We start from the raw sequence: 72,089 nt of genomic DNA, 5'->3' as shown, positions 1-72,089 counted from the left end.
AACACTAACTCCATGATGCTATGCATCCCTAGGATTATTGGATCTTCAAACTTTTGATTGTATCATATACAAATCTTCTTTCATGAAATATTTCAATAAAGTGTTTTGAAGTCCATCTACCAAATCTTATAAGGTAGTAATCACTAAAATATCTTTAATAGATCTTTGCAACATGACTAAAGTAAAGGTTTCATCGTAGTCATAGTCATACTATGAATTTGTTGAGTCCTTTAACAAGTCTTTGCTTTAGTTAGAAAACATTTTTCTTTCTTGTCTGTTTTGCTTATAATGGGTCTCACCCAATTAGGCAAATTATTCAAGTGTCATATACTTGCTTACAGACTTAGAATCTATTTCAGATTTCCTGGTTTTTAAACCACTTGGAGTTACAACTTGTCAAATCAGCTTTGTTACTTGCACAATCATCATGTTCCAAAATTAATATTTTAGAAATCTTAATCAATATGAAATCATATTTCTTTGAATAAGTTTTACATATGCTAGTCATTGTTGTGGGTTTGATGCAACAGTTGAAACTCATACAACAACTTTGTTTAGTTTTCAATGAGAAACGACAATAGAGGATGTGCACTTTGAATGTACTACCTTCGACACATGGTTATTATTCCCATTACACTTAATGAGACCATGCGTTGTCATTTGTAACATGAGGTGAATCATGCTCATATTGTTGCTTTGATTCGATTACTTCTCAAATTTCTTCAAGATTTTCGAAATCACTTTTCTTGAACTATTTCAAGGCTCTCGAACTTTTCGAGATTCTTATACTCCCACTTGCCTTTTTGAGGAGGCACTTTTAGCATAGGGTGAACCAACCATGGTTTGAACCATGTTTGTTTGTTGCTTTTCTCGAACTCTTTCGAGATTTATACTACTCCCACTTGACCTTTTGGAACAATTTCCATAAGGGCACCTACTTGAGAAACAAACATTTTGTGCTAAGTATGATTTGTGTAGTAGTACCCCGTGCTTTGTATAGGAATTGATCGTGCATTAAACGATTTAATACAACTTTTATTCCTTGATTTGTAGAAAGACTTTATAAGAACTCTTCTTATCCATATCACATATGAAACCATTGCTACAATTTGATTTGACCTATGTTTCTTTGTTTAGTTTTGTAGCTTATCTTAAAAGTATATCCCTTGAACAATGGTTGGAAGATAGGTAATTTTCATCCATTATCAAAATATATCTCATATAGATTGATAGCTCCCTTCATAAACACTTCACAAGGTTTTCTTTCGAAGTTTGTCGTGAAACGATTTCACAACTCTTGGATGTTCATCAAGGTCTTGGCTTAAATTCTCATTATTACGATCATATCGCAATACTTTGAATGTGTTGCCAAGTATATTTCTTGACTTATATTTTCACAATTACAATCATATTGTAATGTAATAATTATCTTGTCAAGTTGATACTGAACTTCATACTGAAGATTTTGAATTTTTTAAAATTTTCCCCTCTTATGCTTCAACTAAGCACATGTGATCATATCACAAATGGAGTTTTATTGTGCGTCTCTAGTCTTTGAACCTTTGGTTTTCTTACATCAATATGTATTCGACCTTGAGTTCACATCATCATTTCTCTAAATGGTGATTTTGTCAAAATTTCAAATTAGAATGATAATTACATATATCAATGGATTCATAATCTAATGATATTGAAAGTCCATCCCTTTGGATCTTTCGCATGCAATGTTCATTTTCGCTAGGTGAAAAAAGTGCTTTGGCAGCGGTTCAAACCCGGTCTAAGGCACCGGTTTGAACCGCTGCCTATGTGGGGGGTGCCAAATACCCCCCTTTTAGCACCGGTTCAAAACCGGTGCCATATATCCAATTAGGCACCGGTTAACCGGTGCCAAAAATGAACCAAAATTTTTATTTCATTGGTTTTGGCACCGGTTAACCGGTGCCAAAACTGCCCAAAATTATTATTTTTTTATTTTTATTTTTTTTTGTTTTGTTTTGTTTTTGTTCTTGTTCTTTGTTCACTTGAAAATTGGCAGAAAACTAATACAACACCAATTATAACATTAATTTATAATCAGTAATAACACACCAAATATAATTGAAATTCATAATCACCAAAATGTTACATAATACATTAATACATAATATAATTGAAATTTATAATCAGTAGTTTTACACTTGCCCAAAAAAAAAAAAAAAACAAATGGCAGAAGCAAAGTATAACATTAATTCATATTCGACGAACGAGCTCAGTAGCTGAATTGCAGAAGCAAAGTATCGGCCACCAATTTTCGACGAAGATAACTCACGAACTGAAAATTGAAAAAAAAAACAAAAACGATTATATTCAGATAATTATACCCAGAAAACACAAAATTATAAAAAATAAAATTGAAAAAAAATACAAAATCCCCGAAAAAAAAAACAACCCAGAAACTCAAAATAAAAAAAAAAATACACATACATGTAATTAAAAAAAATACCCAAAAAACACATGCATGTAATTAAAATTGATTAATCAACCCAAAATTAAACCCAGAAAAACGAGAAAAAATCGAATTAAAATACAAAACCCATTAAATTCGGATAATTATACCCACAAAAATCGAATTAAAATCCAAAAATTGATTAAATAAACCCAGAAAAATCGATTAAAATCCAAAACGATTACTTAAACCCTAAATTCAATCCAACATAATCGATTAAAATCGAATTAAACTTATAAATTAAACCATAACCTTGTATAAATTATACCAAAAAAAAACACATGCATGTAATTAAAAAAAACCCAAAAAAAACACATGCATGTAATTAAAATTGATTAATCAACCCAAAATTAAACCCAGAAAAAACGAGAATAAATCGAATTAAAATACAAAACCCATTAAATTTGGATAATTATACCCACAAAAATCGAATTAAAATCCAAATATCGATTAAATAAACCCAGAAAAATTGATTAAAATCCAAAATTGATTACTTTAAACCCTAAATTAAATCCAACAAAATCGATTAAAATCAAATTAAATCCTAACCTCGTATAAATTATAACCAGAAATTGTTGTTGATGTTGATGTCGGTGGGATTTGCGGCGGCCGTCAAACTTTGTGGTGGTGATGATGTGGTGGCGGCGACTTTGCGGTGTTGTTGTTGTTGTTGTTGTTGTTGCGGTGGTGTTGTTGTTGTTGTTGCGGAGATGCTCGAAGAGAAAGAGAAAGAGAAGAGATTGGGAATGAAGGAGATCTAGAGGAGAGAGAAGGGAGAGCAGAGGAGAAAGAAGAGGCGGAGTGAGAGGAGAGAGAAGAGGCAGAGTGATTTAGGGTTATAAGTAATGGCCGGTTTTTTTTTTTAAATAATTAAAGGCCCGATTCACAAAGGCACCGGTTCAAACCGGGGGCCTTTATGATTTTGGCACCGGTTTGAAGTGAACCGGTGCCTTTTACTCTAGTTCAGCTTCCCACCAATTTTGTAGGCCATTTTTGGCACTGGTTTGGACTGAACCGGTGCCAATTAGGGGGTGCCTTTTTGATATTTTCTACTAGTGTTTTGTTCGAATTATTTGACATTTTAGAGACAATTCATTTACAGAAATGGTTCAATTATTTCTATCATATAGAACTTTGAACCTATTTAGCAACTTAAAACACATTATGACTCAATGAAGCATAGAATAACATTTATTCCACGTTTTTGAATCTTCGTTGCTTAGTCAGTACTAACATTGAATGGTGTTTTGATGATGGCAAGAATGAATAACATTTATTTAATTCTAGCCAATAACAAGGTAAGGCGAAATATAGGTTCTACTTGTAAAGTTGCAACTTTTGCTTCCAGACTCGTAAATTCTACTTGTGAAGTAGCAACATTTGCTTCTAAACTTGTTGATTTATTTCTCCTTTAGCCATACTTCTTCATTTAGTTCAACCTCATTCTCAATGAGAGAGAACTAAACAAGACATCATATGTCCAAGAAGTATCAATGTGCTAAATCAATTTCTATAATATACTTTTTGAATTGGAACATTTCCATTCTTTTACCTTCCAACTATATGAGGTAGTTTCTAATCAATTGGAATTGGTCCATTTAATTTGAAACATTTGTTGTTCATAACAACTTTTAGCATGTAAGCGGTTCTAGGTTTGAGAAGTAGCAACTTGTTTGCATTTCTTGGCCTATAACTTCTTAATGCAATCCTCATATATTCCTAAACCTTTCCCATTTGAGCCACTTAGAACACTTCTCTCAGGTTCAAAATGATACTTTGCTTAACTACTTTAAGCACTTTTCATGATTTTGCTAAGTCTATTCAATCATCATTCATATTAGAGTTTAATAAACTATTTAACTCTTACATAAAATGGATGAAGAATAGCGTCATTTGATCAACTTTTGATCATAGAGATTTCCAATCACTTTCTTATATTCAATCATATTGAAGATAAGAGATTTTATTGGACTTTTATACTTGTCTTTTAGAGGGTTTGTACCTCCCATCTCATTATATCTCTTGAAACACTTTTCAAAATGAAGATGTGTTGGCATTTTACTCAAACATTTTGAATAAAACCAACTCAGACATGTGACATGGATTTCTGAAACTTGCCTTTTAGAACCATTTTAGCAAAATTGGAATATAGGTTTATGGATTATCTTTTAAACTTTTGAGAACGTTTCTCAACTTTGTTTTCAATTGAGGAGATTATATATAATAATAAAATTAGAACGACATGTTACTTGTAAGTAAACGCAAAATTCAATTATGTTTAATAAAAATTTAAAGTGCCATAAGCGAATTAAATTGGCAACTTTAAAGCATTTATTCAATTTTAATTGATCCCTATTGAATAAAATGATTCCAAGATCCTTTATTTGTGCAATAATTGACCGGACTGAGGCCCTACCATCAAGTATTGCATTTTCAAGGTGAGTAAACTCTTTACTGATTACAACTCTTTGTAACTCTTGGTTGAATAATTAACCATCACATGTTTAATTATTACCCTTAGCTTCAAGGTTCTAAACTCTTTAGGTAACCTTGTTGAGTATAACCAATCAAAAGTGTAAAACGTGATTTACCCCCACTCCCCTAAGATATAGTATGACACCCAGCTGAGGCATGACCTATCATAAATATCGAAGGTTTCATCGGATTTTTAATTGGAAAAGCAACCTCAATATTACTGGGACCTAGATTTATTATGTTGTGATTAAATAGTGAACTCTAGCGCATCATCACAAAACATCAATAAAATCTAACATGCATAATAAACTGAATGCATAAACAAGACATAGCATGGCCCCTAATCCTAAGAAACTAATAAAGCAAAAAACTCCCACTTAAACCTTCATGGATCTCATCCACCTTGCTCCTTTGGGCCTTCACTTCATGGGCTTCTTGGATTAACTGCAACTTGTAATTTTACTCTATTCTATCTACTACTTAAATAAAATGAAATAAAATTACAAAAATACTTTATCGGTACGTAGACCGTACTAAGATTACAAAAATACATCACAATGCGCAGATCGTATTTAGTAATCTACTGGGCCATACTAGTCATTATATAGCAATAAATAACATCATATATTATAAAATTGCCACATAATAAATCACTCATCATGCTTTCCTAATCTACAACATCGAATGTTCACAATTAAGGAAACATGGCACCAAAATATCTCATATTTTAATTAATGTAATTAGATAATATCATATATTATTCATGACCATTATCCATAAAATATCATATATTTTAAATTAGTCATGAGATAGAATCAAATATTATTTTAATCTTAAAAGATAAATCATATTTATCCTCAAAGATTATCCTAACAAAGTTAGGAAATTCTATCCTAATTACTAGCCAATCACAAAATTTTAAATCAATTATATCCAAAATTAATCATGGGATAATCACATTATTTAAATCAATTATTATCCTTTTGGAATATGCTCATAATATCCTAACAAATCTTATCCAAAATTAACCACTTTAATTATGGATAATTACCAATTTAACAACTTTCAATATGGATAATATCAAATATAACAACTTTTGAATATTTGATTTTATCCTAAAATAAAAGATTTTATCCAAATAAAACCAATTTTATCTTTTAAAAATAAAAGATCATATTTTCAAAATATTTTATCTCATCTAAAATAAAACTGATTTTATCCCAAAATAATTCATAATTATCTTGAAATAATTTTTCAAAACAGTTTTTTTTTTTTTTTTTTTTTTTTGAAAAAACCGCAAGCCACCACCGCCGGCCACCGTGGTTGGCTAGCCGAAGCTAGCCACGGTGGCTGGTTGCCATAACAGCAGCCACTGCCGCAAGGCAGCAGCGGGCAGCTGCTCTGGCAGCCGTGGCAGTAGTCGTGCAACACTTGCACGCTGCTGCCCACAGCCACCCCGACCTCCGCCCTCCTCTTCCCTCCCTCTTGGACCACCACCTGGTCGGCAGCCGCCGTGGCTGCGCCACCCAGCCGCGGTTGCCGACCAAAATAATATTTTTTTTTTGTTTTTAATTTAATTAAAATAACATTTATTAATATTAAATTAAATCAGTCCATAAGATTAAAATTAAATCACATTCAACTTTAAAATTAGGGTTCATCATAAAATTAATCCCAATTTAATTCTAACTTTTAAAATTAAATTGATCATCATACATAAAAGACTTTTATGCATAAATCAATCCGATTAAAATTATGAAGCATAAAATAAATTGAATTAAATAAAATCAAGCACAAAAATCATATTTTAGGGCTAGGAATTTCGAAAAATTCGAAAAATAGGGTTAGGGGGTTCGAAATTTTCGAACATATTAGGGCTAAAATTCGGTATCTTCATGGCTATTTTGAGCATAATTAAATCACATTTAATCGATTCCAAAAGTTTAATCACATTAAATATAATAATTGAACCATAATTAAATTAATCTCCCTCTTAATTGAATTAAAATTGTGGACTATCAAAGAATTATAGTCAATATGCGTAAATGCAATAGGCTCTAATACCACTGTAGGGAATTATAGGTACTACGCAGCGGAAAAACATGAATCATATTCATACAGTACCTAATCCCAAGATCTAATGCATAACACATAAAGAACATATAATCGTACCTTTGAAGCGTGATTCCACGTGCGATCGAGCAAGAACAATGGGAGATAAAGAACCCCAAGCGTGATTCCTCTACTTAGTCCACGAGCATGGATTAAACCTCCACTAATGCTAGTTAGTTGTGACTGAACACTTCAATTAACCTTCAACGGAGATTTGAGCCACGAGCACACCACAACACCACCCACGCGCCACCCGGGGAGGAGGGTCGTACGGATCTGGAGGAGAGAGAGAGGGCCGAGTAGAGAGAGAGAGAGTTAGGGTTTTTGGGAAACCTGGTTGCTTATGTGACAATTCACTGTATGTCAATTGTTGTGTCATACAACCCTAGGCATAGTTTATATTTATAGATCATATCTAGAAATAAAACCATGTCAAGTCCAAAACCCATTAGACTCTTCTAACTATCCAAGCCCAATTATCAATATTGTATGTCATGAACTCATGAGGCCCAATAATGAGCCTCTAACTTATTTAACCCAACACTCTTATGTGTGACCTTGTAGGATCCATTCTATAAGGCTTTGGGCTATTAAGCTGGCCCAAAGATCAATTGTCATATCTAGCACCAAACATTGACGACCCTATAAAATGAACTTATTATCTCCATAATAGTGATCCTTGATATATCTAGTAATTGCACTTATCGAAGACATAACTCCTTCACCCTCATCGGTAACACTGTGATACATGGGTAGTAGCAAGTTGGAACTAGGCTTACACCAAGACAAATCACCGTTGCGTTGAACCAAGTAGCAATAGGAAATAAATCTTGAATTGTTACCATCCAATGCCGCTCCCAAACAGCCCCACCATCCCATCGAATACGCTCCATGTTCATCCATAGTCGTCCAAGCCTATAAATCCGTTTGTACAACTCAGGATGACCGCCAATCTGATTCGCTATTGTTTCCCGAGCGTCAAACCATTGCGCTTGATCACCAAAGAAGAAATCTGCCACACAATGAAAGCCACATTTCTCATCACCAATGACATCCTTCCAAGACGTGATGTACGACAACATAAGGCCTGGAAGATGATGCAAATACATGCACTGACTAATGTCACACGGATCTACTGCACATAATTACAAGTCAATTATTAATAATGTAGTGATGAAATACATTTAATTTTAAAAAACAATAGTTATATAATATTACCTATATCTTGGTCACCACCACCACGTTGATTGAATTGGCGGTTCACAAGCTCGAAATAACTTCGATCACGCCTGGTGTCATTGTTCCTCCGTCAGCCATGAACATTGAGATTCACACGTGGTTTTTCAAGGTGTGTATGATTCGGATGCAGCTCCTCTTCAATGATGCAAGATACATTTCGACGAACAGCAGGATCACTTTCCATGACTTCATCAACCAGCGAACGAAAATGTGCAGCCTCCTCGGTCGAATCGTCCTTTTAACACCATCACCAATAACCAATGTATTCCAGAAAGAATGAATTTGGCTGATATACAAGCCTGTCTGTGCAACTAGCGAATCATGTATCTGGCATGCACACGGTACACCATGGGGCACACACATAGCACATCCACAACGTTCATAAACCTGACAACTCAAATCCCGCATCCTTTTGGTATACTCATGAAGTACTTTCAAGCAATGTTGAGACACTTTGCCATTTATACGTGACAGTGGCAATTGTTTGTACGTCTGACCAATTTAAGACCTTGATGCCTTCAAAGTATTACGAATTTCAATAATTCGATTACTATAGACACCCAAATATGTCTTCCCAAAACCAAGCCCAGTGATGAATACCTTTCATGTCATTGATTATCGAACAAAGCAAAAGCGTGAAAAGTCTAGTGATGAGGATGTTTTGATTAAAATATCTCTTCTTTCTGCTTTTGAAAATATTTCTTTTCTTACCCTTTTTATGAAAAACATGCATTCTAGTTTAGTTTGGTCTATGATATGGGTCCAATAATAGTTTACTTGGATGGGGATTGAAAAGAGCTTTCTAACGATACATTATAAGACCAATTCCAATGAATAATCAGGGAGTTATGGTCAAAATACTAAACTTGGTCCGGTTTGGTTCTTACATACGGCCCAATGATCTAGAGGAGGGCCTATTATTAATTATCATTCCTAAAGCTATTAGGATTTATTATAGTCTTCTAGAATACTCTAGAAGGTTCTCTTAAATCCTAATGGAGTTAGGATTGATAATTATGTTTCAAAGAGTTTGAAATTGAATAAAACTTTCCTTTTTTTTTAAATCCTAATTCTATTCGAATTTAAAGATGTTCAAAGACAGTCAGATATTATTTTTGTGCCTCATGATCTTTATCCAAATTTAATATGGTTGGATAGATCATGAAATTATCTTTCCAATGATATATTATAATAATAAATCTGAGATATAACGAAAAAGATATGAATAGAATATGAAACTCTATTCAAAACTGAGACCCTTCCACTATTTCGGCCATAAATTTTTATATACAAATTATTTTAATTTGATTCTAATTTTTTTGGAAAGTAGACTTCAAGAGCTTTCTAACGAAATATTATATGACTTATTTTGACTTCTGGATCAAAAGATATGATAAAAACAAAATCCGCAAAAAACTGTCCTACACCGCCAAACGACAGGTTTGTCGCCTGGTGACAGAGGTGTGTTTTATTCCTTTTTGAACTCTGATTCATTTTTATTGATTCCGGACTATTTTCTTATAAATAGGGTCCATGGACCTCCGTTTTTCAATAACTAGAATTCTCTAATTCTATTCTTTCTCTCTCTAAGCTAAAGCTTATTTTCTCTCTCTCTCTCTCTTTCTAGCCTAGCCTTTTACAAACACAATTCGTCATAAATTAGCACTAGACACACCTAGCCAAGTTCGAAGTTGCCTTCGCCCTAGATGTGAAAGGTTTGATATTTCTAAGGGTTTGGTCCCAAATCTCTATTTCAATTATTTAATTTTATTCTTTGATTTTATATTTTCCTTGAAGTTACTAACGTGTGTATTTTGTTATAAGAAATAGATGTGAAACATCCAAGTAAGTACTTTAATTTTTTTATTGATATTTTGATATAGAATCATGTTTAGGTTGATTCCTAGTATCATATTAGGATGTTTTACCTAGTATCATGTTAGGATGCTTTTTCTAGTATCATATTTAGGGTAATAATTAAGTTTCTAATAATTAAGTTTCTAATATCAATTATGATTTCTATGATGCTTCCTATTTTCTTTCCTAATAGCATGTTAGTATCATGTTAGGGCTAAAGCTTTGATATTTGATGTTTAGTGACATGCTAGGGTTTGTTATTAATCTTGTTAGTATCATGCCTAGGATCTTGCTATTAATTTTATGTTTGAACATGATTATTTTAAATATTATGATTGTTGTTATTATTATTATTATTATTATTATTATTATTATTATTATTATTATTATTATTATTATTATTATTATTATTATTATTATTATTATTATTATTATTATTATTATTATTATTATTATGTTGCTTGATTATATTATTGTCATTGCTTGATCACACCTTTTATGCATGTTTAAAGGGAATTGGTACTTGTAATCACGCTTAATAAAATAATTAATAATCCTGTTTAGGATTAATATGATTATAATTCAAGTGATCTCCAATAATATATTTATTTGTGCATTAATAGTCAACCAACATAGATTAAACAGGTTTAGGGTTAACTTAATGATTGCATGTTAGTCAGAAAGCGCACATGAATACGAGTAGAATAAAGTAGAGGCCTATTATTAGGGCAGGTTCTTTCTCTTTTAGATTGGATTTGTACCTTCATTCCCAAACTTCCAGTCTTGGTTCCAGACCTATTGGAGTTAACTATCACTATGATCGTTAAGGGGTGTAACCTTCACCCTATGAACGGTTTACAAGTTCCTAAAACTTGTTGGAGACTCTTTTGCTTTAGCTTCCTTACCTTTGGACGCCACTATGCTTAATTGTATGATCACAATGGGGTTCAAGTTTGGGGTAATGCTTGAAATATTCCCTACAGTTACCGATATGACAATGGACTCATGACCATATGGTATCCAAAGAACCTGCCATTGATTCAAATTAAATTAGTAATAACATTTTGCTATTATTTATTATAATTACAATTACGAAATAAAGACAACAACTAATATAGTAAAACAACTAACCTGTAGATGATTCAAACCACGTCTTCACTGCTGAATGTTGGCTCTCAACTCTACAGTTGGTGGTGTTACCAAAGTGTAGAATTTAGTTCGTCCAATATGTCACAAATTTGGTTTTATGACAAAGCCATGTTCCCACAACGTACTCAATCACTACCGGAAAACTTGCCCACCTTGCTTTCATGGTAGCCAGAGCATGAACATACTCCGCCTCAGTTGTTGCATCCATAATACGTTTCCATTTGCCATTTTTAAAACTGCTACCAATCTTATTATTTTTTAACATTTTCGACACCCTAGCCTCCACATCTTTGTTAATGTTTCATCGACACAGTAAATGCTACGTCCTTGGAAACACTTCTCTCAAAGTCGCACATAGTCCAAGTTCACGGTCAAACAAAAATACCAATGGCTCTTTATCAAACCCAATCAATTCCCTTAATATCTGCAACGCCCACCAATAGCTAGCCGTGCACTCGTTACGCATGAAAACATAACCAACTAGAAAATTCTGGTTAGTCGGTGTCACACCTACTATCTCAAATAATTGCATGCCATATCAATTGGTCTTATAAGTAGAACCCATCCCTCGGCTTAGTAAAATGTTGACCGTGATCGGGTGCACCATAAATGTATGTTGCAGGATGTCGAGCTCATCGTCTATGACCTAGTAAATGTACTTACTCTCTTTCGCCAAATAAAGCAATTGCTGAACAACTCCTCTTCCTTCATATATCTTCATCCTGAAATCATTCCGGTAGTTGTAAATGTGCCAGATGTTTGGATGATCATCAGAAAAATGTTCTGCAATAGTTGCCATGATGTTACGGGGCACAACCTTGGACTTTGTCATGTCACGCACAACCTGTTTTGCACTCGGGCTCAATCCGCTAACTTAACAATGACCCTCTTGATACACAATCATTGGGTGGTTATATGTCCCGGTGTGATTATTTTTCGCACGGATCTTCCAACTATCATTGGTGAATTCATAATGCATCTTGATGTAAAAAGGACAATCATTAGCTTTGGTTTTTGTGTCCTTCCGTGTTGCGTTCTCCAAATCCCTGAGCTTGCTCCTCCTTGCCCGATCACATTTCAAATATCGGTACGGCCGACCATCTTTGGTTTTGTTATATGACGATTTCACCAAAATAAATCCGAGATTTATAGAAACAACATCCGCCCATTTAACTGCATCTTGAAATGTTGGAAATAACGTGTCCGTGACAAAATTTCCACTATAATTTACACCATCACCGCCGTTTTCTGATTTCAAATCCTATACAAATTAAACAAAACAATGGTCTAAGATAATTTGTTCTTTTTAATAATATTAATAACAATATTTATAAAACAATTTTACAACTACTAATATTATTAACATTAATAAATAATACTAATACTAATAACAACAATAATAATAACTAGCTACAACAACAATAATCATAAACACCACCAACAACAATAACAATAATAAAAACACAATTACAAAACAATAATACCCAAACATAATTACTAATTAATATAATAAATAATAGTAATAATAATAACAACAACAACAACAACAACAACAACAACAACAACAACAACAATAATAATAATAATAATAGTAATAATAATAATAATAATAATAATAATAATAATAATAATAATAATAATAATAATAATAATAATAATAATAATAATAATAATAATAATAATAATAATAATAATTACAACAGGGGGATCACTCTTCGGCCTGGTTGCGACGGTCCCGATATCGGGTTCGGGTCAGACTATGAATGGTAAGACTTACCATAGTGTTCTATTCTACAGGTTGGGTGTTCCTTTGTTCTCCATTTCAACACCGTGTTCTACTTGCTCAAGGATTTTTGATGGGGATCATGTAGTGTCTTGTGCTGGGACGTGGGTATTAAACATCGGCACAACGTTGTTCGTGACACCCTTGTGGATATTTGTTTTCAATCTGGGATTTCTTCTCGAAAGAGGGTTAACGTTGGGTTGACTGGAGGGAACGACGGGGCTCTTCGTCAAGTAGATGTGTTTCTTTATTCCTGGGATAGAGGCCTTGATGTATGTGTTGACTTGACGAGGTCTTCACCTTTGACACAATCGGGGTTGTTTGACTTCGTTCCTAGTCGTGTTGTGTCTGCGGCGGCTCAGAGGAATCGGGGACAAGTATGGGGCGCGTTGCATGGCTATTGCCTATGGTTTTCTTCCTTTATCCTTTTCTTCGTTGGGAGAATTAGAGAAGGATAATGTTGCGTTGCTGAAGCGGGTTCAGGTGTTCGCTAAGACTCAGGATATTGGTGCTCGTGCAGCTGCTCACATCTTCAGCAGGATCGGGTTCGCTATAGCTAGAGGGGTGAGGGCCCAGATTGTATCTCGACTCCCCACCAATTTCTTGTAAATTGATTGACTTTGTAGGTTTTTTTTATATAATAATAATAATAATAATAATAATAATAATAATAATAATAATAATAATAATAATAATAATAATAATAATAATAATAATAATAATAATAATAATAATAATAATAATAATAATAATAATAATAATAATAATAATAATGAGTCTGACATTTTAGGTAATCCTTGTGAGGTCGTTGCCCCTAAACTCATGAAGAAATTGGCAGATATATATTTCACAAAGGTTACCGCTTCTGCATAATCCACCTTTTCTTTGTCTCCTCGGCAATTGACATTCTGGAAGTTGCAGCAGGGTGATCACACCTCTGCTTGGCCTTGGGTAGTCCCTATTTCTAGATTGGGTCAGATGATGAACGATTAGACATACCGATGTGTGCTGTGTTATCGGATGGGTGTTTCATTGTTCTCTGTCTCGACACCGTGCTCTGCTTGCTCTCGGGTTTTTACTGAGGATGTATTTGGCGACCATGCGGTGTCGTGTGCTGGTATTGTAGGTATTAAACATAGGCACAATGGTTTTCGGGACACATTCTTTGATATTTGCTACAGATCTGGGATTTCAGCAAGAAAGGAGGCTGACATAAGATTGTCTGGAGGAAATGACGGGGCACTCAGATTTGTTGATGTGTTACTTTATTCATGGGATCGTGGTCGTGATGTATGTGTCAACTTCACAGGGTCTTCTCCTTTGACACAAACAGGGCTATCTGACTTTGTTCCGGGACGGGTTGTGGCTAATGCAGCTCATCAAAAGCGGGTTAAGAATGAAGCTCGTTGTCTGGCGATTGGATATAGTTTAATTCCCTTCTCCTTTCCTTCGCTTGGGGAATTAAAGAAGGAGGTTGTTGCGTTGCTAAAGCGGATTCAGAGGTTCTCGACGACGCAAGATATTGGGGCTCGTGTTGGAGCTCATACATTCACTAGAGTAGGCTTTGCTATAGCTCGAGGAGTGGGGGCCTAGATTGTATCTCGGCTTCCTACTAATTTATCTTAGGTTGTATGACTTTTGTTTTTGAGATATAATAATAATAATAACAACAACAACAACAATAACCATAATAACAATAATAATATCAACACTAATATCAACAATAATAATAATGCTAATCATAATAAAAATAAAAATAATAATAGTAATACTAATAACAATAACCTAATAACAACAACAATAACAAAATCCCAAAAAAATAAAATAAACAACAATCATCAAAATAACAATAATAATAACACTAATATCAACTAATAATAACAATAATAAAAACAAAAATAATACTAAACATAAATTTTTCATCAAATCATAACTTCAAATAATATTATTCACGAAAAAAAAATATCGAAAATCCAGGCTTCCGCCCAGAAATTCCGGAAGGACCTGGGAGGATCCGCCTGAAATTTTCGGATTCTCCTAGGTTTCTCCGGAAATTTTAGGCTAAAGTGGGGATCCTCCTAGGTTTGAACCGGTGGCTTTTCATGAAATTATTGGCACCCCCCAAATACTCACTGGTTCAAAACCGGTGGCATTGAGGGGTTTTGAACCGGTGCCAATTTTGTTTTTTCACCTAGTGATGGCTTCTACCTTGCCTATTTTCTATGTTTTTAATCAAATGAACTCATTCTTTCTTCTAACATGAAAATATCAAATACTTTAAGGTGTCTATGGCTAGAAATTAGGATAAATGAGCACATAACTCACTTTACGACCCATATTCATCCATATTCAATCCATTTTGGCCTATATGGCTTCTACCTTGCCTATTTTCTATTTTTTTTAATCAAATGAACTAATTTTTTCTTCTAACATGCCAATATCAAATACGTCCAACTAGGTTCTCTTCGTTTCATGATTACAAGTTCTACACAACTCACGCATATGCCATTAATCACATTAGTCACAAAGCACAATATATATTCATTATCGATCAAAGTGTTATAGAAATGAAAATGAGATTTTGAATGATTTCCAAGGGTCCTTATCACTCCAACCTAACCCATCCTTGGACGTTTAATCTCACTAGTGAATGTACGCCAGGATTTCAATTCTACGGAAAATCCGGCAGCATTTCCCTACAGTTCTCCAAGTACACGATGTAGGCGATTAGAAACACCTATATATGTACCTAGAGAACATTGGAGAGAAATGACAAGCAAGGATATTCCTTAGAATTAAAAAAAAGGAATACATTCCCCACCTAAGTGAGAATAAACGTACAAGGACAGTCCCAACCGGGGACTATTCAAGTCATACTCCTAATGTGTATGCCTTAAACGGGTGTCTAGGCATATGATTATGCAAATGATTTATTTAAAAATATTTAAACTAACCTAACATACGAAATATTAAACAAATATACCATAATTAAACTTAACACAAAACTTACATATCATAAAACCATAACATTAATGTAAACAAATCAAACCAAATGAAACCAAACTAAACTAACATATCATAATATTAAATCAAAGTAACATACATTATATAAAATTAAACTAAAGTAAGAAACATTATATTAAACTAAACAAAACTAAACAAGATTATACTAAACTAAAGTTATCTAACATACATGATATTAAACAAAACGAACCAAACCAAACTAAAGTTTCATAATATTAACTAATCTAACATACTTTTGTAAAACTAAACTAAATTAAACCACATGATATTAAATAAACTAAACTAAACTACATTATATTAAACTAAACAAAACTAAACTACATATATTAAATATAGTTATCTAACATACATCTCATTATACTAAACTAAAACAAACCAAACTAACATTTCATTATATTAAACTAAACTAACATACTTAAAAAAACTAAACTAAATTAAAGTACATTATATTGAAATAAATTAAACTAAACCACATTATATTATAATAAACTAAACTACACTACACTATGTTAAACAAAACCAAACCAAAGTAACATTCATACATTATATTAAGGTTAGAAATGTGACTAACCTTAAGACTTGCACTTGTTTTTGACAATTAATCCACTAAATTGAACAAAATCTACCATCAATTTTAAAAAAATAAAATAAAAAATGGTTTATTTTTAAACAAATTAAATTGAAAAAATAAAAAAATAAAATAAAAAATAGGGGGAAGTAGGAGGACTTACTGGAATTTTCAGCCGGCTACAATGGAGGTGCTTCAGTCACGGCGAGGGAAGGGAGGAGGCTGGAAGCTGCTTGTGGTGGTTAGGGTTACCCGGTCAGATTTCAATTTTTTTTTAAAAAAAAAATTTAAACCAATTAACACTGACCTAGTTGCGGCAGAGGCATCACCGGCAACTACCACCGCCGACAGGGAAGGTTGGCCGGTGGCAGCCTTAACCTCTTTCTCCTTCTCCTTCTATCTCTTACTTTCACCCTTCTTTCTCTCTTTCGTCGGCGGCGTGGAGGCTGGACGGCAGCGTGGAGGCTTGACGGGGGATGTCTCCTTTCTCTTTCTGTTTCACTCTCTCCCTTTATGTCGCCCTTCTCTCTCTCGACGACATTACCGGCACCGTTGGGGAACCACGGCGCCGATGGCTCTCTTTATTTCTCTCTCTTCTTCTGTCTCTCTCTCTATCCTTCTCTTTCTCTCTCCAGACTCCAGTCGTGCTTTCCCCCTTTTTTTTAGGTCAAACCGTTTCAAGTGGATGGAAAGTCCTTATGTTTTCAAAACCTTATATTTTCCGATGGAAAATTAATCCATCGGAATTAATATCTTCCGACGGAATTTTTCGAGGGAAAATTTTGTCGGAAGATATTATTTCCGACGGAATAATTTCCCGTCGTAAACATTCCAACAAAAAAGTCATCGGAATACATTAATTCTGACAAAATATTGCAACGAAACTAAATCCGTCGGAAATTGTAAATTAGCGACGGAATTAGTAAGTCTGTTGCAAGATATCCGTCGCTATTTTGCCTATTTCTAGTAGTGAGGGTATTCAGTGTTTTTGAAGGGGGTTTAGTGGTTTTTGAAGGGGGTTAAGAGGTTTCTGAATGCTTTTCACTTGTTTCCTAAGACTTTTAAGTGTTTTTTGGTGGCTTATCTGTGTTTTCTGGTGGTTTTTCAATGGTTTGTGGGTGTAGTTCAAATGTTTGTAGGGGCTGATCAGTGTTTTGTGGAGGTTAGTCGAATAGTGTATTGTAGGGGTAGTTCAGATATCTGGGGGGCTATTCAATATTTTTTGGGGGTTGATTAGTGTTTTTTAGGGCCTGATCAGTGTTTTATGGGGGTATATCAGATGTTTTTGGGGCTGATTAGTGGTGGCAAATCAACGGTTTGTGGTGGCAATTCAATGCTTTGTGGGGGTTGTTCGGTGGTTTTTGAGTGTTGTTCAGAAGTTTTTGGTGGATGTTCAGCACTTGGTCGATTTGATAATTAAAAATTAAACAAAATGAGCAAATAAACAACATCTAAACAAACTATTACATAAAAAAATGTACTTAATCAAATATCTTAACAAATTATTACTTCATAAAGCTAATAATATATGGAAATAAAGCACAACATATATTTGCGTCAAACGGAAAATATATGAATATAAATATACCTCTCAATTGGACTTTTTGACATTTCTTTGTCTAATTTTCCAATATTTTTTGAATCAGTAATTGGACTTCCTTTAGTTATATCATCTAACTTCTTTTTATTGGTAATCTGATGTGGAACATTTGACTAATTAGACTGCTAAAAAATTTTAGAGTTTAATTTAATATTCAACTCCAAAAATCAGCAATTTAAAATTAAATTCGGATTTTGAACAATAAATTACTTACACTTCTTTATCTTTATTATTAGGAGAACATAGTTTCAATTTTCTACAAAAATTAAATTGAATGAAAAAATTTAAACACCAATTATGTTCATAATTTTGTTGAATTTTACACAATTAGCAAATTTTACATAATAGTAGCAGATTCAAAGAAGTTTAAGTAATGTTCACCTTTTTGAAGGAGTATTCTTCTGTTCCTCGTCTTTATCCATGGCGGTAGAGCAATTTTTTAGAGAGAGAAAAAATGGAGAGATGAGAGAAAAAAATAAAATGAGTAAATGAGGAAAGATTTTGAATTTATGAGATGAAATAGAATTTTTTAAATAAATTTAAAAAAAATTGATATGGTGGTTGAGAGAGGAAGAGGAAACAATTTTTTTGGGCTCGTATGAATAGCTATTGGGCTCGTATGTGTTGGGCATGTTTTTTGGGCGGATATAGCTAGGGGGCTGTTATTTGGGCCTGATGCAATAGGTGCACCATGGTGCATGTAATAACAATTGACCAAAATACTAAATCGAGCCCAAACCGAGCCTAGGTTCACATCAGATCAGCTACGACCCAATGATTATGTGGAGTCCAAATATCTTATTTAAACCCTGTATGATCATACTCCCAATCTTAAATTAGTTAGGATCTTCTAGAATTCTCTAGACGGTTCTAATCTATTCTTTCTAAAAGATAAAGATAAAAGAAGTTTGGTATTGAATAAAACTTCTCAAAAGATAGTCATTGTTTCATCCAAATTCAAAGACGTTCGGATATCTTCTGTAAATACAATTGCAATAGAAATCAAACTCCATACAGCTTTCCTATCTTTTGGAACCAACGCAAAACATCAGGTTCATCGCACACCAATAGTTTTTACAAGGCGCGTCAATACCCAACGTGGTGGGACAATCTTATCACGTTGCGAGCGTCAAAACCAGTTCTATTTTATTTAGAACTTTTGGTCTTTCTCTGATCATCAGACTATCTTTTTTCCTTATATATAGAGGTCATTTTCCTCATTTTCAAATAAGCTAGAACCATCAATCTTAAGCCACAATTAGCTAAAACAACCTAGCTCCAATCATTATCAACAACCTTAATAAAAAATCATCAAGAATTAGCCATAATTAGCCTAAAAAAAACCCTCATCCTAAGAATTCAAAAGAGTTCGTAAACCAATGATTTTACCTTAAACATCTGATATGTGTATTTTATATGCTATTTTACACCCCGTCCCATGGTCATTTTTATGTGCATTTGAGCTCTTCGGGACTATTTTTAGTATTAATGTGTGGTTGTGAGTATTTCGTAGAGTTGGCATTTATTTTGTCGGAATTTCCCGATTTTTAGTGATTTCTATGGTTTTCCGGCCACCACGAGATATTAAAGCTTATGATCACATCACATTCATGACCGTCTTTAATAGCCCAAGACAAAGGATATTGGTGACTAAGAGCTTGGTTCATGAAATTGGTTCAAGTAATGGACCAAGGAAGAAGAAGAATTTGGGCTAAGAGTATTTTGAGCCCAAAAGAAAGAGTAGAAGAAGTTTAGCCTAGAAAAAGACTGGGCTGGATCGGGCAGCTTATGGCCCAATTGGGCGGGTTTTTTTCCTAGGGGTTTTAGGATTTGTCTTCTTGGTTATTGATATGTCTATTTTATATAGTATTTTACCCTCGTCCCTTGGTCATAATTGGTAGTGTTTTTGGCTCTTTAGAGCCACTTTTATTTCTAATTAGTGTTTTCTAGTGTTTTCGTAGTTTTGGTTGAGTTTTGCAGGGAATTGCACATTTGGAGCATTTTCCCGGGATTTTATGAAGACACTCGATCCCGCGCCCGACCGGGCGAGAGAGAAGATCTGATGGAGAAAAGGCGCGCCCGATCGGGCGGTGAGGCGTCGGGCGCGTGTCTTTGGAAGATAATTAAGCTCGATTTTAGTTCGTTTAAGTTTATGATTTTCGACTTTAATATAAATATGTTTTTGTTAAGTAATTTTAGTACCTTTTTCTATTAGCTTTCTCTCTCTACTTGTTTTCAGATTAGTTTTCTCCCATTATTTCTCTCTCTACAACTCTACAACCTTGTTCTTAATACAATTCATTATTTCCGTTAATTTTGGTAACGATTTCTTCTCTATTATTTTCAGTAACTTAATTTCTTTATTTCATCATGTCTTGTTTAATTGCTTTGCTTAGTTTAGATTTAATTATGCGTGAGTAGTTTTTTTTCTAGGGTTTATGGGGATCCATAAATAATAAGAAGGGGTAATTTATTGTTGCTGATTGTCTATGCTTGATAAATTTCCTATTGATTGATTTAATGCTATGCAATTAGATTAGGTCTGGTTTAATTGTATAAGTTATGCAATTTTGATTCGAGATTCAAGAGATGAGAATTGATGTTTAGGCTTAGTTTCAATAGGCAGCCTAATTTATAAATGGTAAAGTCGAGATTCGAGAGATGAGATTTAATACCGGTAAATTAACTCCGTGATTGTAATATGTAGCGAAAGCCCTTTATGATCTAATGAATTGATGCATTGATGATTGGTTATTATGTTTTACCCTAGAATATTATTTATTGGTGAACCTATGCCCTAGGCTTTTATTAATTGATTTCTCCCTATTTTTATCTTCCTTAGTTTAATTCCTTATATCTATAATTTAATTACTTTATAATTTAGATTTTTTTAATTAATTAGGAATAATAGGAGGACTTGTTTCCCTGTGGATCGACCCTTTCTTCCCTATCTGCATAGTTAGAGGAACTTAGGAATTATTTTTAATTAGGTGATACGACTTTATCCTGTCAAAATTTGGCGTCGTTGCCGGGGATACGGTTTTATTTTTATTCCTGATTATTTTTGTAGTCTAAATTATTTTCTCATGTCTCATAGAACGCAAGTTCTTTGAGACAACTTTCGCATATTTGTTTGTTTAGTTCTGTTTATGCCCAAAATAATCAATTTAATTTTTTTTCCTCTTGTGCGTGAGTTTGAGAGATGACAGGAGGAGATGGAGGAAAATCGTAGGCCACGGGGGGCAGTGTAGCTATGGAAGACCTCCAGTAGCCTGTGCCACACTCGCAAGCTGTAGAGCGAGGTGCGCACATTGAAGATTGCAGCAACAGTGCCTTGGGTAAAGGCATGAGAACGAAATTTCCTAATGTAAAATTTCGTGACTTTGTGACACATACTATCCAAAATAAAAGTCTATCTACATTAACTCAAAGTTCACTCGTGACATCACCTTCCTCAGGTATTGTTTACCCTATAACACATTTTGTTGATTCTCATCGGTTTTCTGTGAAATATAGAACATATATTGCTGCTATTACAGGAGGAAATGAACCCAAAAGTTTCAGGGAGGCCATGAAACACGAGGGTTGGAGAAAGGCTATGCAAAATGAGATACAGGCACTAGAAGAACAGGGCACTTGGGTGTTAGAGAAACTACCTCCCGAAAAAAGGCACTTGGAAGCAAGTGGGTGTACAAAGAGAAATATGATGAGCACGAAAACTTGCTGAGATTGAAAGTGAGATTAGTCATCTTTGGCCATCATCAGGTTGAAGGTTTAGACTACAATGAGACTTTTGCTCCGGTTGCAAAAATGGTGACGGTTCATACTTTTCTTGTAGTAGCGGCGGTGAAAAATTAGGAAGTCCATCAAATGGACGTTCATAATGCGTTTCTTCATGGTGATTCGGAAGAAGAGGTATATATGAAAATTCCCCCTGGTTTTGAGAAAAATAATTCTGACAAAGTTTGCATGATGAATAAGTCATTGTACGGGCTTAAGCAAGCTCCGAGATGCTGGTTTGCAAAGCTAGCTACAACTTTGAAACACTATGGCTTTAAACAGTCATATTATGACTTTTTCTTATTTACTCTGATAAAGGGTATAATGCAACTCAATGTGTTAGCATATGTTGATGATTTAATTGTAGCAGGCAATGATAAAAATGCTATGCTCAATTTTAAATCATATCTGGGAAAGTGTTTCAAGATGAAGGATCTTGGTGTATTGAAATATTTTTTGGGGCTAGAGGTAGCTCGGAATAAACAGGGAATTTTTATTTGCTAGAGGAAGTATGCATTGGATATTATAACCGAGGTTGGTTTACTTGATGCTAAACCTGCAGAGTTCCCTATGGAACAAAATCACAAGTTAGCCTTGGCTCAAGGAGAGTATTTTCATGACATAGAGAAATATCGTCAATTCATAGGTCGACTGATTTACTTGTCTGTCACGAGACCCGATTTGGCATACTCTGTACACATTTTATCACAGTTTATGCAAAATCCCAAGATTAATCATTGGGAAGCAGCTCTGCGAGTTGTTAGATATTTGAAGAAGAGCCCAAGACAGGGTATCTTATTGAGATCAGACAGTGCTTTACAGTTGGAAGGCTGGTGTGATTCATATTGGGAAGGTTGTCCTCTCTCCAGACGACCCTTGAGTGGTTGGTTTGTGCTTCTTGGTTTGTCCTGGGTGTCATGGAAAACCAAGAAGCAACCTACTGTTGCTCTTTCTTCATTGGAAGCAAAATATCGTTGTATGAATACAACGACTTGTGAATTGAAGTGGTTGAAACAACTTCTTGGTGACTTAGGTGTTAAATATGAAAATGAGATGCACCTTTATTGTGATAGTCAGTGCGCGTTATACATTGCGCAGAATCCAATGTTTCATGAACGAACAAAACATATTGAGTCGGATTGTCATTTTGTTAGAGATGCAATTACAGATGGAACGATTATACCTTATTATGTTCCTACGACGGTTCTGTTGGCTGATATTTTTACAAAGGCTTTGGGAAAAGCTAAATTTGAGTTTCTTCTTCGCAAGTTGGGTGACCGAGATCCGTACTCTCCAAATTGAGAGGGGGGGTATTAGGAAAGATAAATATTGTGAAATATTGTGAATATTATCTTGTGATTATCTTTAGGTTATTTGGCCTTGCCCTCCAAGTATCCTACTCTATATATATCATATAACTAATATATAAAGCTAAATTTTTAGCTAGGTCACGAGGCAGTGACACTTGGCGTTCTAACTTTTCGCCAAGTGTCGAGCCACATTGGATAGATTTAAATAGATTTCATAACATAAAAAAAAAAAGTTAGTTTAGAATTACATTTGGATAGAATTTTAGGATAAAATTGGTAGTTTAGAGTTTCATTATTGATAAAATACCAATATTTCAGATGTACAAATTAAATTTTAATTTTATTAGAAAAATGAGATTATGATTCTAAAAAATTATCATATGAATTTATCTTTTATATATATCATAATATTTTTTAGAGCGAAGGAATTAATTCAAAGTGTAAAACATGCATTTATAATATACTACCTCAGGTTAAATTTAGTTGCAATAAAGTACAAATTTTCGGAAACCAAGGCAAAAGATTGAAAATTTGATTATGGAAAATAAGGGTATTTGCTTAACTATTAATCCAACCTTAAAAAAAAAAAAAAAAAATCAACTTTAATTAAATTAAATAACCCACCACCACCAACACTACCAACCATCACCCAAACCACACACCACCACCCAGTACCAAACCCAGCAAACTGCCGACGCACCACCACCACTTCACGCACCTTCAGCAACCCGCCAACTGATGTGTCTATTTTATATAGTATTTTACCCATGTCCCTTGGTCATAATTAGTAGTGTTTTTGGCTCTTTAGAGCCACTTTTATTACTAATTAGTGTTTTCGTAGATTTGGTTGAATTTTGCAGGGATTTGCACTTTTGGAGCATTTTCCCGAGATATTATGGAGCAATCACGAGCACTGGAGAAACACGACCAGATTTTATAGCCCAGGGCCGGTTAGAGCCATCGAACCAGTGATTAAGGGCTCGGTATAGGTGATACCGGGGCATTTGGACCGAGTATTCAAGACCCGAAGAGGAAACCCAGATTGGCCCGAAAAATTGGAGCCCAATCGTAGTCCAGATAGTGGCCCAAGAGAGCCGCCCGGCTAAAGAGGCTGGCGCCCAGAGGCGAGCCTGGCCGGGCGAGGGAAGCAAAGGTCGGCACCCGGTGACGCTCCCGGCCGGGCGCGAGAAGCATACTAAAGAGAAAAAAGGCGCGCCCGATCGGGCGCGTGTTATTGTTAGGAGCTAATTATTCGACGTTTAAGTTTGTTTTAGTTTAGGATTCGTACGGAGTATAAATACTCCTCCGTAAAACGATTTTAGTATCTTCTTACTCTTCTTTTACCTTCTTTTACTCTCTCTTAATTATTTTCTTAGATTATCTCTCTCTACTTAGCTTTAGATTAATTCTTTCTCTTATACTTTTGTTCTCAACTTTATTCTTAATTCCAGATTTATTTGGTAACGATTTCTTTTCTCTTAATCTTAGTTGTTTATTTTATTCCTTTGATCATGTCTTGTTTTATTGCTTTGATTAGTTTAGTTTTTATTATGTGTGAGTAGTTTTCTTTCTAGGGTTTATGGGGATCCATAAATAATATGAAGGGGTAATTTATTGTTGTTAATTGTCAATGCTAGATTAATTTCCTATTGATTGATTTAATGCTCTGTGACTAGATTAGGCCTGATGTTTTATGCATGAGTTTGACAATATTGATTCGAGATTCGACATATGAGAATTGATGTTTAGGTCTAGTTTCAATAGGCAGGTTAATTTATAAATGGTTAAGTCGAGATTCGAAAGATGGGACTTAATACCGGTAAATTAATTGTGTGATTATAATACGTAGCGAAATCCCATTATGTTTCACCCTGGAATATTATTTATTGGTGAACATATGCCCTAGATCCTTTTATTCATTGTTTTCTCCCTATTCTTAACCTTCGTAGTTTAGTTTCATATTCAAACTTATATATTGGTTACTTCATAATCTAGATTATATTAGTTAATTAGGAATAGAAAGACTCGTTTCTCTGTGGATTCGACCCTACTTCCCTATATACATTAGTTAGAGGATTTAGGAATTACTTTTGATTTGGGGATACGACTTTACCCTGTCACCAACCCACCACCAGCAACCCAAGAACCCAGCCACCACACGAACCCAGCCACCCCACGAACCTAGGAAACCGTCGACCCACCACCACCCCCACGCACCCAGCAACCCACGAACCCAAAACCGTCGATCTGCAACCATGAACCCAGCACCGTCGATCTGCAACCACGAACCCAGCAACATCAATCCACCAACTCACGAAACCAACGATACCTACCCACGAAACCAAAACCCAGGAAACCCGACCACCAGCAACCCGACCCACGAATCAAACCACGAAACCCGACCCATGAATCAAACCCACGTCGTCGCCGATCTGCAACCCCCGCCGCTCTTAACATCACAAAGCCGCCATGAAAATGGGGTTGGAGGAGGAGAGAGAAAATTAAAGGGGATGAGGGTTTAATTAATTAAGCTTGGGGTTTGATTAATTAAGGTTGGGTATTAATATAATAAAATCAGATTTGTAATTTAATATGGTTATTTAAAAAAAATAGTAAGGGTATATTGGTCAATTACCACCCAAAAAATACTAAAAAAGGAAAGAAACAAGTTTGTTGCAAGTAAATTGAACCACCCAAAAAAGGAAATTGTTGCGAGTAAATTGAATCGGAGGTAGCATATTAATCGGTTAAAATAATATACCTCACAATCTAATAGAACTTTATTACTATGTAGATCTGTCAATTAGGGTCGGATAATGAGTCATCTCGGATTGTGTCATTTCAGATTACGAGTCAAGAAATGTTCAACCCTAGCCAAAAGTTTAGGGTTCGGGTCAACCCAACAGGTTTTGAACATTTATTTGATTTAATTTTTTTTTTTACTATTTTTTTAATTTTTTTTAATGTATTAATTCGAACATTTCCACCAACATTATTGTTAGTTATTACATGTCTACTACTCTACTAGATAGCAAATTGTCACAAAAGAATGAGAATTTACACAGAGAATTATTCAATCATATTTAACACATTTTAAAACGAAAAGAATACTATATTATTCAAAGAATTTACTTTATGTTTTCAACAATTAATTTTTTTTTATTTTTTTTATAGGAATTTTAACAATTAATTTAGGACAAAACGAGTACAATATGAGAAAAGGATATGCACATAAGTAACTCCGAAGATTTAAAATAAAAAATAAATAAAAATAAAAATAAAAAAATAAAAAAATAAAAAAGAAAAGAAAAGAAGGGCCGCCTTTAGATTTAATAACGGTGTGACTTTGGTGTTGGATACATCATAATCAGAGTTCAGGCATCAAGAGCTGCAGTTTGCAGTATGTTTTTGGCTTTTTAGGTTAGAGACAAATTTACAAACTTCGGGAGAATTGAGAAAACCCCCACCTCAGATCAACATCACTATTACTCGTACTAATTATTATAATCACCTTTTTTTTTTTTTTAAAATTATATTCAGTCAAGATTCTTCCTCATATTACCCAGAAACCTCTGAAAACATTCACGTACAATCTAGACTTTTTTTTCAAGCATCGCACATTATTCACACTAATGGGTCATGTAATAATGTGTTTTGGCCTCGTGTAAAGATTTAATGTTCCAGATTTATCTTTATCAAGCCAATTAGTAGATGCTGTTAGACCGGTTTTATATAGTTTTACACTTTTACATACAATAGAGTAAAACAAAAATAATACTAGGCTGCTACGTTAATGTGTGTGTTTTTTTTTTTTTTTTTTTTTTTTTTTTTTAACAATAATAAATATTCAAGTAAATTTTTTCGATTGTTTCTTGTTGATGTTCATCTGGTTCATTTTATTATTATTATTGTACTTTGTAATAATATTTGTACTTTTATTATTTCCGAATTCCACTCTTACAATATCTAGGGTGGCTAATACGAACCTATTAATGAGGGTAACTATTCAAATGTACATTTTGAATGACATAATTGGCAACACATTATTTATAAGAGTAATCTGGTACTACATCGCATATTAATGTGTTTTTTTAAAAGAAAAAACATTTAAAATAATAATTATTCTTGTAAATTTTTAAATGTTAGAAATAGACATTTAATAAATGCTCGAAATACACATTTAATAAATTAAAGGGAGTACTTTTTATAAGGTAGAGATGTATGTGCCATAACTGAAATAAGTATTTATATATCTATCTATACCAAAGTGGTTTTTTTTTTTGGAGAAATTTTTACTCAAAAATTCTACTCTATTTTTTTTAAAAAAATGTTGACTAATTATTACACTTATTTGCACACGCGTATTTATGCATTTTTAAAGGAATACCAAATAAGGATAGATAATTAATGTTTATTTGTAGTCATAAGGATTTCATAACATGACATTAGCATTTAATTTTTTGCTAAATTATTAACTGCTTAAAGACTTAATTAATTATTTTTTATTATAATTACACACACAGGCCAATTGACCATATTGGTATAAAAGTTAACACCCTTATGACAGATTGATATAAAAGTTATTGCCGACGACATATTGGTATAAAAATTAACATGTGGCGACATATTGGTATATAAGTCAACAAATTGCGACATTTACCCCTATTTTTTCGTCGGAGGATATGCGTATGATACACGCGCTTAATTTTAGTGCTAATAACTTTTATTTGACATTTTTTTTTATACTTTTCTCTACTTTTTATATTAATTTAAAACAATTATGAAGTAAAAATCCAAAAAAAAAAAAAAAGTTGAAAGCCCAGAAGTGATGAGAAAGAAGCTAGGGGAAAACGAATAGGAATGCTTGAGCAAAGGGATATAAGCTTGAATGTATTGAGGGCATGGGTCATTGAAGCATCACAAGGGTAGATTCTTCTTTTATTAAAAAAAAAACACTCATATATATATTTTTTTTTCTTATTATATTGTTGATTTACAAAGTTGTGGGTATAATACAAATGAAGTAATAATGAAAGTTAGCGTCTACTAGTAATTGGTTTTGAAATTAAATAACTAATATTGAGATTTTGTTTATTGTTTATTAGTTCTTTGGGGTTTTATCGTTTGATTGATTTATCAAAGTTATTGTATTGGAAGGGAAGAGGGAAAAATTATTATTTGGTGCTGAATAAGTATTTTATGATAATAAATAAGATTGCAAAAGTAATTAAAACAAAATTTTGAAGTATACAACACGCTCTTTCATCCGAAGAAAAAATAGGGGTAAATGTCACAATTTGTTAATTTATATACCAATATGTCGCCACATGTTAATTTTTATACCAATATGTCGCCGACAATAATTTATATACCAATATGTCATAAGGGTGTTAACTTATATACCAATATGGTCAATCACTACAACAATTCACCACTTGTGCCACGAATTATGCCACGGGAATTCTAAATTCGTGGCATAATTTGATCTTGCCACGGGAAAAATTAAATTCAATAATAAACTTGATATGACAACAAATATTATGCCATGGGAAAAATGATGTTCGTGGCTAACTGAAACTAGTGCCACGACTATATGTTTTTCCCGTGGCAAATAAACACTTATGCCACACGTATTTATATTCTTGTGGCAAATAGACAGTGATGCCACGACAATATTATTCTCGTGGAAAACAAACACTTGTGTCACGGGTATTTTATTCAATGTGACAATCATTATAACACTTGTGCCACATCAAAATTTATTTATGTGGCAAACATATGTTAATATAAACCGACCATATTTCTTTTAAAGAAAATAAACTTAGTGTAATGATAGGAATCTTACGACAAAATTTCTTTTATTATGGTTAAATTTACAATTAGTTTCAAACATGAAATACAAATTAATATGTAAAACAAAAAAATTACAAATTCTTTCAAATAAAATTGTTGGTTATGCACTATTATAAATTTTTAACCATATGACATTTACCCAAATAATATTCAAATAAATTTGTTTAAAAAATGTTGTATCTTATAATTATTGATTATTTTAAAAAAAAAATAATAATAATAAAATAAAATAAACAATGTAGTGTAAAATTGCCAAAAAAATATTTTGTTTTGCATTTTATTATTATTAATTTTTGTTTTTTTTTTTAATTTGCATTTTTTAGAAGATTAGCTTAGTCTTGTCAAATTGATGAATATATTTGATATTAAAAGTCATATGTTACAATAATTCTGAACAAGTAGAGCAGTACCAATGCAAAATACACTAGTACACTTGCTACGGTTTTATTCAAGCCTTTTGCTCTGGTTTTGAACCGCAAAACTAGGAGTAACACATAGGAACATGTATTTGCTACAATTCAAAATCATAGCATTTTTTACCTAATTGCTACGGTTTTATAAAAAAAACATAGCCTTTTCTTATTATATGATGCGATTTTAATGTGCAAATAGTAAACCAAAAGAATTATTTTTTTTTTGTTAGCATTTTTAAAGCTTAATTAATGTTGAGATTATTATATCTTCCTTGAGTCCTATTTTCTTCAATGTATTCTCAATCCAGAACCTCTTACATGTACATGAAGAAATAAAGTAATGAGAATCCAAGTCAGATTTATATCAAATCAATAAAACATGGTCCATTCTTTTTTCTTTTTTCTTTTTCTTTTTTTCCTTTTTTTTATAAAACCCATAAAGGGGAGCTAATTAGATATGTCAAGAAGAGCTACATCAAGAATACGAGAGGGAATTACATCAAACCAAATTCATTGACCCACTTCCCTATGATGAAACCGGGTCAATTCATGAGCAACCCTATTCCCACCTCGTTTCACAAAAGACCAATAAACAATAACAAAGTTAGTGCAAAATAACAAAACATCCTCTAAAATTAAAGAAAATTCACTATAGCCAATCTCTTCGCTCTTCAAAGCTTGGAAGACCTGCAAACAATCACCCTCAACTAAATTTTGGGCACCCATATTCGCAGCCAGCTGCAGCCCCCATCACACGGCTTTTGCTTCAGCCACCTTCACGTCCCACTTCTCACTGCCCTGCTAGACCCCTGTAGCCATAACTTCACCAAAACCATCCCTGATCACTACCCCAAACCACACCCAAAGTCACCTACAAAGGCAACATCAACATTAACCTTTAAGAGTCCAGCATATGTTGTCCAATCGACACACAACATCAGCCTTCCCTGAACTAACATCAGTAGCACAGCAAAAACCAGGCTTGGAATTTCCAGTCTTTATAGCATAGCTCAGCACTTCCCCATAGTCCCTACACTCCCCCTCCATGATCTAAGAGTTCCTAGCACCATAAATAGCCCAGCAAATGGCTATAAAGTTTGCTACATCACACTCATCCATATTCAAAAAACAGGATTCCTTAATCCGTCTTCCCTTCTCACCTAATACAATAAATCAAAATAACAAAATCAGAAACAAAGAATTGAAAAAATCGAATCCAAAACACAAAAGGGGTAAATTACGAAGAAGATTCTGGATACAAGTAGCCCTAATTCAACACAATTTCCAATTACCACATCGTGGTTCAATCAATGTATAGGTCTCTTATATGATAAGCTGCTGCACAACTCTCACTAGAACTTTTATTGATGGTTAAAATGTTGATTTGAAACCCATTGAATTCGAGTTACATTATGAAATCAGCTAATTGACGGATGATGATAGATTGAAAACAAATTTCACAACCCATTGAAACCCGAAATGATATTTGATATCACACATATATGTATATTAAAATTTTTTTTTTTAAGAAAAAAAAAACCCCAATAAATAACGTTAATTAATTTACATAAACATAATTTCAGAGAGAAATTAAATTTCAGATATAGGAGAGAAGGAACTTACCTGAGAATTTGAGATTTCCCACTTGAGTCTAGAAGAGAGTAGTTGGGTTAAAAGCTTGAAATTGGTAGAGAATAGAGGATGGAGTAAAGAACTGGCTTTCCCAAAAAAAAAAAATTTAAAAAAAAATGGAGTGAAGGATGAAGAACGCAGGTTGAGGAATTGAAGCTGTTAGTGTTTAAGTGTTTTACACCCTTTTTCTTAATGTTTTTTGTTTTTAATTTTGTTTTTGATTTTTTTAAATTTTTTTATTATAGATTAGATATATTGAGTATTGATTTGGAGGGAGTTTTACCACCTAATGTTGATGAGTTTTACTTTAGGGGTAGAATTCCACACAAAATTTTCAACCTCTTTACTGATTATGGAGGTAAATTTCCCTCCTACATTTTACTTGTAGCTTTGTAAAATTAATTTTATTTTTTATATTTTATTTTTTGATTTTTTATTGATTAGAACTTTATTTAAAAAATTATAATTTTATATTTGAATTGCTCACTGAATAGATATAAGATAGTATGATATGAGACAACGATCATAACATGGAGAATTTGCTTACGAATGATTCGATTTGATTCAATTATTACGTATTTAGTAGATCTAAATCTTTTTTTAGATGTCGTATAACTTTTATTTATGAATGATTTTATATACTCCCTCCGTGTTTTTTTAAGTGACTCACTTTCCTTAAACAATTGTTTTTTTTTAAAGTGACACACTTCCTCTTTTAGAAATTCCTTACATTTTAATAATATATTTTCACCCCACTATCTCTTACTTTATCATTTCTCATTCCTTTCATGGTCCGCATTTCCTCTCACATTCTTTTACTTTATCATTTTTCACTCCTCCAACCTACCCCACTAACATCTTATTTTATTAAAGTCAATAAAATCTCCTAAAACTACGTGTCGGTCAAACTGTGTCACTTAAAAAAAACACGAAGGGAGTATATAAAAAAAAAAAAAAGAAGATAGTGTACAACAAACATAGCATTCGATACACATGAATATATATAAATGTTTTATTTTATAAATATAAGTATAATCTGAAATAATTTAGTGCTCCGTAATAGATATGAGCATAGTTTCAAAATTACATTACAATGATTATACAAGTACCTATATATATAAATTAAGCTAGATAGGAGACTATACTATTATATGAAATAATTAGAATGAGGTTGTTAAAACATGGATTAACAATAACCTAATATTACTCTAACAATATTGTTAATCAATTTTATAGGATTATTAAAATAGTATTGGATGGAGGAACTCTATTAGTAGTAAAGTTAAATTACTCTTTAACTCTTTCTCAGACTAAGGGCTTGTTCACATTTACTGAACTAAAGTGAGCTTAACTTAACTGAACTAAACTGAACTGATTGGAGTTGAATTGAACTGATTGGAGCTGAACTTAACTAAACTAAACTAAGCTGAAATGAATATTTTTTTAAGAATGAAGGAAATTTGAAGCTGAACTGAACTAAATTGATTAGAGCTGAACTGAATTGAACTAAACTGATTGGAGCTGAAATGAATTGAATTAAAATTAAGCTGAAATGATATTCACACAATATATTTTTTTTTTTTGTAACTAGATTATTAAATGTAAGAAAACATAATTAATTGTGTACTTATTAGATTATTAAATGTAAGAAAACATAATTAATTGTGTACTTATTGTCGGAAGTTAACACAATTAATATTTTATCAATAATTCAATTTCAGTTATTACTTTTATATTTCGAGGACACTTATTATGGGGTTATTTATTCAAGGGTTATCAGTTAGGGGTTAGTTATTCATGAGTTACTCGGTTGGTTATAAGTTACTTAATAGTAGTAACCCTTAACCGACCAAGTAACCCCTTAAATAAGTAACTCTTGAATAAGTAATATCGTTTTTTTATTATTATTATTATTAATAAGCACCTTTATAATATATGCAGTTTTTACTTTTTTCTAGAGGAACAATATATACTACATTCTATAATATATATACACCACCTTTGATTTTTAATTAGTTGTAACTTTGAGGCATTATTAGTGAGATATAAATTATTCCGAAGTTGCAACTAATAAAAATCGAAGGTAGTATAATTAATGTAATAACAAGTTATTACATTATGAATAATCATACATGTGTAATAAAAAAAATAGAATTAACCACTTCAAATTAAATAAAAAAAAAACTAAGACAAATCAACAAAACACAAAAAAGATTAAAAAAGGATATAAGGTCATTATGTTATATTGATACTTATATAAAGTACCACTTAATCTTAATTAACAAATAATGTTAGTTCACCCTATTCAAAAACAAAAAACAAAAAAAAAAAAAAAAAAAAAAAAAAAAAAAAAAAAAGAAAGAAGTTAGTTCACCGATTAGGTAGCTAATTACCCCAAACAAAAAAATCTCACAAACACTAATCCCCTCACAAATCCCAAATTTTTTTTTTTGATTTTATTTTTCGATATTTGCTTCAATTTGGCGAGGCTCAAGATTTTTGCTCTTTAATTTTCATAATTTCTGATTTTTGTTCTCGAATTTTGATTTTATTTTTCGATTTTTGCTTCAATTTGGTGTGACTCAATCCTCCGATATACTTCAGACTTACAGTCTATAACTGAGTTGTAGTGGTATCAATCTCTCAATGTAAAGCATATAAATAAATATATGATGTGATTCATGCATGCAAATTATTTAGAAGACTATTACTCTGTACTTCTTAGATGAAGTAGCTTTTAATTAATAAGCTAATAGGGTTGTTGAAGACTTTGATTAATGATTTCCCATAATTAATAATTATATACATGATGGTGGTTAAGATCTAAAAATGAGATTTAGTCCTGGTGGTTCTTCGACTGCCACACAAAAACAAGTTTATCATAATAATTTATTAAATTATTATCATATGCATTTTGATTTGAATTTTAGCACAAAAAAAAATGAACTTTGAATCTTACAAAACTAATCATACATATTTGATGATTGTTAAAAATCTTCTGCCACCATTGCAATTTCACTGAAAATGTCCATAAAGTTCAATGGTTAAATGCTGAGTTTGTGCAAGTAGTATAAAAAAATAAATATTCTTAATAACTAACAAGTTTGAAGTTTATAATACTTCGGCCCTATTTTTTTGAGTTTCTGGGTAGAGTAGAATAGAGCAAAACAACTCAAAAGAACGGAACCAAAGGAGATAGAGAGAATTTATTAAGAATAAGGCATATTTCCTCCTTTTTTTGTTAATAAACTCAATCCTCCGATATATTGATGTATACAGAAACCTGACAAATTCTGTTGGAAATGTGCCATTCTAGTCATTGTGAATTGTGAATTATGTATGACTATTGATAATTATTAGTGATATGACTCAGAGGGAGTCATCCCACATTACAGAACCCCCAAATGATGGAGCGGTGTAGAGTTGCTCCCTTGCATCTAGCCCCCTAAGTCTTAGAGGTGCTACAGCGGTTCTAAGACTTAAAGGAGACTGATGATTCACGAATGAAAAATCTGCTGAGATTTTGATTTTTCTACTGAAAAATATGAACTGCTTTGATAATAATCTTACTTTCTTGCTACAGCATTGGAATATTCCGCTCGCTGAAAAAATTCTGACTTTTGCTGAAAATTTCGATTTCCCTGCTGAAGTTTTTAATTTTTCTACTGAAAAAATCTGGTTGACTTGCTGAAAAATCAGATTCTTCTTGCTGAGGAACTTTATTTCCTTGCAAAAATTTCATTTCTTCTTCTGAGAAGCCTACAACCTCGCTGAAATTCTCATTTTTCTGCTGGAAATGCTGACTCCTGCTGAAATTTTGCAAGGATATAGCTTTTTCTTCTTGAAAATCTTGTTGTTTTTTGAAACATTTGATTATCCTGCTTGCTAAAAAGTTCTGATTTTCGCTGGAAACTTCGATTTTCTTGCTTAAACTCTGACTGACTTGGTGAAAAATCTGGTTTCTCTTGCTGAGAAATATTACTGCTTTGCCAAAATCTTGAATTATCTTCTGAGAAGCTTTCTTCCTTGCTGAAATTCATATTTTCCATCGAAAAAACTGAAACTACTGCTTAGATTTTGTGAGAATATCGATTTTTCTTCTGAAAAATCTTACTGTCTTGCTGAAAATTCTGATTTCTTTTGCTGACAAACCTTGCTAATTTGCAAGAGTCATCAATGTTATAATAACCTGAGCTAGCTGCTGCAGTTCTTAGCTGATCTGAAATCTTATCAAACTGAAGAATTTGACTTTGAATTTATTGTCCTTTACCCACTTATTGAATTGTGGGAGTTCTTCTACTCTTACATCCTCTACACAAGCTATAAAATTTTGCATCAAACTCGGCGGCAGCTTACTGCTGCGAAGCTAGACTTTGTGCTCCGCAATATTATGCTGACGGGTAGGAAAACGCTTTGATCAGACTAATTTTGTCGATCAGAGTACAGTAAGAGCCTTTACTTCCTTTGTACGTATGATCATGACATCCTAGAGGGGTCAGGTATCACTTTGACTTTATACCTAAACAATCATACTTTTTCTTCAATAGTAAAATCAAGGAGCAGTAGCTTGTAGGCTTCAGGGTCTGTAGGCCTTATTATCCAACAAAACTTGTACACCAGCTGAATTTTTTTTTTTTTTATTTTTTTTATTAGCTGAATTCTTGACACATGGAAATTTAAATTTTGTTGGACATAACTAAATGTCATTAGCTTCTAAACCACTAAAAAATTTACGAAGTAATTCTCGTACTTATTCAAAATATGCAAACGTACAATAATTGAGAGTGTAATTTGATTCTAAAAACTCTGTAATGTTTGTAGAAGAAGAAGAATGGCGGGAAGTGTTCTCGAGTTGATGTATTGGTTGCAACTCGTACAAGAAAATCTGAGAAGGTTGTGAATGCAATCAATTTGGCAAATAACACTTATGCAGTAGTAAGTTTATAAGTTTTATGTTTGTTATTTTCTATTTAACATTTACCATCTTATCTTCTAACTTAATATTGTTTATTGATAGGATGAGATAAACAAATTAAAGGAACAAAGAGAGCAAGGTCTTAATGAGAAAACAGATGAGCAAATTATTCAGGATGTGCTTGGCAAAGATACACATGGGTATTTGAAAGCTCATGGACCTGGTAGAAGTATAACGCAACATTTTAAAGTAAAGCCCTCTCGAATTGATCTTACTCAAGAGGTGAATGAAGTTATAAAGAAAGCAGATCAAGCAATTGAAGATGCAAGAAAAGAAGCTGAAACTGCTAGAACAGAAGCAGAACAGGCTAAAATAGAAGCTGAACAAGCCAAAAAAGAGGCGGAAGCTGTTAAGAATGACGTGGACAGAAAAATTGCTGATAATAATGCAGTTTAGGAGAAGAAGTTTAGTCAACTTCTGGATTTTCTTGGAGCAGGAAGTTCATCAGATTCTGATGATTTAGGAAGTCAAGGTTCAAAGGAATGAAGTAAGTAATGCTATCTTCACCTGTTATACATTATTCATTGGTGCATGATTCATCTTAGATATAAGTTTATGAGCTTAAAGTAGTTATACATTATTCACCTGTTATAGCAGCAGTAGTTAGACATTAAAGAATTTTGCCATGTGCCAGTTGTTATAATTTATGAGCTTAAAGTTAATTGTTCTATATTTTGTGTCAATTTGACTTTTTCATTTTGAAAACATATCCTTTTTTTGGTGCTCTTTTTGAAAAAATATTAACTTGATCATTTATCTATTTATTTATTGTAGGTAACAAGGAGCGGAGCACAGACATATTGTCACATTGTACATATATATAGAGTATATATTGTTCTTCAGCAAAACGATTTGAGTGTTTTATTTTTTATTTATTTTAGTAAGAGTGAGCTAGTGATGAGACAATGAGACAATTGATTTCTAGTATGTTTGTATGTATGGATATCGAATTCAAGTATGTTTGAATGAATGGGATTCCAAGACATAATATCACCTTTTTAATGTTATATATCGATTTCAAGAATGACAAATATGACTTATTTGAGAAAAACTCCATCTTTAATATTCAGTTATGCGTATACCATAAATGCTGCAACAAATTAAAGCTTATGCCCATTGAAATTATTAGCCACGATAGTCATTAGTGTAAAATGATATTATTTGTCACGAAAGTAATGTGGCAATGGATTTATTTGCCACGGTATTATTTGTGGCAAATAAATAATTAGCTACAGTATATTGCGGCGACAAAGTTTATTAGCCACGGTAATATTTGTGGCAAAGAAGATTACTGGTCACGGTAATGTTTGTGGCAACTAAGTTTATTAGCCACGGTAGAATTTGTGGCAAAGAACTTGTTAGCCACATTAATATTCGTGGCAAGTGAATTTGTTTGCCACGTTACATACCCGTGGCATAAAATTCGAAATTTGCCACGACATCCATTTTCCCGTGGCAAATTTCCTAGCCACGGCCTCTTGTGTCACAGGAGTAAATTTAAAAATTCCCGTGGCTACACTACATTGCCACGAGAATTTTAAACTTGTGCCACGATTTTACTCGTGGCACAAAGGTGAATTTGTTGTAGTGAATTGACCTACACACATATATATATTTCGCAAACCTGGATATGGATTGAAAATTATCTAGTGTGTTTTTATTGCAAGAATATACTCTTATTTAAATGGGAAGTACAAGTATGTGTCATGGCCTCATGGGAAAGCTAATAATAGTATATTGAAATGGTAAATTGCATGGATTTTGCAAAAAAATAGACAAATAAAGTAATAAAATACATGAAAAAAGCACGGAAATCTAATTTTACACATATATTATTGTAGAAGGTTTTTAATGTAAATGGGATGAACATGTTAGGATTAGAAATTGGTCGTTTTTTGTTAGGGCCAGTTCTCTTCAAGTTAATTTCAGTTCACTTTAGCTCCAATTAATTCAGTTCAGTTCAGTTCTTGATTTCCTTCACTTATAAACAATTCAATTCAGCTCACTTCAATTCAGTTCAGTTCAGCTCCAATTAGTTCAATTCATTTCAGTAAATCATAACAAGCCCGTAAGGAAGGAGGAAGTATAAAACTACATATAAGTATATAACCATGTACATGTTCTAATTTGCACCATTAAGCAAACTTCAATACTATAAAATTCCTTACCTTTCTCACTAGTAGAAAAATACAAATAGGCAACCCCCAATTGGCACCGGTTCAGACCAAACCGGTGCCAAAAACCGGCCTAAAATTGGGCGGGGATTTAGACCAAGAACAATGGCACCGGTTCAGATCAAACCGGTGCCAAAAATAACAAGGCCACCGGTTTGAACCGGTGCCACTGAACCGGTGCTACAAAAAAAAAAACCGGGATTGTTCATTTATAAACCCTAACATCCTTATCTCTCCTCTCTTTCTCCTCCAAGGCTCCAACTGAGCGCCTCTCCTCCTTCTCCTCCAACTGAGCGCCTCTCCTCCTCTCTCCTCTCTTTCTCCTCTCAGCTTTCCGACCTCTGTTCTCTGTCTCTCTCCCCTTTCTGTCCTCTTCTTCTGACCTGAAAACTACATCTAAGCCCGGCTTCGCCCCTCTCGAAGTAGGTGCTTCTTGCTCGCCTCGCTCTTGTGACATGCATGCTATGTTTCCCGGTTAACCGCCTCGCCTCGCCTCGCCTCAGATCTCTTTCTAGAACCACCTCCTTAGAGTGAGTTATAGGCGACGAACTCAATGTTTCTGGGTTTAATAATTCGGGGTAAGGGTTTCTGGGTTTAATTATTTATGCTATGTGCCTTAATTTTTTTGGGTTTGATTGTTGTAATATTGTTCGAAATTGATTGATGTAATTGATCTTGGAATTATTTGGGTTAATTGATTTTGTCATTTTTTTGCACTTAATTGATTTTTCGAAATTTCAGGGTTTAATTGATTTTCGAAAGTTTTGGGGTTAATTGATTTTCTGGGTTTGCTGGGTTTAATCGATTGCTGGGTTTGCTTCTGGGTTTAATTGATTTTCTGGGTTTAATCGATTTTCTGAATTCTGGGGTTAATTGATTTTCTAGGGTTAATCGATTTTCTGAATTCTGGGATTAATCGATTAATTTAGAAAACCCAGCAAAATTCCGGGGTCAACTAATTTTGTTGGGTTTAATCGATTGCTGGGTTTGATTTTGGGTTAATTGATTTTCTCGTTCATGCATTAGTTTTCTGGGTTTGCTTCTCGTTTTTTTTTTTTTTTTTTTTTTTAGTTTTAATAATTTCTGGGTTTTAATTTATGCAGGTGTTAATTCATGCAACAAGGATTCAAGATTTCGATTTTGGAATATTATTTTGATGTTGTAAATTTTTTATTTTTATTTTTATTGTTTTACAATTTCAATTTTTGAGTTAAATTTCATTATAATTCATTGTAATTTTTTTTTTTTTTTTGTATGGTACAATAACAATTTACTTGTTGAATATAATGTGATTTACCATTGTTTTGATGTTGAATATAACAATTTCAAGAATCCTTATTTCACCATTTATTTTTGTTTGGTTCGTATTTCATGTTTGTTTGTATATTATTTTTATTATTATTGCAAGAAAAAAGTAAAAAAAAAAAAAAAAAAAAAAAAAACAAACAAAAAAATACCAAAAAAGCACCGGTTAACCGGTGCCTAAAACAACTACCACTAACAAAAATATTCCGCGAAATTATTTAAGGCACCGGTTTTGAACTGGTGCCAAAAAGGGGTGTAATTGGCACCCCCCACATAGGCAGCGGTTCAAACCGGTGCCTTAAGCCGGGTTTGAACCGCTGTTAAATCCCTTTTTTCACTTAGTGTCTCCCAATCTCAAACGGCTTAACTCACCAATGGTCTGTTCTATTTAGCTTAATTTTAGTTCAATTCAATTCAGCTCCAATCAAGTTAGTTCAGTTCAGTTCAGCTCCAATCAATTTAGTTTAGCTCAGCTCCAATCAGTTCAGTTTAGCTCATTTCATTTAATTTCAATTAAGTTCAAATGTTCCTAACACGATATAAATTAATAAGACATCTTAAAAATGGGACCCTTGTAATACCGACTTCACTATACCCCACCTTAACCCCCATTTCCCTCTTCTATTCTCTCACTCAATCTCCCTCATTTAATTCCTCCACTCTAAATTCTTATCACTACCAACACATCAACTATCAATCAAACCTCCTCTCCGTACTACTCAACACTTGTTAAACAAACACCCGAAAAAGAAAAAAAAAATGACGCCGAAATTTAGAAAATTACTCCCAATAGAAGAAGACCATAACCCTTCTGTTTTATCATTCTCACACTATTCTCCGACGCATTCGCCGTCGAAAAATTACCAAAGAGAAGATAATCCCACTACTACGAGTAATTATTACAACAATCTTAAGCTCAATCCTCCCTTTGATTCTGCAATGGCGTTAACTGTTTTAGTCCTTTTAACAGCTTTGTTTTTTATGGGGTTTTTTTCGATTTACATTCGTCGTTTTAGTGACGAATCCTCGGTCGACCCGACCCGACGACGTCGGAGCTCCGGTACTTCTCAGGGTGATAATAGTCTTCCTACGACGACGTCGTATTTGTCGAGGTCGAGGGATTCGACGAGAGGTGTGGATGCGAAGGTGGTGAAATCATTGCCGGTGCACGCTTATTTTCCTGGGGAGGCGAAGCAAGGGATGATTGATGACGTGGAATGTGCAATTTGTTTGAGTGAGTTTGAGGAGAAGGAATTAATGAAGGAGATACCTTATTGTGGTCACGTGTTTCATGTTGAATGTATTGACACGTGGCTTGAGAGTCACGTGACGTGTCCGCTTTGTCGGACGGCGAAGCTGTTGGTGGAGGCAGAGGAGGAAAAAATAAAAATTGGAGTGGTGTCGGCGGCTGTGGCGGTGGCGGTAGAGGTGGTGGAGAGTGGAGAAGGTGGTGGGGAGAGTGGTAGTAGTAGTGGTGAGAGTGAAGTGAGATTGGTGGTGGAAGGTGGTGACACGTGGAACGGGGAGAGGAGGGAAGTGGGGTCTACAACAGGTGATGAGAGGAGAAGTACTAGTTGTGTGTGGTTTGGTGAGAGAGTTAGATTGCATCGGTCATTGAGTTTTTGATGGCTATCAAAAATAGAGAATGATGAGAGTGTTTTTTTTTTTTTTTTTTTTTTTTTTTTTTTTTTTTTTTTTTTTTTTTGACAAAAGATGATGAGAGTGTGTTGATTGCATTAAAATTATTTGTCTTTTTCTTTTTTATTGAAAGACATGTGAATTTGTACATAGGTAGTGCCGTAGTGGTAATGAACTTAATGAATGTTGTGCACTTTTGTCAAAGACGGTTTTGATATATTTAGACGTAGTTTGGTTTAAAAAAATGCTTGTATAAATGAGCTTAATTAGTTCTTTGTATTTCATTTATGCTTTATTATTAGTTCTATCTCAATTTTTTTTTATTAGTACTTGAGAAGAGAAAAAGTTAAAATGTGACTCATTCTAAAAATGGTCCATCTAAAATGTTTATAAGTTAATTGTAATATTATTAATTGTCTACCTCAAGTTCGATGTCAAAAGGATATGCATGTATCAATGTATGGTTTATTGGTATATGAATAAATGCAAATGGTTCTCTTTTACCAAAACTAAAGTTGAATACATATATGAAAATGAAAGTCTTTATATTTCAATGATGGTGGTGTGTTTGTATAATTCGTAACATATGTGACCAATAACTAATGCTCAGCCAGAATTAATAAGGTGTCTCATATAAGCAATGTAAGGATATATATTTTCCTTCCGATCTTACAACTACAAACCCAACTACTAGAAAGTGTAAAAGTACAAAACAATTAAACTATTCATTGCTCGACAATAAATTGAGATTTGATGCTGTTAAGATTGTGATAGTGGAGATACGAAGTAGGGATTGAGAAGAATAAATAGGGAAGACTAAAGCAAGACATGAAGACATGAAATAAAGAGTAACACACTTTAATAAGAGAAACATTCTCATATATGTACAACCATGATCCATGAACAACAAGCACTTGAAATTCTATTTATAAAAAGAAGAGTACAATGACATGAATTTTTAGGGGTGAATTGTACGAGTACATTACAAGAAGGAATCAACTCGAAAAGGATTAATATCCTCAAATATAAGAATAAATAAAACCCCAAACAACAAGTGCTAGAAAATCCATTATATAAAATAAATCACGAATTACTTGGACTAAATTATATTATCTTCGTTTTTTTTAGTCGACACGTTTTAACTTTAGCACTATTTATACATCTTCTTTTGACCCTACTTTGTAATTTATATGTAAAGAGAAATATAGTCAACTGAAATCCGGTTAGATTCATCACAATGTATATATTCAAAATATCAATTTTTTTAATAATTTTTGTTTATTGGCAATTAAAAATATTAATGATTGAATTTGTGTATTGACAAACGTGACTAAAGAAATGTGTCAATTAAAAAGAAACGGAGGAAGTAAATTAAAAGGAAAAAAACAAGAGAAGTATGTAGTACAAAAAGAAATATTTGATATAAAACATTAAATTATGTATGTGTACGTATAAGAGGATTTTCGTTCAATTCTTGTTTTCGTAGAAATTGTAAACTTTATAATGGAGATGAATTAAATAAGAGTTTATTATAAGTAATCTTTATAAGCCAAAATATATTGTATATATATAAGAGAAAAGCTTGAGGATCGTAGCTTTGGAGGATTTATATATTATGTAGGTGGATTGCTCCAAAATATTACCCAATACCAATATACACTATGGTAGATAGTGAGATCATGAGCATATATGCACATGCTAGTAAATTGTAAAAACTTCCTCATAAAAGTGCTCCAAATTTAACACAAGATGCACTAAATTTGATTTCTCTAGAAGTCATTACCATTATACGGAGTATTATACAAGATAATACTACGAAATTCTAGAAATGTTAAGCGCCATAAAATGAAGTACTAGAATTATGAGCTGATTAAATTATGAAATTAAATTATTTTTTTATTATATAAATAGAATCCCACTAGCATGTGTGGTCGTGTGGATGAGTATAGACGTATAGCAGCGCTTAATTAAGCCCTTTAAACAATTCGATTAAAGCTTAACTTTTATTCGATACTACTAGATAGTATAGGAAGCAAAAATAAGATAAGAAACTTCTAGGAGCATCTAAAATAATGCAACACTGGCATATGAACAAATTCATTTAATCTAAGTTGAACTCGAAAGTGACCCAATCATTTTTGTCGAATTTATGGACCGCTATTCATTAATGTGGATTTTGTTGAATATTGTTAGTGTAGCCTGTGTAGGGTCCCAATTTCCAATTTCATTACTCCGTATTAGTTATCTAACTTTATACAATTTTGTGATGTATGTGAGCCATATATTTGTAGCAGCCATAGTATACTAAGTTGCTGAGAACGGAGTACAAGCTAACGAGGGAAATAGTAAGATTAAATTTGTGTATGTCGTTAAATCCCCGAATTTGGGGTTACTACTTACTAGTGTACTACCCTTGTCTATGTGTACTACCCTTGTCTATGTGACTCTTATGTTCCGTGCATATCTAGTCACTCAACTATGGCCTTGTTTGGTTGACATGGGAATTAAATTCCCATAGGAAATTGTATTTTATGGGAAGTTATTTCTCTCATGAAATTCCTAGGAATTTCCTAAATTTGTTTGGTTGGCAATGTGGGAATTTAGAAATCCCATGAATTTTGATTGACCTAAGGGGGACTAGGTAATTTACTTCCCTTGTTTTGTAGGAAGTTGAAATTCCCATGAATTTTCACTTCCCTCATTTTTGCTTTTTAGTGTCAACCAAACAACTCCTCAATTTCTCAAATCCCATGAATTTTCACTTCCCCCATTTTACATTGTCAACCAAACAACCCCTTATAGTGGCACCATCTACAATTATATCCTGTAGTTATTGAGTGTGGTCGCGTGGTTAGTACATTGTGTGGCTCACCGCATTGATCTTAATAATCTAAATCTCTAATTCTATTTGGTTGTACCTATATAGTGGCTCATTGTACATTGGTCGTAATACTCCAATCCTATTTGGTTGTACCTATATAGTGGTTCATTGTAAATTGGTCTTAATACTCCAATCCATATCCTATTTGGTTGTACCTGTATAGTGGCTCATTTTACATTGATCTTAATACTCCAATTCTATTTTGTTGTACCTACATATAACTACTTCATAGAATAGAGATGGCAAATTAGATATGAACAAAGTAGAATATTATTAGTATCATGGCAAATTGTTCCTGCTGAATTCTGCTTCCGTCAATGTCCGAGGGCTGGTAATGGTTTACCGTCCAATTGCACACCTACACAGCCAATACAGATTAGCTAGCCCGGGGTTTATCTAGGAATAACCACTCCAATGCTAAAGTCAGTACCTTTGTGAGAAGAAAGTGAAATAAGAGAGAGAAAGTGTTTTAGAGAGAGAGAGAGATTCTACCTTTGAAATGGGGATTTGCTTGGGTATTTATAGAAACACAACCAAGCAGGTGCCACCTATACAGATAGGTGGCACGCTAACCTTATAGGCAGCAGGTGCCTACGCGGCCCCAAGCAACTCTTCACGTGCTAGAGGGACATGCTACGTGACGAGAAGCAACTCTCCACGTGGCATAGAGTGATGCCGGTAATAAGGACATGGTTTATTTACCGATTAACAAGGGCTTAAACTGCACAACACTCTTTTACCGGCTTATCAAGGATGCTACCGATATATCCCGTACAACTAGCCCCCCAAGTGAGGACGTTAGTAAAACTAACTTGCTCACTTGTGATGGGACATGGTGCTGCTTTGCGTAATATACTAAGGAAGAATAATGAGAAAGTGAAAAAATCTACGATTTGCCCCCCAAGTGAGCTAATTGCCGATAGGCTTTGCTCAATTGAAATTGAAAAAATCTACGATTTGCCCCCCAAGTGAGCTAATTGCCGATAGGCTTTGCTCAATTGAAATTGAAAAAATCTACGATTTGTCCCCCAAGTGAGCTAATTGCCGATAGGCTTTGCTCAATTGAAAACGAAAAAAATCTACGATTTGTCCCCCAAGTGAGCTAATTACCGATAGGCTTTGCTCAATTGAAAACGAAAAAATCTACGATTTGTCCCCCAAGTGAACTAATTACCGATAGGCTTTGCTCAATTGAAAACGAAAACCGGAAATATGAGTTAATACATTTTCACCCTCGTTTGAAATATTTCCCTAAGATTTGGCGGGAAAATGTAATAAATTAATGGGGCACGTGTCAGTCATCGAAGTAGGGTGTTTTGAAAAGGCGTTTTATTACAGCCGTTAGATTGCATGCAATAAATGTCACATCAACTGCTTCATTTGGACAATATAAATAGCAAATTTCGTACTTTTAACCCCTTCATCTTTCTTTGCGAAAAAATTTCAAAAAATTTCCACTTCATTTCGCTTGTAGTTCGCACATATTTCTGCGATTCAGGAGTCGATTTGTCGAAGGTTTGTCCAGTTGTTTTTAAACCGGTGTTTGTAAACGGAGGACATTTAATTCCGGAGTTACGCTTTCAAGAGTTGAGTTCAAAAGAGGTAACAAACCCTAACTTTCTTTTCGATTTCTCACTGGTTTGTGGTTAAGTAGATTTTGCGTTTATTTCATTATTTGTAAATGTCTGGTTCTGGAATGCATGCGAATACGGGTAAAGCCAATGAGGCTGAACTCTGTACACCCTTATCTTCTATAGAAGAAAGAGAAGCTTATTACCGTCATAAGTTTCTGGCTGACGCCGAGAAGGCTTTGCGTCCTACCAACCCCGATATCCCAGAGGACACAGAGATTGCCGACGTTGAGCCTATTAGCGTTCGTTATCATTTGAGATCAAACTTGGATTTGTTTAATCAATACGGCACTAATATTGACAGGATGCCGAGAACGAAACACACCAGTTACCAACGTGAGGTTGGTGAGAGCAGTAGACGCTCTGTTGAGGAAGAAGATGTTGATCCTGGGCATGAAGCTTTGGATATCAGAGAAGAAGATATCCTGTCAGTTGAGGATAGCCTGGAACGGCAAGAAAGTAGGGGTGAAAGCATCGGAAATGAAGACGATGCAGAGGAATCGGAAATGCTTAGGGAAGGGGAAGATGATGAGGAAGAAGATGACGAGACCGACGAGGAAATTCGGGCCGACTTCAATCTTGCTGCTCAGATCGCAGAAGAAGGGCGTCTCGACGAGGAATACAATTCAGATCAGGATGATCCGAAATACCTAGAACCCCAAGAAATCCCTAGTAGTTATGAGATAACTAAGTCTGTTGTGGATCCGGTATGGTTGCAGACAGTCACCGAGAAAGACTATTGCCAACATGGTAAACGCTTCTACCGTCTACCTAACGGCTATGAACTCAGATTACCAAGTGAAGGTCAAACGGCTTGGACTTCCCTACCGGCCACATTTTTGTCTACGCCAAACATTTCGAGTTTGGTTTACGGTTTCCACTCCATCACTATATTGAAAAAATATTCAGGGCTTGGAATGTATCAATTGCACAGTTAACGCCTCCAACCATCCGAAATATAGTCTCTCTTGTCTGGGTTATGATATTTATGGACTTTCCCCGTACCTTGAACTTATTTCGGAGGTTGCACTGGATAAAGAGAGATATCCAGTCACCCGGATGGTGGTCTCTTTTTACTGCTCCCGGGAAATGCACCGTGTGGCCAAAATTGACCAGTTGCAAGAATTGGAAGAAATAATTTTATTTTATGAGTGTTCCCGATGATTTTACCGTCCGTAGGACATTTTACCACCCTCACAGTATGTTCGAGACCATACGGTCGAGAGCGTTAGGAAAGTTGGAGAAAAAAGCTTTTAGGTGGTTTAACTGTACATATGTTAGTGCTGGTAAGAAGAATAAAGCTGTTCCGGGGGTGTGGTTGCCCCATTGTAATTATATACTGGGCAACGCCCCTCTATCTCATGTCGGTCTCTGCCATACCGATGCATTCGGTATGGAAATATATATAAATTATATATATTTACTTATATTTATCTTTACTGTACTTATGCTTTGCATTTGAAATTAATTTTGATAAGTGTTTTGCCTGCTTATTCTCTTACCTGGCTGCGTATATTTTACTTATGCCTGTTCTCTCTTTTTTTTTTTTAAAAAAATGTCTATGTTTACCTTTATAATGTCGGTGTATTGATGTTTATTATCGGGTGATTTTACCACCAGGTATTGACAAACTCGACTACAGCCGACTAGGGTTGTATCCTGACGGGAGAGTGAAGCAACAATGCCCAGATCGGCCAAAAAAGTCATACGACACCCTTCCCGTTTTTGCCACCAGAGCCTCAAAAAGAAAAAGAACGAGACAGCAAGACATGGCTCCTACCGAACGTGTTGTCAAACCCCGTACCCGAGCAGTGAAAAGGGGTGGCGGCAACACGTCAAAGAGGACGTCTGAGTCCTCCGACCGAGAGCAACAGAAGAAAAAAAAAAAACGAGATAGCGATTCGACACCTCTCCATCAGGAGGCACAAGAGACATGGCCGGAAGGGGTCGTTAATCTGTAGGACGAGACCGATCCCCATCCTCCGAAAAAGCTAACAGTCACCTTAAGGGATCCAACTGGTCCTGGGGTCGGCAGCGAGGCCAGAACCGACCAGGTGGCCAAGATCAACAAGCCTCCGAGCAAGGAGAGTCAAACGGTCATCTCGACACGCTCTGGCGGCCCCAGCAAAAATGCTTCCGTCCCGGATCTTATCGGTGGGCAGGACGTTGTGTACTTTGTAAGCTAAGATTTCGTCATACCATTTTGGACCCTCGCTTGTACAATGTACATCCTTAGGAGACTGTTCATCAATACTCTTTTCTTTCAAAATTTCTACCATCACCGTTCTCTCTAAATCGTTAAAGCTTGAACTTGCAAGTTTAGCCAACGCGTCTGCCTGCGTGTTCATTGCTCGAGGAACCAATTTTATTTCGAAATACTCCAGATTAGATGTAACATTCTTGAGTTTTGCCAAATATGCCGTCATGCTCGGCTCTCGAGTTTTGTAAGTGCCATTGAACTGATTTGCCACCAGTTGCGAGTCAGTGGTCGTCTCAATACGCTTTGCTTCCGCAGATATGCATAGCTGTATTCCTGCCAAGGCTGCTTCATACTCTGCCTCATTATTCGAGGCTTTGAATTTGAACTTGACAACATACTCGAACACATTTCCCTGGGGAGAGATCATAATTACTCCAGCCCCTGAGCCGGTTGAAGCAGATGAGCCGTCAACTGATACCTTCCATGTGCTGGTACCCTCCTCTTCTTCATAATAAGATGTTTCTACAATGAAGTCAGACAAGGCTTGGGCTTTGATTGATACCCTTGGTTTATACGTAATAACGTATTCAGACAATTCAATCGCCCATTTAATCAGGCGGCCATATGTTTCCATCTTCTGCAAAGACTTCTCTAACGGCTGATTTGTCAGAATATCAATTGCATGTGAATCAAAGTAAGGCCGTAACTTTCGCGCAGCCACAACTACTGCGTATGCGATTTTCTCCACTAACGGATACCGTCTCTTGGCAGCATTTAAGACGTGGCTCACAAAGTAAATTGGCAGTTGGGTTTTTTGTCGTTCTACTAGGAGCACCGCTGCTACCGTCTTTGCTGACGCGGAGATATACAATTGTAATATTTCTCCCTGTTTCGGTCTTGCGATAGTGGGTAGGGACCTCAAGTGATTTTTCACAGCCTGTAACGCCTTGGATTGCTCCTTCCCCCATACAAACAGTTTGTTCTGGCGCAAGATCACGAAGAACGGTAAGGCTTTGTCAGCTGACTTGCTGATAAATCTCGTCGATGCAGCCATTCGACCAGTGAGCTTTTGTACATCTTTTATACACTTTGGTTCTGGTAAACTAAGAATTGCCTCGATCTTATCGGGGTTAGCGTCTATCCCCCTTTCGCTTACCATGAATCCGAGAAACTTTCCTGACCGAACACCGAACACACACTTCTCCGGATTTAACTTCATCTGGTAGCGCCGAAGAGTTTCAAAAGTTTCTCTCAAATCGGCGACGTGATCTGTAACCAAACGACTTTTCACAATTGAATCATCCACATATACTTCTACATTCCTTCCTTTCTGGTTCGCGAATACCTTGTCGACCAGCTTCTGATACGTGGCCCCTGCATTTCTTAACCCAAACGGCATAGCCCTGTAACAGAAAACCCCGACATCGGTAATGAATGCCGCCTTGGTTCGATCTGGCTCATTGTAACACCCCAATAATTCTCTCTTTAAACCTGTGAGGACCCTGAACAATATTCAAGAGAATTACTGGCGTGCTACCGCCACGTGTTCAAACGTTAAGGCTTTATCAGAAAATAGCAGCGGAAAAACTAAATCAGTTATAAATAAGTTCCAAAACCAACGAATGAAACCAAATTAAGTCATACAACTTGGAACCATTAAGGCCCTTATTCAAAACCCAATAAAAGTAGTAAGTGATTAAATTCAGTGTTCAAATAAATTCAAACCCAAAAGAAATAGTGTCGAATAAAATCGAATTAAAATAAATTCAAACTTGCAAAAGAAATAAAATGCAAACAACCAACTCTCTACTCAAGATCCCACAACCCTGATGAATGCTGCATGTGTAAGAACCTGTGGTAATTCTGCTCCCCAATATTACAAGTGTAAAAATTGGATCGTCACAGGGTCATTGAAAGGTGAAGGCCATGACCAAAGAAAGACACACAAAACACGCAATCAGCAAAGCTGAGTACATACAAGCTGCAAAATAAATTAAGAAATCCATAACATGCTACTAATAATCAATCATCATGCATCATTAAATTATAGACTCAACACACGACTCAACTATTTATATTACTAAGACTCCATTAATTAATAATAGGTAAATCATTATTTTTATTCATTGGATTACGCAATAGACAAGGTTGTTCAACCCATGCTCCATTTGGAACATCAATAAAAGAAAACCCCATGCCTCCTTTCGGAAACATCAATAAACATCCAACGACCACGGGCGCGACTCCGTGACCGTAGTTAGTATGAGATCTCACCTAACTCCTAGTTTTGAAAAATATTTGAAATAAGAGACTCGTAGATCAGACGGCCTCGAGAAAAGTACATGGTTAATACCCCATGTACCCCAACCCCTGATTGTCATTACTCCAGAAGTGCACCAATCCAGAGTTTTATTGCTCATCCATCTTGCACTTTACGTGATTTACAGGTTTAGACTTGGTGACGACTCATATGCATAACAATACAATCAATCCAATATCAATTCAATCAAGTAAAACAACTTTTCAATTTCAGTTCTTGATTTATTAGTGGCAAGCAACATTTATTATTTATTCCTTTACTACCTCGGTGTATAAACACCTTGAGTGCATAAGGCACCCCAAAACCTTAACCTCGTCTTAGAAGACTTAAATTCTTCCTTTACTCATCCTGCTTGCATAATCATGAATGAGTAATAAATTAATCATTACACCAATCATATACCTTTGCCTCTAAGCGCACCTTGCATAATTAGAGCACAAATAATACTTGCAATATAAAATAGTGCACGTCATACGAAATTCACAATGTATAACCAAACAATTTAACTCAGACATCCCTATACATGATACTAAGTTCTCGATCCGTCGTCCTTAAACATGCACCTAAAAGAAAGGTTTCGTAACTTGTACGTACCTTGAGCAAACGAATTGGTATGCCACTTTACTAACTAGAAATCACCTTCAATAAACTCCTCTCCTAAGCCAAATAATAACATCTCAATCAATACCCAATCAATCAAATTTACAGCAATACTAACTTACTTTAAAACCTTCAAAATCCAAATCAAACAACACTTTAAAACATTCCCTTTAGTTAAAATTAAAGGCTTATATATAGTTCTTTAAATTTTTCTTCATAAAAACCTTAAAATACACTCTTATACATGAAATTACAGCAAGTTCAAAGTCTAATAAAAATCTGAAAATTATATAAAAACCCCTAAAAATCTCCATTTTTAATGGGTGATTAAACCCTCTTTATAAAACATCAAAAGTAGTACTTAGAAACTATTTCCAACACTTAAAACTTCAATAAAAACATATATTTATGCTTATAACTTTAAACATAATTAATTTTATTAATCAAACTCAAGGATAATATTTTAAGTATAAAAAAAACTTTGTTAAAATAAAAAACTGCCCGAAAATCATATTTAGAGGCTGAATTTGACCAAGAGAGGGTAGTCCTCATTACCAAAGGTAGTGAGTCTTTCTTAAAACGTTGTTTTCACATGGAAAACACTACTTTGGGGTAGTCCTCATTACCAAACGTAGTTCAGAATCTGATCGGGATTAAAACGGGATTAATATTAACGAACGAAAATCTAAAAATTAAAACACGAATCTATGTGTTCAAAATAATCTGGAATTAAGTTAAACTAATCAGTAGTTATAATAAAAAAAATTTCAATACATCATTACTATAAAAGCCCTAAATCAATTGTTCATAAAAACCCTAAAATCATGATTTTCAATAAATTGAAACACTAGGTTTATATTTTATAAAATATGAAATTTATAACATAAATATAATCTGAAATTTATAATCTTTATACCATTAAAATATAATTTGATACTAAAAATATAATCTTTATACTAAAATCAAAACCCAAAACAATTAAATTAACATTAAGCAAAATAATGAAACAAAGGAGGATGAAAATAAGACTAACCTTTTTGTGTGGGAAATTTTTGGAGATTCATGGGGTATTTATAGGAAGGAATTATTGTAGGGTAAAAAGAAAGATTGGACCTCATAAAAATAATGGGTCGATTAAGTAAACAAATGGGTTAGGCTTGTGTGATAGGACATAAATTGTAGAATAAAGGTGCATAAAATAATTTGTTCAAATAATTTTCGACCCAGATTAATAATTTGAAACTTTTGAAATTAAATTATGAAAAATAACAAATAAATATTATAAATAAAATAAATTTTCATTTATAAAATATTTAAAAATACGGGGGATTACACTCATATAAGCTGACTTGATGATATCAAAGCGTCCATGAAACTCAATAGTGCATGACCGGAAGTGGAATCTACCAGTCTGTCTATCCTCGGCAAGGGATAGCAATCTTTTGGGCAGGCTCTGTTCAAGTCCGTAAAATCCACGCACATTCTCCACTTCCCTGACGGCTTCTTAACCATAACCACATTTGCTAGCCATTCGGGATATGTGCAGGGTTCGATAAACCCTGCCTCTAGCAATTTGTTTACCTCTGACTGAATAGCCTCTATTTTCTCTGTTGAGAAGTTCTTTTTCTTCTGTCGAACAGGTCTTGCTCTCCTGTCGACATTTAACTTATGTACTATGACGTCAGGATGTATTCCAGGCATCTCATCTGCCGAGAAAGCAAACACGTCAGCACTTTCTCGTAACAATTCCACCAAATGGCAGCGCGTGTCGACATCCATATCGGATCCAACGCGCACTACCCTCCCGGGGACCCCAGGCTGCAACTCGATCTCTACGGTCTCGCCTCCTGGGGAAGGACGTGGCGCAGTTACTGGCCGAGTGTCGAAATTTTCCATGGCCAAATCATGTGTAGAGGGAACTCGTTCTCGCTTAGATGGTGTCTGTTAGCAAGTATGTTGCCGGCTTGATTGTTTTAATGCTGAAATGTAACACTCTCCTGCCATAGTTTGACTCCCCCGTACGCGCTCTGTCGTTTCAGCGTTGGATACATATACCATCGTTAAGTGGTATGTCGAGACTACAGCTTGCATGTCATGAATTAAAGGCCTACCGACAATAGCGTTGTAGGCGGATGGCACATCAATCACCAAAAACTCCGCCATAACATCTCTTACTACCGGACCTTCTCCCATTCTAACCTGAAGAACTATACTACCCTCAGGTCTTACCGTTGACCCGTTGAAACCTATCACGGGATAAGACACTGGCGTTAAGTATTTTAGGCCCATTCTCATGGCATCAAAGGCTCTAGCAAATAGGATATTGGCGGAGCTTCCGCCATCAGCGAGTGCCCGCTTGATGTCTGCTCCATTAACCGTCAATACCAGTACCAACGGATCATCATGAGGGAAGACTATTCCCTTAGCATCTTTCTCCGAAAAGGATATCGAAATCATGGGAGAAGGTCGAGGTCGTTCCACTACACTCAATGCGTTCACTAGGTGCCGGTATTCCGACAAACTTTTCTTCGCTCCGCTTACGGAACCCCTTTATACTGGTCCGCCGGTAATAACATCGATTGTTATTTTGCGCCCTGTCGGAATACTTCCCTGTCCTGATGTTTCCGCATGATTCTGTCTATAGGTGTCATCTTGCATTGATGAATCTCCCTGCTTTCGGTACTCGGTTTGCCTGGGTTGTGCAGTTTGCTGCCGGCTGGGACCTGTTTGAGTACGATACTGAGACAATCGCCCTTTCCTTATGAGATCTTCAATGTTCTCTTTTAATTGAACACATTCTTTGGTGTAATAACCGACATCTCTATGAAACATGCAATATTTCTTCATGTCCCGACCTTTCGTTATCATCGGCGCCGGCCGACTCCAATCTTCTTTATTCTGGTTTACTGAATAAATTGCCGCTCTCGGGGTATTTAACTGCGTATAGCTGCTATAACGGCCCAATCCCCTCGTCGGCCTTCAAGATCTTTGTTGGCTCTGCGGCTGCAACCTGCTTACCCCGCCCATCTGGGCGTTTGGGCTATTATCATTCTGCCTCCTGGAGGGCTCTACTGACGATATCTAACGGCTCGTTTTCAGCAGCTCCTCACTTTTTATGTATTCGTGAGCCTTGGCAAATGCTACCCCTAAATTCGGGAAAGACTTTCGCGACATGTATTTTTTGAAATCGTTGTCACCCAGCCCATTCATCAATGCCATCACGGCAATTTCTTGCTGTAACTTTGGTATGGTATTAGCCTCGTTGTTGAAGCGCCTAATGAAATCCCTGAGCGATTCCTCTTTTCGTTGCTGAATAGCAATGAGCTCACCAGATGTCCTTTTTCTTGCACTATTACTTATGTATTGACCCGTGAACAACTCCACCAGGGTCTCGAAGCAGTCAATTGACCCCGGCTCTAAATTGGAGAACCAATCCGAAGCTGCCCCCGGTTAGGGTTGTAGGGAAGACTTTACACCACACAGCATCGGTATCGGTATATAGCAACATGTGACTCTCAAAAGCTGCTACATACTGCTTAGGGTCCCCCTTACCGTCGTAAGTACAGGATGACATTTTTATTTTCTCCGTCTGTTGGTCAAGTACCTCTTGTGTGAACGGAGATATCCTGGGCCTGATGATCGCCCTGGCTGTCCGCCTTTCCAATCCGCTGGAAACCTCATGCCGATAAGAACCTGAATCCCCCACTTGGGCGCTTCGTGTGATTTGGCGCTCAGCCGGTATGGTCTCTCGGCCCCGGCTCCTTGACGGGGGTTGCTGTCCCGCCTGATTGAACTGACTCTCAAGGTTCACTATTAGCGGCTTTGCCGGTACATCACCGAATACCTCCCCTGTCGTTAACTCGGCTTCCTTTCTTTTCTTAGACATAGCCCGCATAACCTTAGCCGTTATCTCCAGTTCCTCCGGGGTAAACCCTTCCAAAGGATCTGGGGTTACTGCTCTATTGCGGTCAGGCGTTATTGGCATGTTTATTTGTTGTGTTGCCGTGAAGGAGATGAGTTTCATCTTCGATCACGAATTCTGGTAGGCTGTTTATAGTTTTATTCGCATTAGCATTAAAGATACTGTTATCATATTGTCGGTTTTCAACTTCCGGTACTGGTACTGTAGCTTCTTTACTTCCTTCCATGACTGTGAGAGGTTCTGTTGGACGATAGAAGTTATTACTATCCCCTCCTTCTAGCGCCAATTGTTCCTGCTGAATTCTGCTTCCGTCAATGTCCGAGGGCTGGTAATGGTTTACCGTCCAATTGCACACCTACACAGCCAATACAGATTAGCTAGCCCGGGGGTTATCCGGGAATAACCACTCCGATGCTAAAGTCAATACCTTTGTGAGAAGAAAGTGAAATAAGAGAGAGAAAGTGTTTTAGAGAGAGAGAGATTCTACCTTTGAAATGGGGATTTGCTTGGGTATTTATAGAAACACAACCAAGCAGGTGCCACCTATACAGATAGGTGGCACACCGACCTTATGGGCAGCAGGGGCCTACGCGGCCCCAAGCAACTCTCCACGTGCTAAAGGGACATGCTACGTGACGAGAAGCAGCTCTCCACGTGGCATAGAGTGATGTCGGTAAGGACATGGTTTATTTACCGATTAACGAGGGCTTAAACTGCACAACACTCTTTTACCGGCTTATCAAGGATGCTACCGATATATCCCGTACAGATAATAAGAGTAATTGGATGAGAAGAATAAAAGAGTACACATAATGTATGAAATGTGTAGTTTTCAAATTTCAATTGTGTACATATATAAAGATAAAAGTTTGTTCTTATATGTGCATTAGAAACACTAAAGTCAGTGAAACTTGAACGGGACTGTTCTCTTTAGCTTAATTTTAGTTTAGTTCAGCTTTAATCATTTCAGTTCAGCTTCAATAGCTTCAATCAATTCAATAACTAATTTCCTTCGTAATCTCTCATAAACAATTCATTTACGTTCAACTCGCTACAGGCCCTAGAACATAAATGAAATAAAGTATTGTATCGGAGTATTATTTAGTGATCAACTGTGGTATAAACTAACATGACATGAATTGATGATCACGAAAACGGGAGAAAAGTAAATTATAGAGATTACAACCAGTTTATTGTTAATAGGTAACTCGGTTGGTTAGAGCAAGCTACTTCTTTTCCGGTTCCAATGAATTCTAGTTGAGATTGATTGCTCATATGGCTCTCCAAATTAAAATGTGCATAAACAATTGAACCTCATTACATGAGGATGCAATTCCAAGGAATTTGGGGAAAATCGATTGAATCAAGCAAAAGTCGAACAGTGATAATTATGTGCTTAACCATAACCCTAAGTACAACCTAAACATAACCGAAAATCAAGCAACATAATAAGTAAAATAAACATAATAACCCACATAAATACTAATTACAATGTAATATCAAATATCACAACCAAAGAAAAACCTAACGAACCCCCTTTGTACATCAACAACAAAATGTGGGGCCTTCCTACAACATAAACAAGTCAGATAATCAATTAATCCTAAAACATTCCCTAAAACAAATTAAAACGTCAACCCTACCCAAAAAAAAAACCATAGGTTATACATATTACGACTTAGTAAACTCCTTGGATTTCTTAGAATCATAGGTTATATAATTAGTAACAGCCTTACTCCCTTCAGCAATAGCATGCTTACCAAGTTCACCAGGCAACACCAACTTAACAGCACCTTGTATCTCTCTCGCCGACATCGTCTGCTTCTTACTATACTTAATGAGTCTAGAAGCTTCCATAGCAAGTCTTTCAAACATATCACTCATAAAATTATTAATTACCGTCATTGCCCCTGACGTTATTGCCATACCCGGGTGCACTTGTTTTAACACCCTATACACATATCTTTTATACCCTTCTCCTCCTCCTTCGCCCTTCCTCTTCTTCCCCCGCTTTCGGCCCGTTGTCGATACCGCCTTCTTTACCTCTTGGGCTTTGTTTGGTGTTGTTGGGCTTTCCTTTTTCACTTGTTTATTGGGCTGGGCATCCTCTTCTTGGGTCTCGTCTTCGTCGTCGTCTTCGATGGGGATTGACTTGGTTGTTACGGAGGTTTGCTCCTCCCTTTGCTCGGTGACTTCGAGTTGGGGAGATTGGAATTGGGCTTGGAGTTGGGCTTGGGTTTGGGCTTCTTGTGATCCAACTTGAGAAATGACTTCAATTGTTTCTTGAACAACTTTGGTGGTAGTCTTAACTACTCTCCTTCCTTTTTTTGGAGCCATTATTTCTTGCCTAACTTTTTTTTTTTTTTTGTTTTGTTTTGTTTGATTATGTTGTGAAAATGAAGAAGATTGAAGAGGAAGTTTTAGTGGTTTAAAGGAGTGTGTAAGTAGTGGTGAAGAGGGTGTTCTAGAGGACGACACATGGGGGACACGTGTCGAAATGGGTTGCTACGTGGGGTAAAACTGTAAAAGAGTGGGAGATTTCTGGAGGAGTGAGTGGGGTAACTGGTAAAGATAACTGTGAAATTGTTTGAAGAACACAAAAGCATAATTTGAATCTAGGTTTTTCATTGAGAAATGAGATTAATGTCTTTGATTGTAGAAATTGCTAGAAAAACCAAAAGAATTGTAGTACGAATTGATGATATCATGATAATATGCTTTTTGAGTATCTAAAATCAGTTAACAAGGTTTTAAATTTAATTAATCTTGATAAGTAAGTGGCCTAACTTTATGTTATGGCTTTATTATGTTAACCCTGGTATTACTGTATTAGTTCAACTTATATATATTCTGAAAATGGAAAATGCATTAATATTTTCATGATATATATGTTCTACCTATATTCTACGCATGCTAAAATGTTACATGTATTTGTTAAAAAAAAAAAAAAAAACATTCACATTAGTTGTCGCTAACAATTATAAATGCAAAACAAATCTAAGAAAAAAATAAAAATGATACACCCATGACCCATGAACACATATAGTATGAGTAAACAAAAAGAAATAAATGGATGAAAGTGGGTATGCTGGTGACCAAAGAAAAGATATACGAAGTATTTTATATAATTAAAAAAAATAATACAAATTTTTGTACGTGGCTAGCCACACCGTTTGACCATTTATCAAAGGGGTTAGTTTAATAGTGTAATTGGAGTTACCTGATCAGATGGTCAGCGACTCAGCATTAAAGAGTTACTTGGTCAGTGTTATATGATTATTCAATTAGTGTTTATAGGGAGTTAAACAGTCAACATTACTAGGGTTACTTAGTGTTATAAGAATTACTTTGATATTTTATAAGTGGCTATACATTGTAATTAGCCACACACAAAACCAGCTAAAACATGGCAAATTAACATATGCACCATGGTGCATCTAGTTCTATGTGAACCACCAATAAAAATATATTGTCTCTTCTCTTTCCTCCTCAACATTCCTAATTTCTGATTTCTTTCTCTTTTATTTTCTCTCTCTTGAACTCATTCATCATCCTTTTAATTAAAATCCTTCATCACCATAGTTGATCATCATAGATTGAATTCCTTTGTTATTATAGATTAAATTCAAATTTTGTTTTCTTCAACCTTCGATTTGAAGCTTTGTTAATGGATGGAGTTTTTTACAATGAAGTAGTGAAGCTAAAAATGGCGCCGTCGTCGAGGAGAAGGTGGTTAAGACGACGGAGATGATTATTTTCCGGTGAGATTTCATTATCTAAATCACCATGGCTAGGTTTGAGTTTTGGGATATGTAGCTTTCATATTCTTTTTATTTTTTAGTGATAATTGTGTATTTTGTTATGAACAGTTCTGTATTTGATTATATTTTAGTATTTTGAACAATTTAAGTTAAAAATATGAACGTATGATACGTTTCCTATAAATACATATTTTTACCGACAGGTATTTTTGAACATCTTTATAATAATTTTGGAACATGAGATACATTACTTATGAACTTTTTTTTTTTAGATCTATATGTTTTTAATTATATTAAAATTTTTGACATTCTCTACTTTATAATTTATATATCTGAACATTTGGCATTTTGAGTAGTGTCTTCAAGTGCAGAAGTTTTTGAAGAGTGTTCAATGGTTTGTGGTTGGGGTTATGAAGTTTTTGTAGGGGGTTCATAGGTTTTTGTAGGGTGTTCAGTGGTTTGCAGTTGGGGTTCAGAAGTTTTTGTAGGGGGTTCAGAGGTATTTAAAGGGTGTTCAGTGGTTTGTGGTTGGGGTTCAAAAGTTTTTGAAGGGTGTTCACTGGTTTGTGGTTAGGGTTCAGAAGTTTTTGTCGAGGGTTCAGTGGTTTGTAGTTAGGGTTTAGAAGTTTTTGTACGGGGTTCGTTTTAAACTCCCGGTAAGCAAGTAGTAGACTAGTTGTATGAGATTTTTTTAGGGTGTTCTGTGGTTTTTGGTTGGGGTTCAGAAGTTTTTGTAGGGGGTTCAAAGGTTTTTATAGGGTGTTCAGTGGTTTGTGGTCGGGGTTAAGATGTTTTTGTAGGGGTTCAGAGGTTTTTTTAGGGTGTTCAGTGGTTTGTGGTTGGGTTCAAAAGTTTTTGTCGGGGGTTCAGAGGTTTTTGTAGGGTGTTCAGCGGTTTGTGGTTGATGTTCAGAAGTTTTTGTAGGGGGTTTAGAGGTTTTCGTAAGGTGTTCAGTGGTTTGTGGTTGGGGTTCAAAAGTTTTTAACAATTGGTTTTTTCTTATATACATCATCTAATTTCTTCTTTTTTTGGTGTTCTGACGTTGAACATTTGACTAATTGTACTGTTCAAAAAATTTAGGGTTCAATTTAATATTCAACTCTTAAAATTAAGAATTTAAGATCGATTTGCGAATTTAAACAATAAATTACTTATACACCTTCAGCATGAGTAGTAATTTCGATTTTCTACCAAAAAAAAAAAAAAAAAAAAATCAAAAAGACAATTATATAGTAGAACATAGTTTCAATTTTATAATTTGTTGAATTATATTAGCAAATTTAACACAAATGCAGGAAAATCAAAGAAGTTTAAGTGATATTCATTTTTTTACGGTGTTTTCTTGTGTGTTTTTGTCTTTTGGCATGGTAAATTGCAGTTTTTAGAGAGAGAAAAATGGTGATAGGAGAGAGAAAATACAAAAAAAAAAAATTCAAAAAGGTATTTTTATATATGAGAGGAGAGAGAAATTTTTTTAAATGAAATAAAAAATAGATATGACAATTGGAGAGAGGAGGAACTTTTATTTAATAAAAAAAAAAGAGGCTAAACTCCAAGGGCTTCTATTGTCTGGGCTTCCTCTTTTCGGCACATATTGGGCCAGGTGTACCTATTTCTAGGTGCACCATGGTGCACATAATACTAATTGCTAAAACATAAACCGTTTATGAGAGTACAAGTACAAAATGCAAGGATTGGGTCATGCTTTAATTGAGTTTGGACCAGGATTGATGTACTAGGCCACCACAAACCAAAAAAAGACTCAATTGGGCCCTAAATACAAGTTGAGGGTCTGGCTATGCCCACATTAGAAAAGAAAAAGGCCCAACCTCAACACGTGACCCAAAGAGCCAGATTTTTTAGCGTGGACTTGCCGGTTGGGTATATTTTAAGGTTGGACCGGTCCCAATATTTTTTAATACTTCCTCCGTTCTTTTTTTATTGCACCATAAGGGGTTTCACGCTTGTCAATGCATTACTTTGGCTACTAATATATTTAATTATACTTTTGTTAAAATTATGAGTAAAAAATTGATATTTGAAAAGGAGATTTCAAGACGAATCTAACTAGATCTCATATGACTATGTTTTTCTTAATATATAAATCACAAAAGATGGTTAAAGAAGATTAAGTGAATAGTGTAAAAGTCCTTATATATAGTGGAATAAAAGAAAAACGGAGAAAGTAAATACTTTCTTTATGAACCTGTAACCACTTAATCTATCTCTTACTCTCGTATTTATCTTTTAGTTGTAATAGTTTGACAACTCTTACTCGACATATTCACGAGGAGAATATCTATACCATCAACATATCCTTAAATACTTCATAATTTTAAGGTAACTAGTTGTTGGCCCACGCGCTACGCTCGCGGTCCCCCAATTTCGTGATCCATGCTCAGTGATTAATGAGTAATTAGTCGTTGTTGTATGTGTAGATTATTTCTAATGTTGTCTTGGTAACGGAGTAAGGTATATATGTTACCGTTGAACAAAGATGAAATTTGATATAATGGATTATTTTGCTAATGAATTAATGTAATATACGTGTATGTTGATTAGCAAAATAATTTTAATAAATTACTCACGATTTCAAAAATCAAAAGTAGTAGAAGTCATTGTGAAATTGTTTAATTTATTCGAAATTTAATGGGCTGTTAAATATTTTGGTGCCCAAAATAGTTATTATGAATTAGAATCGAATTTAAGAACTTTGCTTTGAACGAATTAAAATAGTTATTATGAATTAGAATTGAATTTAAGAACTTTGTTTCAAACGAATTATAATAGGTCACTTGGGGCATCAAATGTTGAAAAGATAAAAGCTATATGCATGCACAATAATGTCTTTTGCATCATTATAAATAATCGCATGCAGTCACCTAATTTGACAATCTCTAATTGGTTATTATTATTCAATTAGCTTATGTTTTATGTTAATCATAATTTTATCGGTTTATTATAATAAAGTTATGTGTATTTATAAGTGTAAAACAATTTTGAAAAATCATCGAACGTGTAATTCTTGATAATGTGAGTGGTATTCAACGTGTTAATAATATATCCAATTTCTCTAAAAAATTTGATTTAGTAACTTATACGGTTATAAATTATAGTTATGTATAAAGAGTCTTCATTGTCTATATATTTTGAACAATTAGTCTTGTTTGGAAGCATGTTATATTGAGGTGTGTTGGCTGAATTGAATGAATCTGATTTCTTTCTATGCAACAAATTTATTAGTGTTTCAATGTCCATGTAGCAGTTACACTTCAAGTTAACATTCACTTAATATTATACCTAACTTCGTTAGTAAATTGTCAATGAAATAGTCAATAGGAATATTAATGGTGATTGTAGACACCTAAAAATGTCTCCCCAAAACCAAACCCGATGATGAACAACCTTTCACCGCCATTATTGGTCGGGTTGAGTATTTAATCTTGGAGTGCTTATATCCATATTTTCATTTCATAAACCAACCCAAATCCTAGCCCATTTCCCCAAACCATAACTTAGTTTCCTCATTTCGTGCCTTTAAACCAAAAATAATTCATTTCGTGTCCTTTAAAATCATTTATTTTGTGTCCTTTTTATAAAAATGTTTAATCCAGTTTATTTTGGTCCATAATCAGGGTCCAATGATTTAATAATTGGATGGGGATTTAAAATAGATTTCCAACGATATATTATAAGCCTAAATCCGAGTTATAACGAATAAGTTATGACCAAAATATTAAACCGAGTCCAAACCGAACCTAAGCCCACCTTACCTACGACCCAATGATCATGTGGAGGGTCCAAATTATTTAATCCCATTCCTATACCAATTAGGATTAATTGGAAGATTCTATAAGTTTCTAAAAGATCTTAATTATCCGTTTTGAAAAGATAAGATTAAAGAGTTTGAAATTGAATAAAAACTCCTTTTTTTGAAAGTCCTAATTTTATCCGAATTGAAAGACGTTCAAAGATAGACAGATATTATTTTCGTGTCTCATAGTTTTTATCCAAATTTTATATGGTTGGATATCCCTTGAAATTATCTTTCCAATGATATATTATAATATCAATTCCGAGCTATAACGAAAAAGATATGAATAAAATATCAAACTCTATCCAAAACTGACACTGTCTTACTATTTCGTCTATATCTTTTGTTATACAAAATATTTTAATCTTATTCCAATTGGGTTAGAAAGTAGACATTATGAGATTTCTAACAATATCTTATTCATCTTATTTCGATTTCTGGATCAAAAGATATGATAAAAATAAAAACCGCAAAAACTGCTATCTATCGCAAGAGTTTTATCCGATTCAAATTCTTATCTTTTCTTGATTCGACCCCTCTTTTTTCCTTATAAATAGAGGTCATATCTCCCCTTTTTCAATCATCAACAAGATTTATCATCAAATAATTCTCTTCTCCCTCTTTAGCCTAAACAATAGCCTCCCCATTCTTTCACTATTCCTTCCTTTAAGCACTCCAAGGAGTCCATATAATACCCAAAGTTCTATACTTAAACCAAGGTGTGAAAGGTATAATTGACTGAGGGTTTGGACTAAATCAACTCTACTTTTTATTTAATTTAATTGTTTCAATTTGATTTATTTTTTTATTAAAGTTACTAACAGTTTATTCATGATGTAGCAATTCAAGGAAACGCAGAAAGTGAGTAATTAATCACTTAATTACTCTTATTTTTATTCTTGTTGCTAGTATCATGATTAGGTTTATAATTTATATTTGATTTGACTAACGCTATTATGGTTAAATTGCTTCCAATATTAATGCTTATTTTATTATATTTTATGATCACCATATTGCATGTTAAAGTGAATATGTAATTGAAAATCACGCCTAATAAGATAATTTGGACGACCGGTTTAGGTTCCTTTTTAATCTTGTTATTTAATCAAGTGATCACAAATATTTTATAATTATGTGTTGCATTAATATTTAACCAATTTAGCCTAATGATATTTTGGAGCGAATTGAATATTTTGTTTGTATGCCTTTGAGGTCGCAGGAATCACTTTTTACTATAAGAATCGAGTAGAGGCTAATACGGGCGAATGTGACTCCATGACTCACTTTGTACTATCATCCCCGATCCTCCTTTCGTGGTTCCGAACCATATGGAGTTAGTAATCTCATGGATTATGAATGGGGTGTAACCTTCACGGGTTAATCGTTGTTGCCTATCGTTGTCCCTTTAATCGTGGTTGCCTTTTATGATCCGTGAACGGTTTACAAGTTCCTTAAAAACTTGTTGGCGGCTCCCTACTTTCCTTGTCCCTAATCGTAATTTCAATTCCCACTTCCTATGAGTGCCAAGCATATTCACAACATGCTTAACGTAGGCGCCTTCGAGCGACGCCTACAGTGACTGTGACTAAAATTGATTGATTAATGTTGAATGTCATAGACTATTTATTTATATAGCAGGTTAAGCTATGTTGAGGCTAACAAATTTAATAGGGTGAAAGGATTTTATGACTTATTTATCTAAGCATTAGTGGTTGATAATTGTGAGTTGCCATATGAAATATTTTCCGGAGTCAAGTATCAAAAGGGTTATTCTTTCGATCAGGGCGATTGGAGGATTGCAAACTGGGTGTTGCGATCAGGGCGATTTGAGGATTGACAAATTGCATGGTACGATCAAGGTGATTGGAGGATTGTTTTCTTTTTCTCCTTCTTTTTTTCAACGGCATTTAAAATTACAGGTTGCATTTAATTTGCTCCCTTATTAAACATTCCTTCTTTTATTGGCTTATACTCTTTCTCTTGCTCTCTTTTTTTTCCTAATCTTTCTTGTCCTAGTTCCATCCTCTAAAAGCCTTTGAAAATCATAGGTAGCACTTGATCCTTCTTCCCTTAGCTTATCCCCCCTCCCCCCTTGCCCCTTTATATCTCTCGATTTCTCTTTATCTCCCTCTTTTCTTCCGACCTCCCCTTTTTCTTTCTCCCCTGACCTATCTCTCTCTTTATCACTCTATCTTTCTATCTCTTGACAAGACTTATTATTATTATTATTGTTGTTGTTGTTGTTGTTGTTGTTGTTGTTGTATATCTTTCTATTTTGACCCTTATATATATATATATATATCTCTCTCTTTCTCACATAGGCTCTTTTTTCTATTTCTCATTCACTTTTTCTCCCAACCCTTTTTACTCTCTTTATTTCTCTTCTCCCGACTCCTCTCCAATCCTCTAGGCCCATTTTCTCTAGCTCTCTTTCTCCAAGCCTTTATTTCTTTCTTTAGAACCCTCTCCTCTTCTGGAATGTCCTCTCTCTCTCTCTTTCTCTCTCTCTCTCTCTCTCTCTCTCTCTCTTTCTCTCTCTCTCTCTCTCTCTCTCTCTTCCGGCTTGCTCTTTATCACTCACCCGACCCCAATTTTTCCCTTGGCCCCTTTATCTTTCCTGGTTTAATTCATTCTCTCGGCCCCTCTCTATATTTAGTTGTCCGGAGAAGAGAACTTTAGAAGGATTACTAAATAATTTTTGCATTGTTATATTAAAAGAACTATTTCATAAAAAAAAAAAAAAACTATATGTCTAAGCCAAAATCTTCTCATCAAAATTAAATAATGACTCTTACAAAAATTTTCTTGTGATATGGGTGATAGCATTATTAAATTTAGAGTATATTCTTATTTATAATATCTTGTATTTATATTTTCAATTGAGTAAAATATAACAAAGGATATTATTCCTGACATATAGGTAAAATTTGAAGTCCCATTAAAATTTTATAAATTTATACAGATTAACAAAGAATAAGCTCATTTATTCTTATAAGAGTAAAGATGATGAGTCATTCTAATCATAATACATGTATACATGCGACATAAATCTAATATGTGGTTAAAACTCATTCATAATTAGTTTGATCATTTATTCATTTTCCATCATCTTTGATGATTTTGTATAGTTTATACAAAATATTTAATTTTCTATTTGCATGTCATATTGTTTTTGTGAAATAAACTATACTTTAATTATGTATTTTTCGTAGTTCAATATTATTTTTTTTTTTTAAAAAATCCTATGAAATCGTTTTTTTTTTATTATTTTTTATTTTTTTTATCATTCTTTCTTTTAATTATGAATTTTGCTAATATTATAAAGTCAATTCTTATTTGCTCCTACTTCCACCTTTTCTCTTTCTCACACTTCCTAAAGTTCTCTTCATTCTTAATTTCCTCCCTCTTCATTATCTTGTATTCTCCCTAATATTTTATGCAAAAATAACAACCATTGTTAGTTCACCTTAATTTACCACACTAATTTTATATTATATTTTTTTTACCAAAAAAAAATTCATTAGATATCTCACCTTAAGCAAACTTTCCTTTAAAACTACAAAAAAAAAAAAAAAAAAAGTCAATTTATAATCAAATAGACTATGTTTTATACATATCTATGTGATGAAACCATTCTGTTACAAAAATTACTCTCATGTATGAACAACAACTATAAAACCTCTATCATATACACCTTAATACATACATCCTGTATTAAACCACTCTATGCTTACATTATATGTCTCCTTCAAATCATAAATAAATTAATTATCAATTGTAATCCCTCAACAAGGATGCATAGTTATCAGACATAAAATAATATTAGATTTTTAAATGCTAAGGAGAGAAAATTACTTGCTCAATTATCATTATCATATGATAACCATACCCAATATAAGTCAGAGAAAATACCTTTCATAGGTCCATAACTCCATACCCAATATAAGTCAGAGAAAATACCTTTCATAAGTCCAATATTATGATATGCACACTCAAATATAGGATGAATTTAGCAGTTTTGTATATCTAATCCTTAACCATGGAGGTAAAATAAAGGGAAAAGTGAACTTCTCATCAAAAGATGTTACAATTATTCAGTTCTCATTGCACCAACTTCAGTGGTCTATTTCTTTTTCATCTTCTGACCCTAATCTCACTCTTTTTTTTGTCCTCTTTTATTTTTCTCTAGATTTCACTATTCTTTTCTCCCTATTTCTCTTTCCCTCTCTCTTCTCCCGGATCATCTCTCCTCATCCCTTTTTCTGTCACTCTCACTTTCCCGACCTCTCTTTTTTCCTTCTCTCTCCTTCCTAGCATGCTCTCTCCTCTTATAACTTGTCATCTCTCTACCTTAGTTCTTTTCTCTCTCTTAACCCTTTTTCTCTCTCTCGATTCCTTCTCTCTTTCTTGGTCTTCTCTTACCAAACTCCTTTATCTCAACACATCTCATTATCATATTCTCCTTTCTCCCTCTCCCGTCTTTCTCTCTCATTCCCTCTATCTCTCAACGCATCTCACTCTTTAGCCCTCGCTCCCTCCTTCTCTCTCTCCCTCGCCCCCTTTCCCTTCGGCTCCTTTCAGCTCAATATATTTTCTATCTACATTCTTATCTTTTATGATTAAATCTAACCTAGATGTTCTTTTCCTACTTGCTGTTTTCTTCATCTATAATGAGCCTCATCCAACCAGCTCTCAAATCATTTCAATTTTAATCAATTTGATTGTATCAACCTAATAATATTAGAGAAAGTCTCTTCTTACTTATATTATCATCTTATGCTTTCATGTAGTCCCTAGAAATTGCCCTCTGCTCCCTTCCTACTATCTTTGTCTTACATCCTCATCTCTCTCTCCCTTTCGGCCTTTCCCTTGTGTTTTGTCTTTTATATTTTTGTAAATTTTATGAGATCAATTTCTACTTGCTTTCCTCTGCTCCTTCCTTTTCATTCTATAGCTTTCTCTCAATCGTCTATAGTTGTGTAAATTAAGTATTTAATAATGCACTTTTTATTTCATCCTCAACTACGCAATATAAATAAGGATGTCAGTGGGGCGGCTCAAGTAGGAGACCCACCCCATCCCCGCCCATGAATGAGTCTCGATTTGGCGGGGTGATGGGGCGGGGATAGGGATAATAATCATACCAACCATGGGTGATAGGACGGGGGTGCTTGTTATTTTCATTATACCCCCGTACACACTTCGTACCCGTTCCACCCCCACCTCATACCCACTTCTACATATTTTTTAAAACAAAATAGTATACTTTTATACTATTTTATAAAATAATTATGTAAAATAAAATATTAATTATAATACTTTGTAATACACTTATATTATAAACAAAAAAGTGTGTAATATTAAAATTGATTTTTTAAAAAATTGTAATATACATTAATTATGTCGGATTGTGTTATTTGTATATTTGAGAGGCGAAGATTAGGTGGGTCTTGGATGGGGATTAAATGGGTCTTTGGTGGGAATTAGGTGAGGATATATATCTAAGTTGGGGGTGGGGCGGGGATGATTTTGGAATTATACCCGCCGCAGCGGGGATGAGGATGAATTTTGGACCTGCTGCGTGGATGAGATGAAAATGTTAGGTGGGGGTGGGGATGGGAAGATCAACATCTGCCCTGCCTGCCCTACCCCGCCTCGCCCCATTGACATCCCTAAGTGTATAAATGGTCTATCATATGATTATGCATTAAGCAACAATAAAGAAGACAAGAGTTAACGACATAGTATACAAATAAAACCTAGCTGTTGAATTTGACTGATTTTTTTGCTAGAAAAATGAAAATATGAATGAGTTTATTTAATTCAGATATAGTGAAGATGGATGGGAGTCAAGTAGAAAATCAGAGTTAAAAAAAATAAAAAAAATTCAACAAAAAAATAACCCAATACGAAGTATTTTATAAGAAAAAATTTATTCTTAATCAGAAAATGAGTGGAACTCTGTTGTAACAGTGTAATAGCAAGTTAAGCTTCATATAAGTATTTAACAACAATAACTAACATTGACCAAAAACAAATACATTAGGTTCCAAAGGACAATAATCAAAGCTACCTCTGCATATTAAATACAAACAATTAAGCCCTAAGAAAGCAAGGATCCACCAAGCTGATATTTCACATTTTGAAGATCGAGTATGGGCTCCCTTGCGTGAACCTGCTTTTTAAAATCAACAATACCACATCAATGAGGGCTCAAATTTTAAAAAGAAGCAGAAATCACTGCAATGAGAGACCAATACATATCAAGAAAATATAGTATTTATTCCATTCACCTCACTAAACAAGATACGTATTTTGATGTCAACCTTTCAATTAAGACCTTATTTACTCAAATTAAAACAACTTGGTTCTAACTAATTTTGTCAAGTTATTCTTTAGTTTATTCACATGAAGAGCAACCATCAAAATCATAATCCAAATTCTTCGTGAAAGACACGAATATTGGTCCCAAAAAGAGGTTCAAGTTGATTAATATTTAGATGCACTCTTACTACAATTTCAACTCATATATTCCATACATACTTGGGTTTATAAAATCAAAATTTTCACTTTATACACACAATCTTACCAGAGAACATCTCATCTTCATCGTTTCCTTCATTAACAATTAGACATAACCACATAAGTACTATTTTCCCTCAAAGATCAGTGTCAATTTTTATATCTAATTATCTTCTTATGGTTGTAAACAATATCATTAAATTGATTTGAAACTATTCAACTACTAATATAAAACACAATGCTTGAGTTTTGAAGACAAAGTCATCTTTTGGGCTAGAGTATTGAATGCCTAGTACTATTATCACCCCATATACTCATGAAAATAGAGAGAGATCATTGACAACTAAAACACTTAGACAATCAGTATAATCACTGTAAATTTTTGAAAGCAGCAATTAAAGAAAAACCTTCAAATGGTCATTAAATAGCTTGATTAACAGAAACCTTACAAAATTTAACATTAACAATGTAGCAAAGAGAAATCCAGATTCATAAGAAAAATTAACAAACACAATTTCAAAGCAATTGAAAAATTACAACGAAATTATGAAAATAAAAGAAGGATTTAGAGAAAAAATTAACTTAATAATTTGATAGAGGTAGACCATCGTCTCTAACTCCGTCATCCTTTTTGCACGATCAATTGACAAAATTCAAAAATAATATCAATAATCGAACATCAAAATTAAGAAAGAAGATGAGCTGATAGATAACAAAAACGAGGCTCAAGTATGAAAGTAGTTCAAATCGCATCATCAAATGAACAAAAAGATGGAAAAACAAAAAAAAAAACGGTAACCTTCAGTTCTTCACTAAAAAAAATGGCAGTTATTATAAGAAATCCAAAAGCTAAACCAGAACTATTAATTTAGTGCCCTGACACAATTAACAACCCATATACAATCAACCTAGACATAATTTAGTGGGTAAGGGTCATTCTATTGATTTGGGCAAAAGACCCGTGGGTTCTAACACTATCAGGGTATCACATCATATCATCCATTTAACAAACTGATAACATGCCCGTGATGCATCTCATTAACAATGGGGACGAGTGGTATTTACTGAAACTGAACATTTTTCTAATTAAAAATGGTTCGGACATCTCTCTCTCTCTCGGACTTGATCACTTAGAACGTACTCGACCACTGCTTATCCACATTGCCTTCCTAATTCAGTGGTTAAAGTTCCACAAATGACACTATTCATGAATGGAATTTCCAACTACACAATCAACCTTTACCCAACATACACATTATAATAATAGTATATGCACAATTTAGACCAGGCATCTATTCTCATTTGTATAATCCAAGTTTTAGAGGGAGTCTGTATTACTATTACCCACGCTTAGTAATCTAGGTTTCCATAAAATAAATCATAATCTATATTTTTTTTACACTCTAAAAATGGTTTGAACTCTCCCCCTCCTTCCCTCCTTTCCCCTCCCTCTCCCTCCCCCTTCTTTCTCCCCCTTCCCTCCCCCCTCCCTCCTTCCTTCTCTCTCCCTTCTTTCTTCTCCTCATCCCTCCCCCTCTCCCACCCTTAGTAATCTAGGTTTCCATTAAACAAATCATAATATAAAAGTTTTTTACACTTTAAAAATGGTCTAAAAATTTTTACACTTTAAAAATGGTTTAATCTCTCTCTCTTTCTCATGTTTTTAGAAAATATACAAAGTTAATCCTATGTGTCCTTCCTCTTTTTGGAAAGTAATTTTTATGGTATCCTTGGGCTTCTTATCAAGTTGTGTCAATAAAGCCTATGACCGATGCAATCAAATCAATACATAATCAAACTAATAATACACTTTAAAAATAATCGATCACATAAGAAAACAATAAAGAATGAAAGCATCAACTTACCTCGAAAAGAGAACCTGGTGATTGGGGGAAAGGAAACCTGGAAAAGGCAATGGTGCAGAAATATTAGTGGTCTAACACCAGGAAATCCTTGCTGATGCTTTGTATTGTGAAATCAACGACCATATCTTGCAGTTAACAACCTAAAAAGCATAAGAATAAACAAAATCAGGTAATGTTGATAGAAAATTTTCCTTTTCAAGTTTTTGGAAATGATGAGGAAGGGTGAGTGTAAAAAACAAAAAAAAAATTACGAAAAAAAGCAATCACCTGATTGTCTAAGATTTTCAGAATTGTTTGTGCTGATATGTTTGGTAATTTTCCAATTTTTAACAGTCTGTCACATTTCTCATGAATAGTTGAATTATAAGATTATGAAAACACTTAATTACGAGTTATCCAAAAGCAAATTGATAAATATGAACAAACAATCAAGAAGAAGAGGAGAACCTGGACAGCGACATCATCGTTAGCAGTGGGATGAACCCCATACCCCGAATCTCCCTCTCTTGCAACACCATACCGAATGGAGTTTTTGATTTTCTTCAAGAATACCTAAATTGTGAAGTTGATATTCGATGATCACAAAAAAAAACATCTTCAGCTTAGGAGCTATTTAAAAGGAAGAGAAAAGAGAAAAGCAATTACCTATTGCGGCAAAACTAAACCCTAAAGTCGCTACCAGTCGATTGAAAAATTAATTACCCCAATTCTCAAAAATCCCACAAAATCAAGTTGAATTTGAGTACCTTAAACGAATCAAATTCATCACCCGGAGAAGGTGAAAAGAAAGCAAATTTAGGAGCCCAACTGACAATTATTTTTATAATGAACTTTAGATTGAGAAATTGTTATTCGATAATTACAACAATAAAAAAGGAAAAAAAAAATGTTTACTTGAGTAACCGCTAAAGGATTAAACATTGTAAAGTTTGATCATGTGTGTTTCAAGACACTTACTTGTGGAATATCTTTCAAGAAAAAATAATTAATAGGTCTCAAAAGCTTGTAAAGAGCTGTCGCATCCAATTAATGCACAATTAAATAATAACTCCGTCCAAAAAAAAAAAAACTGTAACATATATAAGAGTAGGCTAAGGCTAGATATTAGATATATAACAATTTGCAATAAAAAGTGAAGTATACCATCTAATAATCTGCTTCTTGATATATTTGTTTAAATACATCCAGGATGAACTACATT

At 34.3% G+C, this 72,089-nt stretch overlaps 3 protein-coding genes and 1 long non-coding RNA gene across 4 annotated transcripts; 2 read left to right on the top strand and 2 right to left on the bottom strand.

The window, feature by feature from the left end:
- Nucleotides 1-36,093: 36,093 nt before the first annotated feature.
- Nucleotides 36,094-37,264, top strand: LOC145559887 (uncharacterized). Its single transcript, XR_014093021.1, has 3 exons — nt 36,094-36,215; nt 36,298-36,742; nt 37,030-37,264. It is a non-coding gene; the product is annotated as an uncharacterized LOC145559887 (long non-coding RNA).
- A 3,130-nt stretch (nt 37,265-40,394) lies between these two features.
- LOC145559886 (E3 ubiquitin-protein ligase ATL6-like) lies at nt 40,395-41,437 on the top strand. Its single transcript, XM_081621162.1, has one exon. It carries the CDS (start codon nt 40,494-40,496, stop codon nt 41,358-41,360), a length of 867 nt encoding a protein of 288 aa, XP_081477288.1. The 5' UTR covers nt 40,395-40,493; the 3' UTR covers nt 41,361-41,437.
- Nucleotides 41,438-52,339: 10,902 nt separating this feature from the next.
- On the bottom strand, nt 52,340-53,461 carry LOC145557732 (uncharacterized). The gene is made up of 2 exons (XM_081618905.1): nt 53,060-53,461; nt 52,340-52,945 (listed from the first exon to the last, which is right to left on the bottom strand). Exons 1-2 carry the CDS (start codon nt 53,459-53,461, stop codon nt 52,340-52,342), a joined length of 1,008 nt encoding a protein of 335 aa, XP_081475031.1.
- Nucleotides 53,462-56,362: 2,901 nt separating this feature from the next.
- LOC145559885 (uncharacterized) lies at nt 56,363-57,263 on the bottom strand. Its single transcript, XM_081621160.1, has one exon. The coding sequence runs from the start codon at nt 57,261-57,263 to the stop codon at nt 56,598-56,600; it is 666 nt and encodes a 221-aa protein (XP_081477286.1). The 3' UTR covers nt 56,363-56,597.
- Nucleotides 57,264-72,089: the final 14,826 nt, after the last annotated feature.

This window comes from Chenopodium album, chromosome 9, assembly GCF_948465745.1.
Source record: "Chenopodium album chromosome 9, dcCheAlbu1.1, whole genome shotgun sequence".
Taxonomy (NCBI): Eukaryota; Viridiplantae; Streptophyta; class Magnoliopsida; order Caryophyllales; family Amaranthaceae; genus Chenopodium; species Chenopodium album.
The sequence above is the reverse complement of the archived record's forward strand: the minus strand, read 5'-3'. Positions and strand labels throughout refer to the sequence as shown.

Coding starts and splice junctions, on each gene's coding strand:
- LOC145559886 (XM_081621162.1), top strand. CDS start 40,494: ATGACGCCGAAATTTAGAAAATTACTCCCAATAGAAGAAGACCATAAC.
- LOC145557732 (XM_081618905.1), bottom strand. CDS start 53,461: ATGATTTCGATATCCTTTTCGGAGAAAGATGCTAAGGGAATAGTCTTC. Junction 52,946..53,059: donor CGACATACCACTTAACGATG/GTATATGTATCC, acceptor ACTTGCTAACAG/ACACCATCTAAGCGAGAACG.
- LOC145559885 (XM_081621160.1), bottom strand. CDS start 57,263: ATGGCTCCAAAAAAAGGAAGGAGAGTAGTTAAGACTACCACCAAAGTT.